Raw genomic sequence first — 61,907 nt, forward strand, 5'->3', positions numbered from 1 at the left:
TCTCTTAACTCCTAATATAAGGTCAGGTAATGGACCGTAACTTTTAACTCTTGCCGTCCTCATTTACATTGGTTGGCAAACAACAAAATATTTAGTAAAATTACTTTAATAAGATAATTTAGAGCCGATAGAGCTCTACTGTGTATCTATTTTACAATGACTGAATTTGGTCATAAATATATATTTAACATTGAATAAATACTAGTTCACTAGATTATGCTGCTTTGTGGACCATAATTCTAGATATTTTGTGATCCTACTTATTACCAGAGATAAAATAAATTTTATAAATCCAGATGAGCCATCTTTCCTGAACTCCAAACTCATATATCCAATTGTCTATTCAACATTTCCACATGATAACTAATCCACTTGTCCAAAACTGAGCACTGAGTATCTACCCTCTTCCTCAAAAATAAAATTATTTCACAACTTCTGTATCTCAATTGATGGCAACTTCCATTTGCTCAGTCAAAGCATCTTAGAGTTATCATGAACCCTCTCTTTCTCTCAAACCCCATATCCAATCTCAGGAAATACTGTGGGTTCTACTTTAAAATATATCCACAGTTCAACCAGTTCCCACTACCCTCACTGTACCACCTTGGCTCAAGCTACCATCATTTCTCAGCTGAATTACTGCTGTAGCATCCTACCTAGTCTCCCCGCTTCCATCCTTGCAAAACATGCTAGGTCATGTTACTTCTCTGCTCAGAACACCTCAATGGCTTCTTACCCCACACAGAGTAAAAGCCAAAGTCCTTACAATGGCCTAACAAGACCCGTTCATGGACCGAGACTAGTTACAATTCCAATCACATCTCCTGTTATGCTTCCCTTCAGTCCCAGCTGTCTAACCATACTGGCCTTGCTCCTAAAACATGCTAGATAAGAGTCCACCCAAGGCCCTTTGCACAGGCTTTTCCTGATCGGCTCTTCCCACTGCTATCCTCATGGCTAAGTCCCACCCCTCCTTCAAGGCCTTGTTCAAATGCTCCTCTCTCATTGAGGCTACCTTAAGAGCCCAATTCTAGACTGCAACTTGCCACCCATTAGAGATCTTTATTCTCCTCCTTTGCTCTATTTTCTTTCCACAGCGTTTATCACTGTGGCTGTCATGAGAATGTGCCTCTCAGACATCCAACTATGGGAATATAATCGACCAGGGATCCCAGCTGTTGTACTCTGAAATCCATCCCTGTATTTGCATCAAGACCGTGCCTCTCAGGGGTTACTCCCAGCCACTGATTGAGTCTGGCAGGAATGCTAAAACAGGCTCATTCCTCGGAGACACAGGACCTCTCTGGTAGCTGACTTTGGCTCCAGCACTCTCTGATGGCCTTGCCGATCCTCCTTACACTGCACTGCATGTTGGGCTGTTTTCACCCAACTTTCTCTCCCTCTCGCCTTCAGTCTGGTCAAATTTGCACCATGGTCTGACCACTCTCCCAGACCTTCCCAGCTCCAGCCTTTGCTGCCTACCTCCCCATTTTCTCTCATACTGTCATTCTCCTAATAAAATCAAACACATTTAACCCATCTTGGCATTTGTTTTTCAAAAGGACTCAGACCAACATAGTCATCTTCTCACCCCCTATATTTTGCTTGTTTATTATATTTATCTTTTACTGCCTACTAGAATATAAGTTCCAGCAGAGCAGGAATTTTGTTTATCCATGTATCTCAAACATCTAGCACAGTACCTGACACATCATAGGTGCTCAACAAATATGTGCAGAATAAATGGATAACAAATGCTGAAAATTAGCAATTATTAGTATTATCAACTAAATAAATGAATAAACACATGATGATCCCAATCAGTTATTACAGTTTTGCTCCCTCCTAAATTCCCTGATTCTCTTATTTAATCTAGTCCTCCCCTTACACTAGAAAACACTTGGGTTCTCCCATTATAGAAATGAGATTTAAGAGGTAAATTGGTTTTAGGAAAAGATCCAGACTAATAATTGGATGGCTGCCATCTGTTCTGAGCAGCAAACATGCAATTCTGACTGAGATATTTATCACTACCGCTCTCTTGTCTTTAATTTCAGCCAGGATCTGCAGATAAACAAAATCAAAAATTTTAAAGGTTTGATCTTTTAAGCTTAAATATTCATCCAATAGCAATCAAGCTTGGCCCACACCTGGTCAATTCTCCCATTCTCTAGTCTCCCTAAATGTCCCTTGAGGATGTATGAGTAAAGACAAACTACACTCATGTACGACTTCAGACTGTGGAAACTGGTGGGGTTCACCTTAGGGTTCTATGGTAGGGTGACTTTAAATGACAATATGGGGAAATCTTTTCTCACTAGGGCCACAATGGTTACCCAGAGGAGATCCCCACAGAGTTCTAACTAAGGGGTTTATACCCAGCTCTAAGTGTTCTGGGAGCTAGATGGAGGAGGAGGCTGGGGGCCCAACTCTTTCTCATAATGACTGATGTAACCTTCAGCCTGTGTTTCACCTTGCCCTGTTTCTTGGGCAGAACTGATGAATGGCTATTAGAAAATCCAGGTTCCAATCCTGGCATTGCTACTTATTACCTGTGTGACAAATTACCTCTCTGAGCTTCAGTTCCCTCATTTTTAAAATAGGGCTGATATCTGCCAGCACCTTGTAAGATAAATCCAACGTAAATCATTTGCCTATAGCGAGTACTCAACAAATGTTAGCCATTATTATTACTGATATCAATAATGCAAAGGAAATTAGAACATCTGTTCAATGTGTGGGGTGTCCTTTCAACCTCTTCAGCTGAATGTTGATATGAAGGTGCTTGATAGCATCTAAACATGTAACAATGAGGTAGATGGTAATTAGGATTTATTACATCAAAATTTAATTAAAGAAATGGTAGGGGAAAGAAAACAAAGTCAGTCATAAAGCTTCCCAGCCTCTGCTTTGATCTAAGAGTTTCGCTGGGCTTGACTTCCCCTTTCTAAAGGGCCAGGGTGTCGGACTACGTGAGTTACAGAATGTCTCATCACACTTTCAAAGTCTCACTCCTTTCTCTTGCATAACTGGTGAGGTCAAGATGGGCAACTTCCTGAGTGTCATTGCTGAATAGGATCCAAGAAAGAACTGCATTCCGTAGAAATCCAAGACAAGAAATAAGGGAGGGTGGTACCTGACATTTAAACCACACTGAACACAGCCGGTGGACCAAGTTCTTAACAGAGTCACGTTAATGCCTTTGATTTCTCCATGACCTGTAGATTCCAAAATTTGAAACAAACTGCTGAAGTAGGAGGGGAAGGGCAGCCTGATGTAAATTTACCACTATATTAAATTCTAAAGTTACTCTAGAATTTTGTATTCTTATCTAAATGCAATTAAAGGAAGAAAGGCAAGCAAGTGACTTGGCCCAGTCAAGGTAAGGCTTTGTCTTTGTAACTCTGGAGGACAGTACAGGTAAACAACTTTGTACAAATACACACAGACCCACACACGCAGAGATCTGGTTGTGCGTGGCTAGAGCAGAGGCTGATCAAGCGCTCAGTGCGTGGGCTTCTAGTGCTACTCCTAGCAAAGAATGAATTGGGTAAGGAACAGTTAATAAGAAAATGTGCCTCGCTAACTGTGCACATGACAACAAAGAGCTGGCAGCTCCTGAAGGAAAAGGGCTTGTACGGCTGCCGTTCAAACTTGTCAGTCAGCCCGTGCCGGCAGCCTCAGCGGCTGCTTCCCCAGCATACCCTCGTTACATGTGTCTGGCCTGATCTGTACATCTGCTCAGAGACGCTCCTGCCGAGTCGGGGATTTCTGCTTTTCTCCACCGCTGCCACAGCGGATTTCTCCCTGCTTCTCTGTCACCTCCACTCCTCTCCCCCAGGAGGCTCCTGCTTGATGGTAGTTTTGGACTTCCCTCACTGGCTGCCTGTCCTTGACTTCTAGAATGGAAGAAGCTGAGCTGGTGAAGGAGAGACTCCAGGCCATCACAGTAAGTCTTGCATGCAGTTATAACTCACGGAGGAGGGTGCTTATACGAACGACAGACGCGTTGCTAGCTGCCCCTGCCGCTGAGCCCCGTAAGTGGAAAAACAGAACTGTCACCTTTCATGGACGACAAGTCTCTGCCACTCTCTTAACCCTGGTGACCCGCTGTAACTCTTGGTTTTCCGAACCCTGAGTACAGGGCAAATGTTCTTGATTTCCACAAAAACTGTGCCTATGTTTTCAATAGCAGTCAGAAGTTTTTAAGGCAGTTTGATTAACCTTCTATGTACCTTAAAAAAAATGCAGATTTTCCTTAAATTTATATTCAACAAACAATAGATCAAAAAACAGATCCCTAACTTGGAAACTTTTTTAAACAATTAATTCACCAAAAAGTTAAAATCTTTTAAAAGGAGGAGAGAAAAAGAAATAAAACAAATGACTTGAAACTTTTTGTTTGTAGTTGTGGAAGTGTGCCCAGAAAGCCTAACAAAATTAAAATGAATGTCGTCGTACTTAAGCTAAGCATTAAACAAGAGAAAAGTAGGTAAAAGCATGTATCAGATTAATTCTAAGATATCAGTTTCCAGCAGAGTCACAAACTGAATAAGATCCTGATAAAGGAATGCAATGCATGCAAAGCAATGGATTTGGAAAATATTTCGTTAATACCGGGAAGGAGAATAGTGCATTTTTTATGTTTGTTCTGGGAAAGAGTCAAAGTGTGAAATGAATTACTTTCCTTAAATGATCCAGCTTTTTTTTTTTTTTTAATTTTCCAAAATCCTCTATTTGGCAGTAACCTGGAAATCTCTGGCACAATCACTTATCATTAGCTACAACTTATAATTTTTTTAAAGAAAAAACACTTTGGAAATCAACATCCTAGTTTTCCAGCATTTTCTGCCACTGAAATTGACCGTCAGGAGTACTTTTTAAAAACTGATGCATAATATCACAGATGAGGATTTATTCATTTTAATGTATATTGGACATTACTATCTATAAAAATAACTCTTCATTGCCTTGTGAAAAGAAAACTGATGCAAAATCAGGGTGGGTAGAAAGATATTACTCTTTGCTCTTCAAAGTCCCATAGCATAAATTATTACTATGCTAAGCCCAATTTAGAATTTTTATTAGAAGGATACAATGTTTCAGTTCCACCCAGAAAGATGCAATAACTTGAAATATTTTCTCAGCCAATGGGTAGGAAACAAAAATCCACAGATAAAATTGGCACTTTTCCATAAGACAGTGCTCTCAAAATGTCCAACTTCTAATTAGTACATTTTGCTTTCAGAAAACCTTGGTTTGGATTATTGTTTGTTTTGCTTTGTTCTTTTTTGTTGTTAAACTCAGCCACCATTTCAGCTGTCCTGCTCTAAGGGACAGGAACTGGGCCCTGCTCTGTTGTTTTTGGCGTGGGTCTTTTAGGTTACAGCTGTTGTCTAAAGGTTACTGTATTAGACTGTGTGAGTTGTGTGGGCACAAGCTCCGCTTTTCCTGATGCTTCTATCTCCTAATTAACTAAATTGAATCATGTATCCAATGAAATCCACAAGTAGCCCCTTGTTCCGCATTTTCCTTTTTTGAATCACAGCCCACCCTTGCTTCCACCCTTTTTACACCCGGTGCACCTTACAACTCGTACTAAAGCAGCATGTGTTCTAAAGGTATGACTGCATACAGTTATTCAGGAAAACTAGGAATTTTCACTGAGGGTTCCAAATGCAAATAGAGCTAGAACAAAAGTCATAATGCCTTAAATGCCTTACAAGCAGACAAGAGAATAAATAGGTTCCTGAATATACTGGTGTGTGCTTTTATGATCATTTAAAAAATAAAATAACAACGACTTTTTGGAATATTTCATTAGCTTAACCATATCCCATTAGAAAGAATTAAGCAAATCTCCAAAGTAAAATCACAAAGTAATTCTATTTTGGAAGTAAGATACTTGTATACAGATTGTAGAGAAAAAATTGAGAAGAGTTTATGGGAGCAAATCTCCAATAGCGTACACCTCACCAGACTAAGTCCAGTCACATTGGTCACCACCTAAAAGGAAAAAATGGAGCAGTGGTGTGTCCATGGAAACAACACATCCACTCATCTCCCTCCCGGACACCCTGGGAAATGCCAGCTTTCTCCACCCTTGCCTTACGCAGGAAGCCACCTCAGCTATTCCCCTTCCCCCTGGGGAAATGAAAACATACAGTGTCCAGAGAGTTTGCAGGGATTGTTTCACTTTTGGAAGTACTTAAAATCTTCAAAATCTCTGACCTAGACTGAAACTCAGAGACAATATCCTCATTTTAACTGTTTTCCTCTTATTTCCCTACACTGAAATAATTTTTACATACTTTCAGAACAAAATCATAAGACAGTTGCCCAAAGTAACCCAACACAGCAACTCATAGGCACTTTGTTAGAAAAAATTTAAAAAAACTTTTGACAGTCTAAGAAAGATCTATTTGATTTTTATACTTAAATTTATCCCTCCAATTCCTGGCTGTGAAATGAAATAATCTTCACTGTTATATTTATTCCACATGATTCTGAGCGCCCAAAAAGTCATTATTTCCACTGCAAGGAATTAAAAAAACAAATGTATATGCCTATCACTTGACAGAATCAAGTGCCAGTCTTATTGTTCCTCTTTTTAAAAAATCAGGTTAAGCGGAGTAAGTAGATGGAATGTGACACCAGCCTCTCAAACTGAAAACTAAATCGCTGTGATGACGCCATTCATTTCTCATATCAGTAAGTTGAATTGTAGGTTAGTCAGAAGTCCTTCTCAAAGACTTTTAAGAGGGGGAATTCCCTGGCGGTCCAGTGGTTAGGACTCTGCTTTTCACTGCCTCGGGGGTGGATTCAATCCCTGGCTGGGGAACTAAGATCCCGCAAGCCACAGGGTGAGGCCAAAAAAAAAAAAAAAAAAAAAAAGACTTAAAGAGAATAAAGACAAAATTATGAAAGTACACAGAAATGATTGTTTACAAGAAGGCACCTCATTTGGGTATACCAAACATGGGTTATATTTTGTACACTTACTCTCACGTTTCTCCTTCATTACTTTATCCACGTACAGGCGTACCTCGGAGATATTGCAGGTTTGGTTCTAGACCACTGCAATAAAGCAAATATCACAAAAAAGTGAGTCACACGAATGTTTTGGTTTCCCAGTAGAGATAAAACTTATGTTTGGACTGTAGAACATAATGCAATAGTATTATGTCTAAAAAATAACGTACCTACCTTAATTAAAAAAGACTTTATTGCTAAAAACTGCTAACCATCATGAGTCTTCAGCGAGTTGTAATCTTTTTGCCATAGTAACATCAAAGATCACTGATCACAGACAAAGAAATACTGTATGTTTTCACTTATATGTGAAATCTAAAAAATAAAACAAACAAACAATTATAACCAAACAGAAGCAGACTCACAGACACAGAGAAAAAACTAGTGGTTACCAGAGTAGTGGGAGGGGGGAGGGGCAAAATAGGCAAAGGAGATTAAAGGTACAAACTATTAGGTATAAAATAAATAAGTTACAAGGAGGTAATGTACAGCACAGGGAATACAGTCAGTATTTTACAATAAATTTGTATGGAGTGCAATCTATAAAAATATTGAATTGCTAGGTTGTGCACCTGAAACTAATATTGTAAGTCAACTATACTTCAATTAAAAAAAAAAGACTGATCACAATGAAAAAAAAAAAACAAAAGATCACTGATCACAGATCACCATAACAAATATAATAATAATGAAAAAGTTTGAAGTATTGCAACAATCAGCAAAATGTAAGAGTGATCAAATGCTGTTGAAAAAATGGCGCCAATAGACTTGCTCCACGCCCGGTTGTCACAAACCTTCAAACTGTAAAAAAAAAGAAAAAAGCAGTATCTATGGAGCGAAATAAAAGTGAAGTACAATCAAATGAGGTACACCTGTACCAACTCTTCACTTACTAAATTAATGGTCAAGGTATATCTTAGCCAAAGAGTTTAGTTTTCAACTCTAAGTGGAAAACAGGGTACTTCAAACTAATTAAATATTACATTGATTAAAAAGTCTCTTGAGGCTTAAGTTAGTGCATAGTGTTTTAACAAATAGCTGATTTTGATACAAAAGGAGAGCTACTGAAGTAGGCTAGCGATTTGAAACGCGCTTTGAATATCACCAGAACTGACAATACCAATGTCTCCAGCGTTCTCGGGAAGAGTTAGATGAAGGACTGAAAGAGTTATCCCTACAGAGTTCCTCTCTGGAAGTAAACATGGTCCACACCAAAGAATGATGAAAAGGCTCAGGTAAATTTCCCTCAGAAATAGCAAGATCCCCTTATGACCAGCAATATCCTATACTGCTCACATCCTCCTCCACAAGGAACACGTTTTCTTATCTCCACTCCGATGGTGACATTAGAAAATACTGTCACTAAATAACATGGGGAGACTCAGACTGGAAAACTCCTAGATCTTAAACTGGCTAGAGATCATAGATTCACAAAAACAGTACTGTTTGGGGTGGGGGGGTGAGCTCAGAATTCTGAGAACTAGAATCAATGTACAGAGAAAAAAACAGCTGAGGAGAAAATGCGTTAAGAATAAAGCTGATATTTTTACTCTTATCAAAGCTTAACCTTTAATGTTAGAAATGCATGTTATCCACTCATTCTCTTATTCCCTTTATTCAATTCATGGTTATTGAGCACTTACTGTGTGCCAAACCTCATGCATTCACATTAAAATAAGTGAAGAAAAGGGAATCAGGAGTGTCAGGAATGGTATGGGATGGGTTGCAATTTGCAGTCGCATGGTCAGGATGGGCCTCATGGAGAGGGTGACATTTGATCATAGATGAAGGAGGTGCGCTTGGTCAAAAGTGAGACAACAGCAATAATCACAAGAACAAGCACCTGCCTAGGACTGACTCCATTTGGTAATGAGCCATTTAAAGGCCTGATGCTGGAATCTGAGCAACAGATTTGCCGGCCAAATCTGCTCATGACGCAGAATTATCAAGAGCTCTCACATTTCCCCGGATCCACTCCCTATTTTGTTCCACTCCCAAGGAATTTTTTCTAGACTTGTAAACATAGGAATGTAAGAGGTAGAAAGCTCTTTATATAAAACAGAAATCTACACAATACAGAGACCACTATTAAAACAATAACATAAATACACACAGGTTCTATTAATAGTTACTTCCTTAGCACATGTTTCCTCTCACTAGACACCCCACCTCATCTCGTTCTCTTTTTTTTCACTATCTGGGATTTTCTAACAGTTAATAAAACAGTTAATGACCTCAAAGCAGGACCTGCTACATAATTTGTGAGGCCTCGTACACAATGAACATGTGGGGATCCCTGTTCAAAAAGTGTTCAGAATTTCAAGGTGGTAACAGCAGAAGTTTAAAAGCATTCAGACTAAGCACTGGACCCCTCTGAGCATGGTGCCCTCACGTATGACTTCACAGGTCACATGTCCAAGAAGCCCAGGCTGGCCAGGTACATTTTTTTCCCTGTTCATTCTTCCTGTACAAATGAGAGCGTGAAAACAAGTGCAAGCCAGCCTGGATCTTGACAGAAGTTAGACCTTAACATGTGTTTGGATCGCTGTGTTATTTAGAGCTCTAAGGACTCCTTAAAGTAATAATGACTAAAAGGAAGCATAATGAACCATTGTTCCACTGTACCTTGTCATTAAGACAAAGTTATGGAAAGAGTTCCCAATTTGTCATAAGCATCCCAAGACATTCACATAAAGATGGTATGTGGAGATACAGGAATCTCCTAAGTAAAGATGTCCTGTGCCACTATATTCAAACAATAAAGCCTCCGCACAATTTTCCACAGTGCTATACTGAGATTACATGTTTCTTCCAGAGAGGGAAAGGTTTCTTCAAACAAATGTACTATGCCACATTTCTTTGCCAAACATAATAGCCCACCCACAAAGGAGACCATGTGATGAGGTATAATAATTTTGATAGCTTATTAAGGAAACTGCCTTTTGATAACCAGGAGTGGTTTTTCCAGTGTGCTACAGAGTGATAATGCTACTTTGCAAAGCCCTCTACTGACAAGGATCCCCATGAACTTTCTCAACATTACTAGATGGTGAAAAGGAAAAGCTGCTTCTTTAGAAAACTGTGATTAAAACAAACCAGACAGTAAGTCTAACAAGAGTCTAAACAAGTACAGCATAGTTCAGGCTAAAACCAAAACAGAGTTTTCACTTCCTAATCTAAAGTTTCAAACTACCTAGCTTCTCTTGAAATAAAATAAGAATATTTTAATTTATTAATTTATTTAATTTATTTAAATGGCAGCGATGTCATTCTGGGAAGTTCAAGAAGTTTCCTCACCAGCAACCCTGTGACATGTCTATTTTTCTAAAACACCATAGGAGCAGTTTGAGTGAGATCTGAACTTACGGCTTTTATGTAAAACCCCAGTGACTGGATTCACTCTAACCATTTCAGACATAGAGCCAGGTTATTTTCTGAACCTCTGGCTTCTGTCTTAAGCATCAAGTTTTCAATGTGTAACTGCATCGATGATTGATATGGGGTGATACAACATGTTAAAAGGAGCTACAAGAGCTACTCAAAATCAATCTATGCTAACAAATATAGATATAAAGACATATCCTAAGCACCAGAATTCTGCGATTAAAAATAATAATAACACCAAACTCCCAGTCCATCCCTCCCCCACCCCCCTCTCCCTTGGTAACCACAAGTCTGTTCTCTATGTCCATGAGTCGGTTTCTGTTTTGTAAATAAGTTCATTTGTGTCACATTTTAGATTCCACAAATAAGTGATATCCTATGGTATTTGTCTTTCTCTTTCTGACTTACTTCACTTATTATGATAATCTCTAGGTCCATCCATGCTGCTGCAAACAGCATTATTTCATTCTTTTTTATGGCTGAGTAATACTCCGAGGTATATATGTACCACATCTTCTTTATCCATTCATCTATTGATGGACATTTAGGTTGTTTCCATGTCTTGGCTATTGTGAATAGTGCTGCTATGAACACAGGGGTGCATGTATCTCTTTGAATTATAGTTTTAGGAGTTTGGGGTTAGTAGATGCAAACTATTATATATAGAATGGATAAACAACAAGGTCCTACTGTATAGCACAGGGAACTATATTCAACATCCTGAGATAAACCATAATGGAAAAGAATATTAAAAAGAATATATATATATATATATATATATATATAAACTGAATCACTTTGCTGTACAGCAGAAATTAACACAACATTATAAATCAACTGTACTTCAATTTTTTAAAAAAAGATGGAAAAAATAATAACAGTTTGGGGTTAACATATATACATTACTATATATAAAATAGATAACCAACAAGGACCTACTGTGTAGCACAGGGAACCATCCTCAGTATCTTGTAATAACCTATAATGGAAAAGAATCTGAAAAAGAATATATATATATATATATATATAACTGAATCACTTTACTGTACACTTGAAATGAACACATTGTAAATTATACTTCAATTAAAAAAAAATAATAATAATAACCTATTCTTGAGTAGCATTTAGACTTTAAAAATAAAAATAAAAACTTTCACATTCATTATCTCATTTGTCCAAACAGTCCTATGAGTATTTTCAAAAGCAGATGTTGCCATCCCCATTTTATAGGTGAAAAACCTAAGACCAAGGAAAGCTAAGGGATTAGTTAAATAGTAGAAAATGGCAGAGTCTCTGCTCATGACATCACAATAAATTCTAGTAAACTTCAAACCCATAAACCTCACCCTTGTTCAGAACTTCCTCTGTTGTTCACTCTTAATAAATTTTGAAGTGGACCAAAGAGAAGAATCTATGGAGGTTCTGCTTCACGTAATCCCCTTTTTTAACCCAAACCAGTCCTTCACACCCTGCAGTCTCCTCTCCTCTTCCCCAGGCTGATAGGCGTAAAAGTGGGAAAGGAAAGAATGTGATGCTATTGCAGAAGCATTTGTTATGGCTTTAACAGGATTGGGACAGAATCATTTTTCGGAGCATCCCATAATCTAAGCCTCGGTTACCTTCTCCCCATCCCACTTCCATTACATAGTCTCTTCCCTTCCAGCCAGGATTTCTTAAGGCAAAGACATTGTTGCATCTCTCACAGCCCCCCAACACTGAGCTCCACACTAGCTGGAGCCCAAAAAACCCATCATGAATAAGTGAATGAGTGAATACCATCAAGCTGAAAGGAAGGAGACAGCTAATGATTATCTGCCCAGCTAACAGTTTTTTTTTTTTTTTATTTACTGAAGACATGGCCAAGTTTATCATCACCCTTTGATTATTCAGGAGTTTGTTTTGCGTTTGTTGTTTATCCTTGTTTTGTTTTGTTTTGTCACAATTCATTAGAACAAACAGGAAAGGGTAGACAAAGGAATAAAAGAGTAGAACATAAACCAGATTCTATTTAGAGATCTGTCAGAATTTGTTGTAAAGCTGGGAAAGAAGACTAAATTTACTAAATAAAATAAGGTTTAGAAAATTTGTGCTTTTTAATTCACCCCATAAGTAGTAGTGATAACTACATCCAATTCCCATGGCTAACATAAGAATTAGGGTTTTTCAAAGCTAAATTCAGAAATAATCATAGGACCAGGAGAAAACTTAGGGATTTCTTCATCCACATTCCCATCCCCATTACACCATGCTCAAGAGATGCTCACCCAGCTTCTCCTTGAGCACTTCCAATATCAGGTGGATTAATACCTCCCAAAATACCCTATTCCATTTGAGAACAACTCACTGTGTTAAGAGTTCTGACATAATGTGCCAGAATCTAGTGTCCTTTAACTGCTTCCCAATCATGACTCTAGCCATTGAAGCTGTTCAGCTTTATTTTCTTGATTTCAATCATTCCTCATATCACAGGCTCATTCTAGACACTCTTTTAAATGTCAGTGTCACCCTTAAAATTTGGTGCTGAGAGTTGAACAGAACACTCTGACCAGTACAGAGCGCTTACTGCTATAATTTCCCTTGTTTGGCTAATCGTATTTCTACAGATATATATGGGAAGTGATTAGGAGTGGTATAAGGAGCATTATCTTTGGAATTATAGAAAATTAGGCTCAATACCAATTCCAACACGAGACCAACTTTATGACTTGGGAAAGCTGATAAACTCTCTGGTCCTCACTTCAGTGTCTCTAAAATTAATAATGAATTAACTTGAAACCTCAGTATTCAGATACACAATGAATATACAAAAATCAATAGCTTTCTGAAAAACAATAATTAGTCAGAAATCGTAATGTGAAAACATCCCATTCCTGATAGCTACATTTTTTTAAAAACTGTTGAAACCTAAAAATCATCCTATTAAGAAAATGTGCAGAATTTATATGAAGAAACCTTTATGTTTTTATACCTACTAAGGAACTGTGCAGGATATACATAGTGAAACTTTACTAAGTCATATAATATATATGTCTAGAGAAGCACACCATTCCTTGAGGTAATGTTTGAATACAAAAAAAGCTGTCATATATTTTCAAATTTATTTTAAGTTTAATGCAATTCCAATCAAAATCTCTAACGAGGCATTCTTGTTCACTTCTGATGACACCATGAAATTGCTAAAACAGGATAATTTGGCAATTGGTAAAAGAAAACTCAAAAACTGTTTTACCCTTTGACCAAGAATTTCATTAACAAGGAAATTTATACTAAAGAAAAATAAGAGATGCATACAAGATGGATTCCTAAGATGTTCATAGCATAACAGAACCATTTCTATAGTATATAGTACAAAAGTGGAAGCAAATTCAACGTCCAAAAATAGGGATTAGCTGAATAAACACAGTGCACATATACGTGTGTGTGTATATGTATGCATGTATGTGAAATAGAATAATGTGCATCCATTAAAAATAATTTAGAAAACTATTTAATGACATGGTATATCATTATGTTCATGATATATTAAAAAAATAAGATTACTAAGTGTGTAACAAACAATTCAAATTTTATATGAGCTATAATATATCATGCAGATGTAAATCATATATAACAGTATCGATCTCTGATTATCTCTGGATAAAGATAATTACTATTAGGAGTAACTTTTAAATTCCATCAGGGTGTGTGGTTTTTTTGTTTGTTTGCTTGTTTGGTTGATTGGTTGGTTGATTTTTTTTTTTTTTTGGTTTGGTAGGGAGTGATGAAGCATAAGGAATTGGTTGAGTTTTCAATTTAGTTTCTATTGGAATGTAACAAAGTGATTCCAAAGTCCAACTGGAAAAATAAACTACTGCTACTAATCAAGACATTTTAGAGAAAAGCAACAAAGGAAAACTTGCCCAATAAAATGTTAATTTATCTCATTGGTGCTACATAGTACCAAAATCTATAACTAAAGACACTATACAGATAACCTAGAGCCAGGCCCTAATGTACATTTTTTTTAGTGTAAATGATAAAAGTTAGTAAATGATAAAATTAGTAAACAAAAAAAGTAAACCAATAGGAAAGAATTCTTTGATAAAAATTCAGATTTAGTTTAAAATTTGGGAAAAAAATATTAGACCCTCAGCGTTTACCATAAATCAAAATTAATTAGGCTGGATTTAAGAGTTTTTTTAAAATTCTTTAGGAAACTGGAAGAAAATATGGATGAATAATTACTGTATCTCAGATAGTAAAAGATATTAAAAACATAAAAGCAATAGGAAAAACTTTCAGTACTTCTAGGAACACCATAAATAAAATTTAAAGGCAAATAGGAAAAATTATTTACAACTAGTATGGCAAACAAAAGGTTACTATTCCTAATTCAAAGAGTTCTTACAAACTGTTGATTAACTAATTAATAGGCTTTACCCAAAAATAGGTAGCCATCACAAACAGGCAATTTTAAAAAATAAATAATACAAATAGCCAAGAAAATTATGAAAAATATTTGACCACACTAATATCAGAAATCTGATTAAGACATCAAAATAAGACACTATTTTTGCTCTACTTATATTGCTAAAGGATCTTTTACTTATAATATTCCTAATTAGAGTGAGGTAATGGACACTGTTTTGCAGAAATATAAGTTAAAATAACTTTTCATTGAAGTCCTTTTACCAATCTGCATCAAGAATTTTTAAAACATCCCTACCCCTTGAGGAGCTAACTAAATTCTAGGGACCAATCCTGAGGAAATAATCAGACAAAAGTGGTCAAAATTTTACAAACAAGAAACTTCATCATACAACTACTTATAACAGCAAAAGATTCAAAACAACCTAAAAGGCAGAAAAAGGGAGACTGATTAAGTAAATTACAATACTCTGAATAAAATTCAATATTTTTATTAATAAAATTCAATTAGTTGAGAAATGCTCACGACACAATATTAAGTGCAAAAGGTGGAACACAAAACTGTGTGTATGGGCCTCCTTGCATGGTTTGCACATGTGTGTTTGTATAAATTTGCATATCTGTGTTTTGGGTACACTGAAAAAAATATTGGAATAAAATGCACCAAAATGTACATAGTAGTTATTTCTAAAGTAGTGGGAGTATAGGAGATTTTTATATTTTTCTTTAAAGTTGTCTAGATTTTTCAACTGTTCTGCAATTAACATATCCTATAAGTTTCATAGTTTACATTTATTAATAACAAAATTAATCAATAATTTGGGCCCATTTTTCCTACCAGACAAGATGTTTGAAATCTTGGCTTGGTCATCTTCTATTTCATTGGTTCCCAAACCTGGCTGTTCATTAAAGTCGCCTGGAGCAGCTTCTAGCAATAAGTCTTCCAGTGCACACCCACTTCACCCTTGAAATTCCGGTTCAGAAAGTTAGCTCAGTATGTTTATGTTTACTTTTTTATTGAGCTTAGTTTTTTCTTTTTGTTTTTGTTTTTATACAGCAGGTTCTTATAAGTCAACAATTTTATACACATCAGTGTATACATGTCAATCCCAATTGCTCAATTCAGCACACCACCATCCCCAACCCCCCACTGTTTTCCCCCCTTGGTGTCCATACGTTTGTTCTCTACATCTGTGTCTCAATTTCTGCCCTGCAAACCGGTTCATCTGTACCATTTTTCTGGGTTCCACATACATGTGTTAATATACGATATTTGTTTTTCTCTTTCTGACTTACTTCACTCTGTATGACAGTCTCTACATCCATCCATGACTCAACAAATGACTCAATTTCATTCCTTTTTATGGCTGAGTAATATTTCATTGTATATATGTACCACATCTTCTTTATCCATTCATCTGTCGATGGGCATTTAGGTTGCTTCCATGACCTGGCTATTGTAAAAAGTGCTACAACGAATATTGGGGTGCATGTATCTTTTTGAATTATGGTTTTCTCTGGCTATATGCCCAGCAGTGGGATTGCTGGATCATATGGTAATTCTATTTTTAGCTTTTTAAAGAACCTCCATACTGTTCTCCATAGTGGCTGTATCAATTTACATTCCCACCAACAGTGCAAGAGGGTTCGCTTTTCTCCACACCCTCTCCAGCATTTGTTGTTTGTAGAATTTCTGATGATGCCCATTCTAACTGGTGTGAGGTGATACCTCATTGTAGCTTTGATTTGCATTTCTCTAATAATTAGTGATGTTGAACAGCTTTTCATGTGCTTCTTGGCCATCTGTATGACTTCTTTGGAAAAATGTCTATTTAGGTCTTCTGCCCATTTTTGGATTGGGTTGTTTGCTTCTTTCATATTGAGCTGCATGAGCTGTTTATATATTTTGGAGATTAATCCTTTGTCCATTGATTCATTTGCAAATATTTTCTCCCATTCTGAGGGTTGTCTCTTCGTTTTGTTTATGGTTTCCTTTGCTGTGCAAAAGCTTTGAAATTTCATTAGGTCCCATTTGTTTATTTTTGTTTTTATTTCCAGTACTCTAGGACGTGGATCAAAAAAGACCTTGCTGTGATTTATGTCAAAGAGTGTTCTTCCTATGTTTTCCTCTAAGAGTTGTATAGTGTCTGGTCTTACATTTAGGTCTTGAATCCATTTTCAGTTTATTTTTGTGTATGGTGTTAGGGAGTGTTCTAATTTCATTCTTTTACATGTAGCTGTCCAGTTTTCCCAGCACCACTTATTGAAGAGACTGTCTTTTCTCCATTGTATATCTTTGCCTCCTTTGTCATAGATTAGTTGACCATAGGTGCATGGGTTTATCTCTGGGCTTTCTATCTTGTTCCATTGATCTATGTTTCTGTTTTTGTGCCAGTATCATATTGTCTTGATTACTGTAGCTTTGTAGTATAGTCTGAAGTCAGGGAGTCTGATTCCTCCAGCTCCGTTTTTTTTCCCTCAAGACTGCTTTGGCTATTCGGGGTCTTTTGTGTCTCCATACAAATTTTAAGATGATTTGTTCTAGTTCTGTAAAAAATGCCATTGGTAATTTGATAGGGATTGCATTGAATCTGTAGATTGCTTTGGGTAGTATAGTCATTTTCACAATATTGATTATTCCAATCCAAGAACATGGTATATCTCTCCCTCTGTTGGTATCATCTTTAATTTCTTTCATCACTGTCTTATAGTTTTCTGCATACAGGTCTTTTGTCTCCCTAGGTAGGTTTATTCCTAGGTATTTTATTCTTTTTGTTGCAATGGTAAAGGGAATGTTTCCTTAATTTCTCTTTCAGATCTTTCATCATTAGTATATAGGAATGCAAGAGATTTCTGTGCATTAATTTTGTATCCTGCTACTTTACCAAATTCATTGATTAGCTCTAGTAGTTTTCTGGTGGCATTTTTAAGATTCTCTATGTATAGTATCATGTCATCTGCAAAGAGTGACAGTTTTACTTCTTCTTTTCCAATTTGTATTTCTTTTTCTTCTCTGATTGCTGTGGCTAGCACTTCCAAGACTATGTTGAATAATAGTGGTGAGAGTGGACATCCTTGTCTTCCTCCTCATCTTAGAGGAAATGATTTCAGTTTTTCACCATTGAGAATAATGTTTGCTGTGGGTTTGTCGATATACGAAGGCCATATAGGCCTTTATTATGTTGAGGTAGGTTCCCTCTATGCCCACTTTCTGGAGAGTTTTTATCATAAATGGGTGTTGAATTTTGTCAAAAGCTTTTTCTGCATCTATTGAGATGATCATATGGTTTTTATTCTTCAATTTGTTAATATGGTGTATCACATTGATTGATTTGCATATATTGAAGAATCCTTGCATCCCTGGGATAAATGCCACTTGATCGTGGTGTATGATCCTTTTAATGTGTTGTAGGATTCTGTTTGCTAGTATTTTGTTGAGGATTTTTGCATCTATATTCATCAGTGATATTGGTCTGTAATTTTCTTTTTTTGTAGTATCTTTGTCTGGTTTTGGTATCAGGGTGATGGTGGCCTCATAGAATGAGTTTGGGAGTGTTCCTTCCTCTGCAATTTTTTGGAAGAGTTTGAGAAGGATGGGTGTTAGCTCTTCTCTAAATGTTTGATAGAGTTCACCTGTGAAGCCATCATTTTGTTTGTTGGAAGATTTTTAATCACAGTTTCAATTTCAGTGCTTGTGATTGGTCTGTTCATATTTTCTATTTCTTCCTGGTTCAGTCTTGGAAGGTTACACCTTTCTAAGAATTTGTCCATTTTTTCCAGGTTGTCCATTTTATTGGCATAGAGTTGCTTGTAGTAGTCTCTTAGGATGCTTTGTATTTCTGCAGTGTCTGTTGTAACTTCTCCTTTTTCATTTCTAATTGTATTGATTTGAGTCCTCTCCCTCTTTTTCTTGATGAGTCTGGCTAATGGTTTATCAATTTTGTTTATCTTCTCAAAGAACCAGCTTTAAGTTTTATTGATCTTTGTTATCGTTTCCTTCATTTCTTTTTCATTTATTTCTGATCTGAACGTCATGATTTCTTTCCTTCTGCTAATTTTGTGGTTCTGTTGTTATTCTTTCTCTAATTGCTTTAGGTGTAAGGTTAGGTTGTTTACTTTAATCCATTCATGTTTAAGGTAATTATCGATATGTATGTTCCTATTACCATTTTCTTAATTGTTTTGGGTTTGTTTTTGTAGGTTCTTTTCTTCTCTTTTGTTTCCCACTTAGAGAAGTTCCTTTAGCATTTGTTGTAGAGCTGGTTTGGTGGTGCTGAATTCTCTTAGCTTTTGCTTGTCTTTAAAGCTTTTGATTTCTCCATCGAATGAATGAGATCCTTGCCAGGTAGAGTAATCTTGGTTGTAGGTTCTTCCCTTTCATCACTTTAAGTATATCATGCCACTCCCTTCTGGCTTGTAGAGTTTCTGCTGAGAAATCAGCTGTTAACCTTATGGGAGTTCCCTTGTATGTTATTTGTCATATTCCCCTTGCTGCTTTCAATAATTTTTCTTTGTCTTTAATTTTTGCCAATTTGATTACTATATGTCTCGGTGTGTTTCTCCTTGGGTTTATCCTGTATTGGACTCTCTGCGCTTCCTGGACTTGGGTGGCTATTTCCTTTCCCATGTTAGGGAAGTTTTGGACTATAATTTCTTTAAATATTTTCTCTGGTCCTTTCTCACTCTCTTCTCCTTCTGGGACCCCTATAATGCGAATGTTGTTGCGTTTAATGTTGTCCCAGAGGTCTCTTAGGCTATCTTCATTTCTTTTCATTCTTTTTTCTTTATTCTGTTCCACAGCAGTGAATTCTACCATTCTGTTTTCCAGGTCACTTATCCGTTCTTCTGCCTCAGTTATTCTGCTATTGATTCCTTCTAGTGTAGTTTTCATTTCAGTTATTGTATTGGTCATCTCTGTTTGTTTGTTCTTTAATTCTTCTAGGTCTTTGTTAAACATTTCTTGCATCTTCTCGATCTTTGCCTCCATTCTTTTTGCGAGGTCCTGGATCATCTTCACTATCATTATTCTGAACTCTTTTTCTGGAAGGTTGTCTATCTCCACTTCGTTTAGTCGTTTTTCTGAGGTTTTATCTTGTTCCTTCATCTGGTACATAGCCCTCTGCCTTTTCATCTTGTCTATCTTTCTGTGAACGTGGTTTTTGTTCCACAGGCTGCAGGATTGTAGTTCTTCTGCTTCTGCTGTCTGCCCTCTGATAGGGGCTTAGTTTTATTTTTCTATCCCTTATAGGGCATTGGTTTTTTAAAAAAAAAAAGTTAAGACAATCACTGTAAAATAAATATTCCTCTCTGTTCACATTTACACAAATTTCCAAAAGAAAAAAAGTAAGAAATTTTGTCAAAAGTCATACTAAAACCAAGATATACTGAATTCCCATGATCTAGGTTCCTGTGCTCCTCAGTTTCTTTACCTGCGTAAGGGGGATAAACGTGGTCCCTACTTCCTGGAGACATGGGGAAAATTAAATAAATTGATACATTTAAGTGCTCTAAGTAGTTCCTGACACATTAAAAGCTCTCAATAAATGTTAGCTATTGTTACAACCATCATAATCAGCAGCAGCAGCAGATCTTACAAAATTAAGCAAAAGAAATAGTCTTAAATGCTTTGTTTTTAATAACTGAATGCTATCTCTTAGACATTCCTTGTCTAAATACAAGACTATTTAATAATTCATTCTACAACTTTGCCAGGTATTAACCAATACATTCACCAGTCATTAAATATTCATAATTCACCTTTTTCTCTCTTCAAAATACTGGGTCATTTGCCACTTTCAGCCTTCTGATGCCTCACTTCAGAATCTTCACTTCACCCAAGATTCCAAGACTACTTGATAATATTTTTCTGTCGTGTCTATAAATTTTTCTGCTCCCTGGATGAAACCCATGGGAGTCTGAGCAGTTCTGTCTTTGGTGCTTTATATCCTCTTGGGCTTTGATTTCCCTTTAAGCATATTTGTTCTACCCTTTCCAGGATCAAGATTATTCTCCTTAATCAAAAAAAATGGAAGTAAAATAGGAGTGAAGTAGTTCTAGTTTATCTCTGACATGTTGATATTACAGTCTGTATCTCAGCAGTAGTCTTTTTGCTCTCAACATAACTTAAATATTGAATATATATATATATATTTACTTATACACGCATGCTTTTTGTGTCCTCAGTGTTTTTCACGTGCTTCACATCTTGTCACCCTGAATTTGTACCTTATTTACTTATTTGTACATATTTGTACCTATTACAAATGGGTACCACCTGTTTATCTGTATTCTTGGTTTCACAAGCTTTGGGGAAGCTCCCAGTGATATTAAACTATTTACTTTGGTTTTGTTTAGTTCTCTTTTCTTTTTACTTGAGATCATTTTTTAATTGTGTATCAATATTTCCATTCATAAATTGCCCATGCTTCATGATCTATCTTCCTTCTTAAAATGTTTGCCTCTTTTACAAGAAATTTTTAAAATAATTTTTCAAGAATTTTTTTCAAGAATTTAAAATATCTTCTTTCATTGAAATGTAGTAAACCTCTAACTATGCTCAGGATTCAATTCTAGGAGCATTGTGTTAGCACATCCCTTTCCTTCAAGGTTACCATTACATGCATTTCACCAGTTGCGTTGTTTGTGGTATTTAAATCCAAATAGTAGCTTCTATTATTGTTCTTTTGAGACCTTAAACAGTGACAATATCAGCAAAGGTAGTCAAGAAGTTACAAGATACTTCTATCAGGATGAATCTGAAACCATTTGCCTAATTGAATTCACCAAGTTCTATTACCAATAATGTGTAATTAATTCCCAAATAAATTTCCATATGGGTTCCCTTTCTCCAGTACCTCTTAAATGTAGGTGTTTCATGAAGGCTCTGTCTTTAGCTCTCCTTTACATAAATATGTCTCTTGTCATGCTCTGATGTAGTCTCCTGGCCTCAGCTATCCCTTCCAAAACTCTGGCATCTTTATCTCTAGCTCTGACTTCCCTTCTGATCTGCTCCATCCAACATTTCAACTACCTGCCAGATTACTCCACCAGGTTGTCCCAAAGACACCTCAACCTTGGTGTGAATCACCATCTTCCCTCCCAAACTCTCTTTCTTCTCCTGAATTTCCTATTTCTATTAGTGATTCTGTTCTCCTCTCAGTTTACCTGGATATAAAATCCTTATACCCCATTTGACCTCTTCCTCTCCTGCATCCATATGTCATCAGTTGCCAAGTCCTGCTAATTTTAACTCCTTGGTATCTCTGACATCCACACCCTCTGTTACCTCTTGTTCAAGCTCTCTTGATCTTATGTATGAGTTGTAGCCTAAGTGATTATCCCCTTCAAGTTGTCCTCCTTCAGTATCTATAAATCAGGCTATTTTAAACTTCTTAAAACATGGTTTTAACTCTATTATTCCTCTCCCTCTGAAAACCTTTCATTGCTCCCTATCTCAGTATGTAAATAAATTCTAAAATCCTTTCCCTGCCTTTTAGTATTCTCTATTAAGGATTTATCCTCATCTCATTTTCTTATTTCATTTCCCACTACTCTCTGTACGACAACTTGGATTCCAGACTTGCTATTCCAAATAATGTCCCAATTTTCTAAAACAGGCCTTTGCTCACAATGAGCTCTAGAGTTGAATGCCCTTCCTCCCCACCCCCAGCCCTCCAGCAACTACCCAACATACTCTATTTGGATGCTACTTGAAAGCCTCTCCTAACCATATCATCTAGAAACAACCACTCCCTTTTGCCCCTCAACTCTCACAAGACCTCACTTGTGCCTTAGTAATGACATTTATCACTTTATTTCTTAGACTATAGTTCCTTGCACAAATGATTTTCCTTCTTAAAGACAATGTAACCTCCTTGGTGAAAGTATCTACTTCTGAATAATTTTCAAACAAAGCACAACTCTTAACATCACCTTAGCATAACATTTATATAGAAGTCCTTAAGTGCTGAATAAATTAAAAATTAAATAACTCAGGATCAATCCTGCCTTCTTGATAGAGTCAAGCATTTTAGAATATTAGCTAATCATTAATCAATAATATCTCTAGGGCTTCCCTGGTGGCGCAGTGGTTGAGAATCTGCCTGCCAATGCAGGGGACACGGGTTCAAGCCCTGGTCTGGGAAGATCCCACATGCCGCGGAGCAACTAGGCCCGTGAGCCACAACTACTGAGCCTGTGCGTCTGGAGCCTGTGCCCCGCAACAAGAGAGGCCGCGACAGTGAGAGGCCCGCGCACCGCGATGAAGAGTGGCCCCGCTTGCCGCAACTAGAGAAAGCCCTTGTACAGAAACGAAGACCCAACAGAGCCAAAAATAAAATAAAATAAATAAATAAAAAATGATAATAAAAATAAAGGAATTCCTTAAAAAAAAAAAAGCCAAAACATACAGCAGTGTTAATGATCCTTATCATGTTGTGCATTACATCCCTAGTACTTAAAAAAAATAAATAAATAAAATAATAATAATAATAATAATAATAATAATATCTCTAAAATACTCACACTCCTAAGTACTGTGCTTACTTTTATCAAGTATGTGATTGTAGTAATATCAATGAATCATAGCTGGTCACAATAGCTTTATAGTTGTACAAGGTTACTAAATTAATTTTCAAAACAATTAAGAGGTAGGCTTTTACAGAATTGGAATTTGTGGGTGTCCGCTGCTAAAATATTCCAAGTCAGACAGCTGAAAATCTAGGCAATTGCTCATTGAACAAAACGTCTTTACTAGTTGAACACTAAAGAAGTAAACAGGACTTCTCTGGTGGCGCAGTGGTTAAGAATCCGCCTGCCAATGCAGGGGATATGGGCTCGAGCCCTGGTCGGGGAAGATCCCACATGCCGCGGAGCAACTAAGCCCGTGCGCCACAACTACTGAGCCTGCACTCTAGAACCCGCGAGCCACAACTACTGAAGCCCGCATGCCTAGAGCCTGTGCTCCGCAACAAGAGAAGCCCGCGCACCGCAACCAAGAGTAGCCCCTGCTCGCCGCAACTAGAGAAAGCCTGCGCACAGCGACGAAGACCCAACGCAGTCAAAAATAAATAAATTTATTTTTTTAAAAAAGAAGTAAACAGAAATATATGTTATTACGAAGTGAGAGAGTGGCATGGACATATATACACTACCAAATGTAAAATAGATAGCTAGTGGGAAGCAGACACATAGCACAGGGAGATCAGCTCAGTGCTTTGTGTCCACCTAAAGGGGTGGGATAGGGAGGGTGGGAGGGAGACACAAGAGGGAGGAGATATGGGGATATATGTATATGTATGGCTGATTCACTTTGTTATAAAGCAGAAACTAACACACCACTGTAGAGCAATTATACTCCAATAAAGATGTTAAAAAAAAAAGAAATATATGTTATTCATAATGGTTAACATTAATAAATATCTGATGTGCTGGATTATGACAGGTGTATAGAGAGATGCTCAAGCTTCTGGGGAAATTCTGGGAAGCAGATGGCATTTCACATCCATTTATTCCATGATAATTGGGAAGGAAGTAGCTGGCTATGATAACTTTCGGTATACTAGCAATAGAACTACATGTAAAACATAATTTATTCTGCCATAACAAAACTAAATTGTTGCCATATATTTTTCAGTAATGCTTATAGATCTTTATGAAATTTGGCAAAAGGATAATAACTTGCTGCTGATGAATATCTTATGAGGAAAAGTACTCCTATCTTAAAATAGAGTCATGCCCATAACATTATAAAATTACCTTCTTAACTACCTAGACTGATATGAGAAAGGCATCACATTACCTCTGAGTGACAAAACATTGGTATTCCTTAGCAACCCTTCGATAAGCATCGTGTTGCCAAAACACTTAGACGCCCTGCCTCTACCCACAGCTTTCATTAACTTATTACTAACCTCAGGATGAAACAAACAACCCAAACTGGTTACCGGCAGTGGTGGGGAAGCGTTGCTGGGTTCAGCAGTCACGGTCACACGTACATAACGCGCTCTTTTCTATGGGCTGTCCACGGAGAGAGGTGGGCGGTTTGCACACCAGCACGCAGGGAACTAAAAATGTGCTCCTTTCTAATGAGGGGCCCTCCTCCGGCGCTGGTTTTGCTGGCCTCCAGACCTCAGTACTTCCCAATAGACAGGGCAATGGGGAAGATGTGAGAAGCTGGACTAATTTCCCGCTCAGGGAAATGGTAGAGTGAATTGGCTAAGAGGCTGAACTCAGATTGCCTGGCTTCAAATCCTGGCTCTGCCACTTACTAGTTGTGAGAACCTGGATTGGTTAGTTAATCTCCGGAAACTTCCATTTCCTCTTCTATAAAATGAAAATACTACAATCTCTCTTTGTTATCATGACTATTAAGTGTAATATTATTATATCTGTGTTATTATGACTATTAAGTTAAATAGTGCCTGAAAAATACTTACCAAAATGTTTGGCACAATAAGTTTAAAATATTACCAATATTTGCTTGGTAACAGTTTTGAGATATAATGGAGAACTGACTCACAGAGGTCTTCATAGTTTTTATTCCTAATGACCAGATTTCATCCAAACAAACAAGTGAATCTGAATATCCATGCTTGTTGCCTAGCTCTTTTTTATTCAAAAGAGCTGTTTATGAAATTTAAAAAACAATACAGATGAGGTCATATACACTTCTTACACACAAAGAGAAACATGACATAAATTTGGACAGCAATGTATGTTCAAATGAATGCTGTTACATTCAACAAATATACCTGAACTTATACATCAAAAAGGAGATTTACCTTCAAAGGAGTCACATCAGGAAGCCATGCACTTGTTTCAATAATGCTGCCAAATATTTTTGGAATTCCTCCTTCTAAATTACCTCCTGAGCCTGCTTCAAATTCTTTTAGATGTCTTCATTGGAAACAAATGTTTACCTTTGGGAGTTTTCAATTTTGAAAGCAGATTTAAAAACAACTCATAAATAAGATGGAGGACAATGTCACCTCTGGTCAAAAAATAAGGAAATAAGGGCCTTTTTGCATGGCTTGTAAAATGTCTCAAACAACTCCAGACAGGGAATCTCTAAAACATTTCAGACCAATGGAACCATTATCAGAATTAGTGTGTTGCTTTCTGTGTGATTAACAGATTATGTGTTTATTTACTTAATTGTATTAAACAAATACTTGTAGAGCACTATGTGTCAAGCACTGTTCTAGGAGCCTTTGCATATATTAGCTAATTTAATGCTCATCTTATGATGTAGATGCCCTTATTACTTCCATTTTACAGATGAGGTAATGAGGCACCAAGTTAAGGATTTGGTCCCAGGACACACAGCTAGTTAATGGCAGAGCCAGAAATTGAAACCAGGCTTTCTATATAGTATACAGGCTCTATTTTCTAAAAAGTACAACTTCTGTGTATCAATAGTTATGCTATGTGGGATTTTAAGGTATTGCAATTTAAACTTGGTGAAAGATACTATACCTCTCCATGAATTTTTTTAACTTCTGCTAGAAGCCCTCTTAGTGTTAACATGCATTATCTGATCCCTTTTTTTTTCCTCTCTCTCTCTCTCTTCCCATAGCAAGGTTTACAGAAGGAAACAGTCTCACTTTCTAGTTTCCTCGCGTTCTAATGCTCTGTAGGCTATCCTGTTTTCCCACATAAGCAGATCTTTTACCCAGCAGTTTCTTCAGCCTTATGCCAGGAACAGTCTCTCTCCTCACAATGTTTCCTCATGCCTATTTCAAAACTCCCTCCTATTTCAAAATTCACATTTTCCATTGCATCTCTAAGTAGCTCAATCTTGTTAGACTTAATGCGGAAGATAGAAAAGATGAGGGGGGAAGGAAAGACATTAAAATATTTTTAAATTCTCTTTGAAAAAGCACCTTATATCATTTTCCATCAGTAAAATGCTTTGAATGTCTCACTTTGCTCTCCTTTGCCTTGAAATAGGAGTTTCCAAAGCAGCTTCATACCAATGCCAAGAGCATACCACTGGCCAGCCATTCGATAATGACAGCATCCCCAAGGAAACATACTTAAGCAGATTGAAAAAAAATAGATTATGTTGGAACACTTTTTATTGCAGGATAAAAGAAAAATACAGGAAGAAATCTCACAGAAGCGTTTGAAAATAGAGGAAGAAAAACTAAAGCACCAGCATTTGAAGGTAACTTATGACTTTAATTTCATTTCAATGATTTTGCATTCAAATATTCTAATTGCACTCAAATTTCAGTAGTAAAGATGCTTTAGGAAGGAAAAAAATTCCAACAGTTATACTAACACCCTAATAACCATAAGGGAAGCCAATAAGCTAGTAATATTTGCATATGAGACTAATACCTCCTGGCAAACATGTGGAAAATTGAAAACATGGTTTTATTACTTTTACCCTTTATTACTGAATTTCCTCACTTTCTTGGGTAACCTTGAGAATTCAGTCTCAATAGTTTGGCCCTGAATACAGTCTTGCTTAACATCCCTCAGGAGTGGATCCAGCTGGGAAGTCCCTTTTGAAATCAATGAAAAGCCAGCCCTTACCCAGGGTGTGCAAAGCAGACAGTGTCTGGCCTGCTCAAGGATGCTCGTATTTAAAAGCTCAGTGCAATGAATTCAATGCTGTTTGAGTGTGGTTCAAGGTTCTGTTTTATTTTGTTTTGACAGAACATGAGATCATAACCAAAAATAAACCTCCATTTTTAAAATCAGACTTTACATCTTTCATGGGTGTGGTCATTTTGTAATTTAAGCACATTGAGTCTCACATTTTATTATGTAGCTTAGTCATAGGGTGCAACCAAATGACAAACAGGAGCTCCTTGTGAACAGGCCCAAGCAGGAAACTACTTACCTGGCAGGGCTTTTATCGATAGATGTAATAAATCCCTCAGTGAAACAATGCTGCACACTCGTGGGGTCTACAATCTTTTGGTAAACTTGCCGAATTCAGCTAAATCCATCTTTCTGTTGGATCAAGTAACCACCTCTTGAGAGAAAAAAGACACAGTTTAGGATTCCAATTAGCCTCAGTTCTCTGGATTCTGTTTGCTTCTTTGCTCCTATACAAATTGACATTTCCAATGTTTGATGAATAATTTCAATGTGTAGTCAGTCTGCTATCCTTACAGTTTGTCACATTGAATTTACGTGAGTAGGAGACATAGCCAAGAAATGCAGTGTGTACTCCCAGAAAAATCAATGAAATAACAAATTTTACCAAGTCATTTTGATACAAGTCAAATGAAGTCAAAAGCAAGTCTACAACAATTTTTGAGATACGCAATTTCTAACTCCAAAATCATTCTCTCTCTCTCTCTCTCTCTCTCTCTCTCTTTCACACACAAACATACACACACACATACAATTTGGATCTCACAGTGAACTAATTACTGCTTCTGAGTAATTGCCATCCTTGCAGAATGAGTAGCCAAACAACATTAGAGTTCACAGTAGGAGAAAAGTTTTATATATCCTCTCTGTTCATTCTAGGAAGTAAGTTTCACACAGGAAAATTCTAACACACTGAGAGGTCCATTTCTGAGGTGACACCTCATTTCAGTACTTAACAAAAACAGTCCGAAAAGTAATATATACTGTTCCCTAGAGGTTTGCTTTCTGGAACCCAGAAGACCTCTTCTAATCCAATCCAATCAAAGCATGTATCATGCTTTGGACTGCAGCACACAGTTGTGCAGATGGTTTACTGCGTAAAGTTACCTGAGAGAGCGGGGTGCTGAAATCCTGCCCATACTCCCTTGGAACCGTGCGCTCTGGCACAGGGCTGCTTCTGTCTGGAGGACAAAGTTTCTTTCTCTCTGCACAAAAGTGCTGTCCACCTTCCCAAGCTGTGCACTGACCTGAAGGAGTAGGAGTGGGGAACTGTACCTTTTCCTAATTTACATATTAATGCCTTAGAGACTAGCAGTGGCCTTGAGAGTTGTAGCCCTTCTGCTTGCAACCTAGTGGGAAATTCAAGGTTAAGTAAATAATTAGTACAAGTTAAAGGATGATTTTTTTAAATTTAAGCATAAGTGTAAGCATTAATAATTCTTTAATCTGGGGTGGTCAAAAAAGGTTCTGTTAAAGGTGTGGGATTTAACCTGAGTCTTAACTGATAAGTAGAAAGCCTTCAGTCAATAAACATTTATTAAGCACCTATTATGTGCAAGGTACTAAGCTGGACATTAAGAATATAAAATAAGTTTGATCTGTGCCCTTAAATGGTAACTGACACATAAACTTATAATGACATTTATACTGTGATGAACACTGTATTCAAGGCATCAACTGCAAAGGGAACATAGAGGAGAGAATGGCTGTTTCAGTAAGTACATTCTTCCAAGTTCTGCAGAAAATGGTTGGCTATTCCAACGGCAACTAGGCACAATTCCAAAATAGGGTTCAAAAATGTGCAGAAATGTTCTAAAAATTGATTCCAAAATATCTTCACCAAGTCAAAAAATCTCTGTTGGCTTCTGCAATTACCAGCCTTTCTTTTTATTTTCTTCTTCATCCATTTGTCTCCATTCCAGTGACTATCCTCACCACTTTCCCGATTGCAAATTATTTCATTACATGTCAATGACTCACTTTAAACAACACAAACGTAAATATTTACAAAGTGCTCCTTCTGTATAAGCAGTACACACACTTCAAAATAGTTGTGGTAACTCACTCTAATATCCTTTAGCTCTGGAACCTGACATTCATACCAATGACATCCTGGAAAGGGAGTTTCCACGGCCATTAACAGCATTCTCACATTCAAACATTCTGAGACTTGTCCACTCTTGATCTTCTTGCCTAGTACTCAACCTAGAAAACATTTCTGGAAGTCCATTTAAATCATGGTATGAAAAACTAATTTATTCTTAACGTCTCCTGTAACTTCTGTGCAGAATATAGAAGTGCTTCAGGAAAACCTTTCCCTAAAAAACTGCCAAAAGATCTACTACCTGCATGTCACTTATATTTTTATTTAGTTACTATGGCTTTTGATTCTGAATGTCATTGTTGTGAAATAGATTTTATTCTATTCCTCAATCTCATAGACTAAAGCATAAGTCTAAACTGTGACATAAAAGCAAAATAACTTTGTGGTTACCACAATATGTGATTATACCATATCATTCTGATTGCACATCCAAATTATATATTTTATATTTAGAGGCAAAAAGTTCTCTGCCAGAGTTAAATGACAATTCCTGAACTATGAACAAAGCTTATAAGGCTAAAATTAAAATTATTCTTAGTCCTAACCAGACTAAGAACCAAGAATGAAGCCCCAAGATAACTTAATTATGTCACAGGAGGCATTCTCCACCCTCTACAACTCAGCATCATAAGACCATCCCATCTGAGTGTTTCTTACAGTGATATGGATGTAATTGACTGAAACTATCCTTGTAGGTGGTTTGTAAGAACTGTAATTTACTTTGATGGATGTCATCTATATTCTTTACTGTGCGTTAGATATCATCATATTCCATCAAATAAAAATAAACTAAAATCAAGGTAAATTCTTAAATGCTGATATATTGAGATTTTCTTGGCATATTATCAGGAAATAAATCTTGACCTTTATTAATAATATTTACTGTGTCTGTGGGAACACATTTTTACAAACAACTAAACAGCTATAATTAAGGGAAAAGATAACATTGTGGGAAGGAATCTGGCTACAAACTGGAATAATACAAACTGCTTTTATGGGGTGTGTTGTCCACATGCAATTTCTTGAAACTCTGAAAAAAACCAACACAAATATGATGATCTGGGTTGAGATAATTACTGACTTAATCTAGTGGTTTTCAAACTGTGTCCTGTGCATCTGTAGGCTTCCAGGCCCCCTCATTGCTTCAACTAGAGCAGGCCACATTTCATCTCTTCTACAAGTTATAATTCCAAATAACATTTATTTGTAATCAGTGTAATATTTTTAATGATTTGAAAAAAAATTGCCTTAGTTAAAATAAACTTCCTTTGGTAATTATCTAGCCCAATCAACCTTATTTAAATTTATTTTAAATTCAGAGGTATTTACATTCCAGTTGTATTAATTCTGTTTTTTAAAAAAAGCATGTTTTTAAAAAAGACAAATATTCCTCTTACTTGCTTTCATTCTAATCATGGTGTTAGAGAGAGAAGTGTCAAAAAAATAAGGAAAATTCCCATTCTTCTCTCCTCACCACTTTAGAAACAGTAAATTCCCAGGGAATAATTATTGAACAAATAATTTACAAAGGTAGATAGATATATAGTGACAGTACTTTTCTTCAGGAAGAAAAGAAGAAACTCAAACACTTTGAAAATAATATCTAACAGTTTTCCCTTGAGACACGGACAGGATGCTAGCTAAAGCCCCCTGAAATTTACAGGTCTTCTTCATTTGCTTTGTCTTCTTAGGCTCAAGTCCAGGAATGTAATTCTTTCATGCAAATTCGAGGGGATTTTTTTTCCACCTGATGAAACATAAATCTTTTTTGTTTTATTAAAGTTGACAAAAATTCAACTCACAAATATTTAGACAGATTGGTGAATTTTATGTATCATATGATTGGGACGAGTAGGGAGCTGAACATAAAGGATATCTAGAACCAAGGAGGCTCTCAGAAGAAAGAAGGAGTACTGGGTAGGCAAAACAATAACTGTCAACCACAGAGCCTAAGACTGTCATTGAATTAGTTTAAGATACAATAGCAATCTCTTGTTTTGCCCACCATTCCAATTAATCCCACAAAAGATTTTTTTTTTTGGAGGGGTCACTACATACTGTCACTGGGATGAATAGCAGATGGCTTCAAGGAGCTTGTTACTTTGACACAAGATATACACCCATCAACCCAACAAATCATAGTAAGGCATCATCATGATGAGGTCCCTACATGACTGTTAAAAATACAGTAAACATACAGTATAGGTAAACATACACTGCTGTGTGATTCTGAAGAAGGAGAGTTCCCTGGGGGTGAAGTGAGGCTGGGGGGGTGGGGGAAGATGCAGAGGTAGGACAGAGATCTTCATAGAGAAGGAGGACCTGAACTAGACCTTAGGATATACATAGGATTCAGATACATAAACCCTGGCTTTAGAAGGGGGTCAAGAAGGGTGCAAAGTAGGAAACTATCACATTTATTCAGGCAAGACAGTGAGAGAAAACAATTTCTCTTTAATATTTCCACTATTGAAATTAATAAGATTTGAAAGCATTCAGATTTTGGAATTTTCGATTGATATAAGAACATATATTTATGTTTCCTGATATCAGAAAAAGGCCTTGAGGGAGAAATGGCTTCTAGATGGAATCAGCAGTGGAAAAGAACAGGAAGAGATGAAGAAACAAAATCAACAAGACCAGCACCAGATCCAGGTTCTAGAACAAAGTATCCTCAGGTATGGCCCTCTCTGAGATACTCCACAACTACCTTTATTTTGACTTTGTCCCATGTTGAATGTATAAAAGCCATTCTCCTTTTTAGGGGCACAATCAGATCTTCCATTTGGATTTCTAAGACTAAGAAAACACACCAGAAAGCAACAACAGAAATTTTGCTGTAAAGGTCCCCAAAACATAGCAACACGAGACTCATTTTTAAAATACATATGGATGACTTACCCATAGCTCTCTGAGCCCATTTCCTCATCTACAAAATGGTAGTAACATTATCTATCTTTCAGAGTTGTTGAACAGATTAATAAATCCATGTGCTAAACTACTAGCACCTACGTGGCATTTGGCAAAAGATCAAAAGCAGTTCTTCACTGCCTCAACCCACTCTCTCATCTTAGGACAGGTGACAGTTATAAGGGTGTGTGCGGACTCTCCCCCCATCACACCTCTTCCCAGGCCCTCCCTAGCCTCAGCCATGATATTTTGGAAGAGAAGACACTATAGGACTACTTCACTAACATTTTCTCTCTTCTACTTCTCTGATTGGTCACAGGGGTTGACTTCACTTCTCAGTGTCCTTTCCTGACCATCATACACAATTAGTACAGACTCAGCAACTTCGGATATAGCAAGTAAAGTTTTTTAATTGCCTTGGCTTAAAATGAGGTGTTGGACCTGAAAAAAATTGGAAAGCTCAAATATAAGATGGGATTATTAATATTATCACAAAGTATAGATAGCACAGAAGAAAAAGATGTGAGAAATGTCAGAATCATTTTCTAGCCCACACATGGAAAAAAGATGGAATTTTTTGTGGTATAATAATGACAATAATTTAAAGCCTACACATCTTTGAAACTTAGGTAACTTTCAAAGCCTCACTCACTGCAAATTTGTTATCTTTTGTGAGGACCATAGGAAAGACCAGGAAGATAAAAATATCCAGTAGCTGTGCTATGACCACATTTTGTCCATACTCACCACACTATGTAAACAGATTGCATTAGGCCTTAAATTGACAACATGGAAAAAAAAAAAAAAACTTTCTTTTTTCAACTGATTTTTATTTTACTAGCTTAATTTCATACACTTGTATATTTAATAGCTAAAATCATTGACTGCTCATTCTTATTTAGATGTTTTTAATTAACAATTCTTTTAAAGTTATATTTTATAATTGAAATGTTTATATTTATAAACTCCTCAGTTGTTTGTTCAAAGATATGAACTGCTGCTGAATGGCAGATAGTAAATACTTTTAAAATAACTCAATAAATCAACTCTACAGTTTGGAAAACTTGATTATTCGTAAGGCATCCCTTAGCAAAAGCTTCCTAACAAAGTCTGGTTTAGTTGATGATTGCTTTCCTCACCCTTCCACACACAATCCTTATCTCTCAAGGAGCTCTGAATTTAATCCCTGTAAACCCTTGCCCTGCACAGACACCTCCTTTCTTCCCCTCAGAGCGCCTTCTTTGGAGTCTTTCCACATACTGAACACCTACGAATTTCTCTGCATCTGATGATAAATGAAGTAGCTACATATACTCAAAGTCCATTAACGAGTCTGGGCTGCTTTCTGAGTAATCCAAGAGAATTTACTAGGACTCTACTGATTGCTTTCAGGCCTTGCCTGAATGCTCTGAGAATCACATAAGCTTCTAGTAGTTTTGGTAGTGGCTTGCCTAGTTAGAGCTCCTATGTGACGAAAGAGAGAGAAAAAGAGGGAGGGAGGGAGGAAGGAAGGGAGGGAGGAAGGAAGGAAGGGACGAAGGGAGGAAGAAAGAAGAACAAAAACAAGGGAGAGAAAGAAGAGAAGTAGGAGGAAGAGGAGGAAACCTATTTGCTGAGTCGTATTATGTACCAGGCACTTTGCATATATCATCCCATTTAATCTTCATAACCCTATAAGGCAGGTGTTACGATCTTCACTTTTTGCAGAGAGATTAAAGAACTCACACTGTTAGGAAGTGGCAGATCAGAGACTACTTAATTTGACTATCCAATGCTGCCTATAAAATAATGGCACACAGCAACCTCTGTGGACTGAAAAGTCATTATCTTGTAAGAAGTCTTTGAAGCATGTTCTGTCCCTTGGTTCTGCTTTCTCCAAACAGCCTTTACCACAATCAGGATCTTCTTCCACGTCCAATTAATGTCTTTGTTAAACTACCAATTAAATGTCTATTCATTACCCAATATCTGGCATCTCACTGCGACTTTAGTTTAGATCTTTAGGATGTCATTAACCCATCAGTGCTCCTTTATTAACACCAAACGATTTTAATCCCCAAATATAAATAATAATAACAGTAATGGTTCATTTTTAAATGGCCTTGTGCAATTTACAAAGCACTTGCACTTCCATTAAGTCATTTATTACTCACAGCAATCCTAGAAAGAAAGCATCAACACCTCCATTTCATAGATGAAGAAATACGCTCAAAGAGGATAAGGGACTTCATTAAGATCACAGAGCCAGTAAAGGATAGATTTGGGTCTCAAAGTGAGTCAAATTCAGTGCTCTCCAGCTGTAAAATTAATAGAGAGCTATAGGTGTAAATGCTCTGGAAGTAGTAAAATACCTGACACCTAACAGCAAACTGCATTGTTTAAGGAGTAGTCCTAAAAAGATGTATTTGCAAAGAGCTAGTAAAGAATTTGCACCATCACGACCCATAAAGGCACGTTTATCTCCTTAAAAATGTGCAGGGAACAGAACATTCTAAAGCAACCTACGGAGACAAAAAATAACTGTGCATTGTCAGTATTCAGCAGCCTCCACTGCTGCCTAGCATTATAGAAATCACGTTGCCAAAGCAGCTTTACCTGATAACTGAACATTTTTTCCTCAGGTATTTCTAAAGCTGCTAAATAATCAGGTACATGTTTTTAAATTCATTCTTTTTCAGAAACAACTACCCACAGTGCTTAAGAGGCTTTTATTACCAGCTAAATACAGTGCATTTTCCTGTAAGCTCTGAATGGCAACCAAGCCAACTGATGAGGCTGAAGTAGGCAGAGCCATCCTCCTTCCCTAAGCAGAGAAAGTATCCCAATCCCTGAATGTGATTTATCACCCGACTTCGGTGCCTGCTCAGGGGTAACATTTGCCATCTGCCAGGCCTCTCAGCTACAGGATAAGATTTTAATACGCACATCAAAATAGAAATGTTGCTGTTACCTCAGAGTCTGTAGCAAGGCCAGACTGCCCATGAAGTTTGCACTCCTTTTACTTCCACGGTTTCACGCGATGAACTGAGAGAGCGTGGTCTTTGGCATTCAAATTCCTGTTCTGCCGACCATAGTTCATAAGCCTGGCCGTGTTCTTTCATCTCTTTGGGCCTCAATTTCCTTGTCTGTAATAGTGGACCATCATAAGCCACTTCACGGGACTGGGATGAGTGAAACAACTTCACGAGTGCCTGACACATGGTAGGTGTTCAAAAAACATTAGATACTCTTTCTTATAAGGAATCAAAAATAATTAAAAGAAGGACACTGCCTAGAGCTTTATCTGGAGATTTTCATCTTTTGGCTAAGATCTCTCATTCCTTTATGCTAGTACAAAGAATCTTTTTCTTTGAGTAATCTGAGGTTATCCCCCAACTAAGATTCTTTCCATAGGGAAAATAATTGATGGATTTTCTTTATGGTTTGAAGACTAAAATGTTAATAATATCAGTTAATTTTTACAGAGCGTTTGTGGTAGACCAGGCACTGTACTAAGCACTTCATATATATTATTTCGTGAATTCTCACAGCCATCTTATGAGGGAGATAACATTTAACAGGTGAGAAAACTGACATTTATAGAGGCTAATTTGCCCCATGTCACACAGCTAAATAATTAAGAGCCAGAATTTAAAATCGAATTAAAAGTCCTAATCATAAAAATAAATTGTGTCTTGGATCCATAGCAAAATTTTACAAAAGTTAAATCCTAAAAAAGCTATCCTCTACAGCATTTTTAATTTCCAATCCATGCTATCATTTCACTCTTATATGCATCCTTTTATAGAGACATTCATATGACTCTTTATCATATTAAAAACACTCAGAGGTTCCCTGACTCACACATAACCTTTAAGTAAAGTATGTCTTCATATCTATCCTCTCATTTTTCCTTTCAAAGAGAGGCAACATTTCAGAAACTAAGTGGGTTTCCATAGTTCTTGTTTCTGAGTCACACGTTAGCTCTGGAACAATATTAGTGAGCACTTTGACTTGTGCCCTGATTAATACCTTAGGAGAAAACATTCCCAGGAGGAAAACTGTATTGAACATCTTCTGAATCACTTTGCTCAAATTAGAGTTTCAATTTGCCTCCCAAATGAGCCCTGCTCTTAGTGTGACCACTGAACCCTTTACTTCCTGATTGTAGGCGCAGGTGCAAATCCAGCACTGACTTCTCAATCCAAATATCCATGTGCACAGATTTATAGGCTGAATTAGAAATCCTGTTCTATCACTTCTGCTGCTTTCCTCCATCCAATACCTACACCCAAAAGACACCCCAAGCACCCTAAGACGTGTCCAAGGGAGCTATGTCATTCACTTGCTAGGTTCCTCTTTGCTATCTAGCTACCCTGCAGTTCTCCATGACTCCCTCTGCCAAACTGCCTTGCATCAAGCTCCCTTCCAGATACTTGCTACTTTCTGTACTGTGTCCAAAGACCTCTGACTTCAATTGGAGCACACAGAGTGCCTGGAAGAAATGTCATAAGCATAAAATGCAAAAGGTTAACTGCCAAGGAGAATGATGCAAATACACTGCATTCCCTTTGAGAAGGATTATCTACTTCTGATTAAATGTTCCCTAGTAAGAATGTTTTTTAATATTCCAAAGTACCCTTCTGACCTTCTGCCTTTCTTTAATGCACTTTCATTCGTCTCCAAATAGGCAGAAACTGCCTTCCACGTATCATACTCATGGGAAGGTGCATGTGAAGCTTGGATTTCTATGTGATTGTATGTCATGAGAAAAGCTGGGTAGTGGGCTGTTATAGCAGCTATAGCTAACTCACATCACTTAAGGGAAATCTCTCCACAAGTGGAGATGGACAACTAGAAAATGCACCCTGCTCAACAGCGTGTAGAGCAATAAACTACTCAGTTAACTCAAAAGATAGCAGGCAAGATTCAATTTCAAAAAGGAACCCGAAGTACTGATGTAGAAATATAAAGCTTAAATGACTTTGCTGCTGGTTATGGTTTATCAAAGTTTAGCTCATTAATATTTCTATCCAAGTTTAACTGCTACCTAATGTTCTTATCTACCTGTACAAGCCAATTGTACCTTAGTGAAAATAATGTCTCATCAAACACAGTGGCACATGCTGCATGGAAAGTATCACAGGCTAAATGTTTCTGTCTTCCTGCTCTGACCCAACCAGCCACATCTAACATCACACTGCATGGAGATAGACAAGCTGCTCTTCTGTGACAACATAAGAGAAGATAAAGGGAAAAAAGGCAAAAAGGGAGAAAAAAACCCCACCATTTGTTTCTTCTTAAATTTGCTGTTGCCTAGAAACACACAAGAAATTATTCTGAGGCAATTATCTCAGTCAAAATCATTCCAAGCATGTTTTTCACTGCCCATATTTGACTAACTCATTTACCAGATTTGTAATAGTTCATCTGTGGTTATTTTTAATTTCCCAGATATTCTGATTATTTTTAATTCAGGAGCTTTTTTAATTTAACAAAAAGAGCTAAGTTAACCAAATCTTCAGCATAAAAAAAGGGGGAAAAATCTATCTCCCCCCACAAAAAAAATGCAATTCCTAGCACATAGTAGGAGTATCTATGACTACATAGCTTAATAAATGAATGAATGATGGATGGATGGATGGATGGATGGATGGATGGATTGACTTGAAAATACCACATATTTAAGGAGACCAGATGAAGATTAGACAGTGATTTGAATGTTAATAAACTACAAAGGAATGTCTTGAAATTTTTTAAAAAATAAAAAATAAACACCCAACTATCTTGAGTCAAGGGCAAAGTTACATGGCTATAGTGCCCCTGGTTTTTGAGGCAATTGTTGATAGCATGTTTTACCATCTCATCATTTTACTTTCTCACTTTCCCCCTTCTTCATATGCTCTTTTTATTTCCTTATCCCTGCCTTCCAGCATTCTCTCTTGCTCATACCTGCCAATCTTGTTTATATGTTAGTAGAAATAAGGATTAAATGGTTACCTAGAATAAACACTCCCCCACCACAATGGTAAGCTGAAAGGTAGATTAGAATAACCTCTGAGAGTCCTCTCCTCACCCGACTGCAATTCAGTAACAACAGCTATCCTTTACAGAGTACATATTATGTACTAAACATTATTTTGAGAATGACAGTTCTCTGAGCAGAGTCTAATTAGCCTTGTTTTACACATACAGACACTAAAGCACAGAAGGCTATGAACCTTGTAACAACTGACCTATAAGTCACACACAGATCTTTCTGACTCCAGACCCTTTCCATCATGCTTCACTCTGCTTATTCTTGATTCATTTCAATGAACATTTATTAAGAACCCGCCACATATAAGTCTTTGTTCTTCTAGAGGAGATTTAAGAATCATAAACTCCTCAAAGCAAATTTTTATTTGTTTACCTCTCTTTACATCCTTTAACTTTTCAATGTACTTTTACATTAAATATCTCATTCAAAACAATATTCGGTAACTTGAAACACAAGTTTAAGGCCGTTAACAGGGATGTCATAGACCTTTGGCTGTATTGGCATGAGTAAAGAAGGAAAAAAGGAACAACTGAACAATCCAGAAAGTGGGAGGAGAGTTCGTTTCAGTGATCCATCTTCCAGGTGGCGGTCACGTTCAAAAGCAGAGACTCATTGTGTTAGACAAAGAGTCTGTGCTGCCATAAGGCCTAGGCTTCCCCATTCCCCAGGAGAGTCCCCAGAGACTAAATTTATAGCTCAGAAAACTTCCACACCACCCCCTTGCAATGCATCTTTTGTCTGACATAAAGCAAATGTCACTTAGTTCATTTAGACCACCCCAGGCTAACTGGTCTTTGTTGGTTATTCTGTGTTATACTGAGGTTGGAATTTATATTTTTGGTGTTCAAATAATAAGAGTCCTGTTCTTGGCATCAAATACGAACAATTAACACTAGGCGCAAAGTCAAAATGAAGTGGATAGAAAGTAGAAAATGTAGTGGCTGCTCTATAATACTGTTAGAGATAAATGTTAACGGTTACAAGACACTAAGCCAGTAATTATTTCTGAATGGAGAGAGTCACTGGCTGTATACATCACTGAATATCTTTTGTCATTTCATAATATAGTTACAAGTAGTATAATCACTAAAAATAGTTTTCCCCTACAACTTATTTTTTTTTAAGAAAAAACAGCTTTCCAAAATCATGGATAAGCATATCTGCAGTTAACTTGACATGACCTGGCTATGACAGTATTTGAAGGTCACTGGCAGAACATCTGAGAAGCCCATAACTAACCAATTTGCCATATCACCCCAACCTCCCAGGTGTACGTTTATTTGTGTTCATTTGAAAATTACATTTGTAACTTGCACATAAAAATAGCTTATTCTCTGAAAACCGGTTTGGATTCTTGTTTTTCATGGCAAATGCATACCTTAATTTACAAAATATTATTCTGAATGAGAGGGTTTGGTTTTCTACTAAATCAATCTCTTGAATGCCTACCAGGCAGTTTCAAATCATGATAGTATTGTCTGCCCATAAGATAATTGTTAATATTTACAGTTATATTAGGAGATGAGATTCACCTCTGTAAAATCTGCTCACATGTAACTATAAATTATTCAGCTTTTCTAAACATCTGCTCTGTTCCAAATTATCAGAGCAAACTGACACTTGTTTCAATGTCACTGTTGGGCCAGCTCTCTGCTTCTAGTTATCTTGAAGCTACTGTGCTGTATTGCTTGTCCTGTTCTTCAGTGCTCAGGGTTAGAGGCAGTAGATCTGACTCAGGGCAAACTTAGTGTTTGCTGTATGCCAAATGCCCTTTAATTCTCTGGCAGGCTTACCCATGGCATGTGATTGTTTGCACTGGTGGGTTAGAGCTTTCTTATTATACATGCTCTTCGGCAAGGGCCAATTGAAAGGCAATTCTTGTCCCATGTCCACTCATAGGAGCATTCTTCATCTTTTTTGATATACTTTTTTTTCAGTTTGGTGAAAAAATGTGCCTGACATGTAGTAGGTGCTTAATAAAAGTTTGTTAAATGTTTGATGAAAGTTATTGGACCCCAAATTTAAAAATAAAATAAAACAGCCTGCCTTCTACCTGATTACATACTCCCAATTTTATTTGGAAAATATAGTTTGACATTCCCATTGGCCACACTATCTGTAAAGATAAAATATCTATAACCTCTGACCCATTAGTAATAATGTATCTGCCCATTACATGTGATCAACACACAACAGTCAAGGTTACTTGATTAAAGTCATCAACTATGTGTATTCAATAGTATCCATTGCAATTTCAGAGCAAAGTTTTTAGATGAGTTATGATTAAAAAATAAAATGACTCCCTTTTTTTCATTGCAAACCTTAGCCATTCAATATTAACTAGCTAATGTCAACACAAACCATGTCAGATTTGATATATCATTTAGAAACATGTAAATTCTTTAACCACTAGGAGCAAACACTGATTTATTATTCTATTGTTACTGGTGAACTGCCTGAAATGCAAGATACTAATGATTAATTCTGCAAATCAACAAAAAAAATTATGAAAATATTTCATAAAATTTGTCACACCAAGATTCATCCTCCATAAGGTTATGCAATAATTAACATACTGGTTTTTTTGCTTTAAAAGCCTCCAGAAGAACAGTGGCTTAAACAAGATTAGAAAGGTTCATTTTCCTCCTACACATAACAATCCTAGCTGGGAGAAATTCAAGGGAGGGGAGCAGTGACATTACATGAGATGATCAAGAGACCCTGTTTCTTTCTGTGTTACTGCTTTGCTACCCGCTAAGGGATGCCCTTGGTTGTAAGGTTACAGGCAGCTGACCATCACCACATCTGCATTTCAGCTTAGGAAGGGGAAGATAAATGGAGGGCAAACAGCTCTACTTTAAGGCTATGACCTGAAAATTGCATAGGTCACGCTTGCTAATATCCCATTGGCCTGAATTTAGTCACATGACATCATTTCAATGCAAATAAGACTGGGAAACGTAGTCTGTAGCAGGGCAGCAGGGAGACACATAGAACTCAGGGAGTTCTCTTACTAAAAAGAACAGGAGGAATGGATTTGGGGAGAAATCAGTGGGTTGTCAAAGCAAACTAGCATGTTCTTTCTTTAATTAAATAGACATTGTTTACTAAATTGCATTTATTAAATAGACACCATCCCCATAAATGTTATGAAAATTCTAATAATGCTGGAGCACTGCTTTTTGTGTTCTGTCTAGAACAGTATTTTCAAGGACAGGTATTTTTTGTTTTTTTTTTTTTTTTGGAGTGGAGCACATTTATTTTATTTTATTTTATTTTGGGGGGGGCTGTTATACATGTTTATTATCTTTTTTTTTAACCTCTTTATTGGAGTATAATTGCTCCACAATGGTGTGTTAGTTTCTGCTTTATAACAAAGTGAATCAGCCATACATACACATATATCCCCACATCTCCTCCCTCCTGAGTCTCCCTCCCATCCTCCCCATCCCACCCCTCTAGGTGGCAGGTGTGTTTCTGATGCTATATTAGCACCATGCCTGCTCTAAAGTCATTGATATCAAGGTTGAAGATCAAATCCAAAAATGGACCTGGTAGGATTTCTCTTTCACTGGGTCAGAGAGGGCCCTCCTCTCCCTAGAAAACTGAGGAAGAGAAAGGAGTAACTAATCATTATTTAGGAATTCCTCTATGTCAAGCCCTGTGCTAGAGACTTACAAACATTATCTCATTTACCTCCTTAAAACAACCCTTTGTGAATATTATTCCTCAAATGAGAAAACTGAAGCTTGGAGGGGGTCAATAATTATGCCAAGTGAGTTAGCTTTGATATGAGCTTACTTTCTGTTTCCCTGGGTAGAGCTGGGGAAAAAAAGTGGACCTCCTCCCACCAAAAAACCTCACAAAACATAGGTAAACCACCAGCCACATCCTGTTCTCCCAAGATTCAGTGGGGAAGAAAAGAAAGAATCTCTGGCCCAAGGGAAGAGTCAGGGATTACAACTGCTTACAACTCTATGTTGAATTCAACACCCTGTTGGAGGCAAACATATCTGAGAGCCTTTAAGTCCCAAAAAGAAACTGGGTCCTTCTTTGTCTAGCCTGGGGTGGGGTTGGAGAGGTGGTCCTAGCACTTCCATCGACTGGTCTCAGAGGTACATCAATAGTGGCACAGCCTGGGTCTAAGACCTGCTGACTCAGGCCATCCCAGAGAAGTGGCCATTTGGCGCTCTCTTTATGTAGTCCTGGCTTTTAATAAGAGAGCTTGAGTTACCGAGACATAAGTATTAATTCATCAGTACTTTCAAAGTATGTATCTAAAGCCAGTCATAAATTTAATTTCAAACATAACATTGGTGATTACATTCAAATTGTGAAGTTGTAATCAAATTGTATAACCAGCTTTATATTTAAGACCTAAAGCTTCCATTATTTTGAACAATAATCTTGTGTCCAAGCAAAGAAAATCTCTCTATAAAGTAGCACTAGGTTAGAAAACCTCAGACTCTTTTGAAAAAGACTATTCTAAGAACTCCTACCAAAAACCAAACTCAAGCAGCCAAAGAGAAAAATGACAAAGCCTGGACTTTAATCCTGGTCATACTGACTAGACCACTAAGCAGAGAAATTCTCTGCACAACAAAATCACTCTAATGAAGATCAGGAGAGAAATATTAGCTTTACAGGTAATGAGTCAGCACTGTTACATTGTGATAGACCTCAGCTAGCATTTCAATCTTCACTTTATTATCATAGAAATTTTTAAAAATCCTTTTATACTGTTGAGCAAATGAATGCTGCTTGTAAGTTCATAAGAATCCATTTTTTAAAGTTTTGTTCCCATGGTGGCTAATCAGCAAGGAGTTCAGAGCTCAGGCTCTATTGGCGGAGACTTGATTTCAAATTCCATCCTGTCACAGGCTACCTGTAAGCCTCTGGACCAGTTGTCTTTCTAGGTGCCCAGTTTGCTCACCTGTTGAAAGGAACTAATAACAGTACTCATGGGGGTTGTTGTGAGGACTAATTAGGCCAGTGCCTGGTACGGTGTAAATACGCAGTACATATTAAATGTTGTTATAATTGCTAACAAGTGAAATACTGTAAGGTAGGGCATAAACTTTTGAATTTTTTCTCTTGATTTCTCGTTTGTTTGGCGCCTAATAGCAAACTCCGTCAGGTTGTTAGTCCTTGTTAACACCACCAAAAACTGAAAGAGATAAATGGACCCTTAGCAGCAGAAAAATTGCCTTCTGAAATAACCCTTTCTTGGCGCATGCAGCGTTAATGTGCTGTCCTTTTTCTAAGACAATAACTTGCGTGTTAGAATTGGATTGGGGATATTATCTCATGATGATTAAGGAAAATTATTACTAGAACAGTGCATGAAATGAAAGCTACCTGCTTTCACCTAGGGAGCTCTTGAAAATAACCCTCTTTTTCTCCAGCAAATAAGCAAGGAGAAGAAAGATTCCAATAATGGATAGCATTACAAATCCTTTTTCATGTACTTTGCTTATCTAAATTGGCACATGATGCCTGCTCACCATCTCTCAGAAACTGAGAGAGGTACTAACTCATCCATCAGACCCCACCTAACAGCCCAGGAGGCACCAGGAAGGATATTTCTCATTCTCTGCTGCCTGTTTCTCGCCAAACTGAATCAGCATTTCTAGGAGCTTAATTCCCATTTGGGAAGGTAATACCTTCTAGAGATGGGGGTGGTAGCACTTATGGAAATTCTAACCCATCAGCTGAGAGATAAGCAGGTGAAAGTTAGAGAGTTATCCCCCAGCGACCTACCCAAAGCTTTCCAAGTAAAAAAAATTTAGTTTTACATATGCATGTATATACACATAAATTTATATTTTTATATGTAAAACTAAAATTTTATATATGCACACACAAAAATACAGACATACATATATGTGTATACATGAATGTACCTATACACACATACAGATATATAGATATATATTTCCCCAATTCTTCATTTATACTTGCTAAATTTTCTCTCCACCGGAAACCTTTGGAAAAGGATTGGATATGAGGCCCTAATTTAAGCCCTGCATTTTTTTGGTTTTGTTTTGTTTTGGGCTGCACCACACGGCTTGTGGGATCTTAGTTCCCCAACCAGGTATTGAACCTGGGCCCTCAGCAGTGAGAGCACGGAGTCTTAACCACTGGACCGCCAGGGAATTCCCTGCATTTTTGGAGCTTCAAATCAGGGTTAAGTATACTCTCAATTATGAATGGTCACTGAGCCAGGAAATACATATATATTTATATATATAGAGAGAGAGATTTGAAAATCAAGTGAACCCGAACGATAATTTTAAATAAAAATAGGATGATCAAATTCTATTCAAAAAATAATAAGTTTGGATTCTATATTACAGCTAAATGGAAGAGAGAAATAATGAGGAAAAAGTAAAAATATACCAGAGGTAGATATTTCAAAATCCCTTGTAAAGCATGTATCAAGCACCTATACTACACCAGGCACTGTATTAGGTGCCCAGTGTTTCTCCACTTCAGCACTATTGACTATTTGAACCAGATAAGTCTTTGTTGTGGGGGACTGTGCCGTGCATTTAGAATGTTTAGCAGCATCCCCAGCCTCTACCCACTAGATGCCAGTAGCACTTCTCAAGCTGTGACAACCAAAAATGTGTCCAGACATTGCCAAATGACCTCAGAGAGGAAACTGCCATCAGTTGAGACCCACTGTACTAATTATACAAAGATAGCACCTACCTACCAGTTGTAATTTTTGTTTTATGTTCCTTAAGAATCCTCATTCCTCAAAAACTTGGTACATCATCTGGTGTAGAGGTTGTGAGACCTCTTCTTCTACTGCTGAGCTACCACAGTGCCTGCCCCTCTGAGTTCTGGTCTTCTGAGGGGGTAGACTAGAGAGAAGCCGGTTCCTTATCTTCAATTACTATTTCCTAGGTCTCCCATTACTTCCACTGACATTCTAATCTTTTAGAAAGCTTTGTCAGACAAAAAAGTCTAACATTTTTCTCTTAATAATATTTATGTTATCCACAAATAATATACAGAAGTATCAAATCAACATATAAAAATAGCATATTGAAGTGAGAATTTTAAGAAATGCTCTATATCAGTAAGCATCTCCTGGCAGAATTTTGCAATTCTAAGTAATTAGGACCAAGATACTTCCTTATTAACCTATTTAATGAAGAGTTGGTTGTAACTAAGTTATAAAGAAGAGAAAAGGGGTGTGTGTTTGTTTCTATTTTGTTTTCACAAACATATCATGATGTGTCATTTGATGACAACCTCATATTAATTCAGCTTTCACTGAGGACTTGAAAACCTTCGAAAACATTCATTAGCAGATACTCTGACGAGGTTAGCAGGCTTTCAACCTCATATTCTTACCATATTAGTCTAAAGATATTCATGAGAACTACATGACATTACGTTAGGCATGGGCCTCTCTACAGAGGAAAACAACTACCAATACCAGTGCATTTCATACTTCCCTGAGATGTAATTGCCCAGGCAGACCAAGAGTTCTATCTCTGTGCCCCAGGAATAGAAAAGGGCAGAGACAGGAGGAAACTAGCATTTGCCAAGTGCTCGCTATTTCTTTTATTTTATTCCTTATTAAACCTTACGAAGTAGATAACATTGCCCAGACCTCTAAATGCTTAATTGCCCCAGGATTCAGTCCTTGGAATCCCTAATTTTCTAGGAAATCTTATCCACTCCTATGGCTATAAATACCAACTCCCAAATTTATATCTTCAAACCCAGACTTCACTGAGCTCCCAACTTTTATATCTGTCCTCTCCATATCACCATTTGACTGTCTCACATTTAACATGTCCTCACCAAGCTCCTTCCTTCTCCTTCCCAGGTTAGTTTGGTCAATTGCATTCACATTTTTTCAATTATTCAGATTACAAACATTGGAATCACCCTTGACATCTCTCTTTCTGTCACTTCTCATATGTAATCTATCGACATAGCCTGGCAGCTCTTCCTTTGAAATATTTCCAGAATCCAATCACTTCTCACTCTTCTACCAGCAAGGACCCTGGATTAAGCCATCTTCGTCTGAATTATTTCAACAACTAAGACCTCCATGTTTGCCCCCCTCCAGTCTATTTTCAACACCGCAGCCAATGTAATTGTTTAAATTTCATGTCTTGGCATGTTTCTCCTCTGCTCAGAATTCCCAAAGGCTCCCCAAAGGCCTTACCATGCAGAAGGCCCCCTATGATCTGGCAGCTACCCCCTCTCTGACTTTATTTCTCACCACTCACCTCCTTATTCCCTTGCCTCTCATTTCAAGTTTTGAAATTACTCTTCCCTCTCTATGAAGCACACTCCCCCGACACCCTTGTGTGTCCCTCCCTCATTTCCTTCAATCTCTACTCAAATGACACTTTGTCAGAAAGACTCCCCATCACCACACTCTGTAAAATAGAGCCCCCTCCCCAGGCACTCTCCGTCTCCCTTATTCTTCTGTTTGTAGTCCTTATGCTACTTTTTTCATGGAAACATTTTTCTTCATAAATAAATGTATATATGTGTGCATATACACATATTTGTTTATTATGTATATATATTTGTATATATGTGTGTTTATAAGTATATATGAGATGTGTATATGTATATATATGTATATATACGCATATGTATATATATAAAGTCCAGGGCTAGATTTGATCCTGGGTCATACACACACAACATTTACAGGAGTTGGCAAATCTAGCCCTGGCCTACTTTTTATATAGCCATGAGCTAGAAATGGTTTTTATATTATTAAAAGGTTATAAAAGGGAAAATATGAAAGATGAATATGCAACAGAAACCAAATGTGGCCTGCAAAGCCTAAAGTATTTACTATTTGCCGGCCCCTGTGTTAGTGTGTTGTCCACTAGAATGTAAACTCCTTGAGGGCAGGAACTCTGTTTTGTTCACTGTTATAACCCAGCAAATAGGAGAGTGCCTGGTATAAAGTAGATGCTAAACAAACATTTTGAATGAATGAATGAAGACAATGAGACTTAGCAAGGCCTGGTGACTTGTCTAGGGTCACCCAGGAACTTGACAGATGAACCAGAATTCAAACCCAGGTCCGCCTGGTTCCACAGCTGGATCCTGAGGTCCCAGAGCTTTATACAGCAATGACTTGAACCTTCTTGTTTTCTACCCAAAAGCCCCTCATTAGACTGTCTCTAACATGCTGTCAGGTAAAGGACCCTGCAGAACAGGACATGGAGTAGACATGGGGTATTGCAGAAAACCTTTGATAATTATACCATAATAACATTTACATCTGATATCAATTATATGTAATGTGCTTTCAAATACATCACTGCTTCTTAGCTTTACCGTGTTTCTGTATAAAGTAAGGCAGGTGCTATATTCTCATTGTACGTGTTACAAAACTGAGTTTCAGGCAATTTAAAAGAATTGGCTCTCACAAGTAGTGAGTAGCAGAAACAGAATAATCCAGATAGATCACTTTCAGTATAGAACTTTCTACTGTACCAACCAACATATATCCCCACAACTCTACTGATGGGCAAATGTGCTCCATGGATGTGGAGGGAATTTAATAGAATGGCGTCACATCTCAGTAACTTCTAAGAAACCGGAGGTACTGCATTTTACTTGGAGTTCTGTGATATGCAAGAAAACCTCCTCAGCTATAAACAGCCAACTACCAACAGCCAGAGGCAGCAGGAGAGTCAGAATTTTGAAACGAAAGCAATAAGTAGGAGAATGATCTGCTTGACCATAGCTTGGACTTTTATTGGTGTGACAGTAGCACAGGAATTTTGAGCTGCCAGATGCATGACCATCTTAAAGAAGGAAGTCAAAAAAGCTGACAATTATCTTAGCTGACACTAATACCCACAGCTGTCATCTCCTGAACTAGCTGCTATATCTAAGCAGCCATCCTTTGAGGCAGCTGATTTGAGAGCTCAGAGTATTTGGCTGAGAAACTACATGTGTTTCATGGCTGCCGAGGGCCAGCTTTACTAACTTTGTGAATGCTGGTGGTTGTGTGTTTTTATCCAGGATAGAGGTCACGATGCCACACCCTGGAATTAACTTGAATCTGACATGCAGCTCTAAACTAGTCTAGATACCAGCTCAGAAAGCAACAATCTAATTTCAAATGTCTGTTTCTGTCCCTAGGAGTTCCCTTATACTTTGTCAGGCCATGTGATAACATTTTTTTTTTTTTCTAGGAAAAGTAGTCTCTATAAACAGCAGCAGCTGAGGCCACTGTACTAGATTTTGTCCATTTCTCATCTCTTCACTCTACTGAGTATAATATGGTACAACTTTTAGAAAACTGTGAAATTAAAATGAAGTATCATTCTCAATGTTAGGATATGCAGGGTTTTTAAGTGTTAAATAGCTATGATTTTAAATCAAATTTAATAATTATAATGTTACAAAGTGTTGCTTGGCTAGAAAATAAAATTATAATGTTTTCTCCAAACAATTTATATGAAAACTTGTGTAAGAAAAATTAGCAATCTACAGGAAAATGACAGATGGACCATTCCTTTTGGTCCAACTTTAAACTTAAGTCTCTTTGTAAAAGAAATCTCTGTTTCATGTGGAAGTAACATTAGTAGTTGCAATGAAGAAAATGGGACCAAGGGTCAAATATTTTACCTAAGAATCCCCTTTGTCAAAAATAAAAAATAAAAAACTTTAATTGAAAATTGTTAAGCCAAAGTCAGGTATTGGGTATCTTCTATGTACTTAATGTGATGTTTGGTGTGATGCTAAGTTCTTAGAAGGTATCTGGATACTTTCATTCAATATTCCAAGTAAAGTTTGTATATGGGGAATATATATTTGAGAGCTCTGTATTTGTACTGTCTTAAGTAATATAAAGTATATCTTTTTGTTCAGACTTGAGAAAGAGATCCAAGATCTTGAAAAAGCTGAACTGCAAATCTCTACCAATGAAGAGGCAATTTTAAAGAAACTAAAATCAGTTGAGAGGACAACAGAAGACATAATACGGGTAGGCATTAGCTAATTTCAAAACTGAATCCCTCCCAAAGTGATTCCACAAATAGTATATAATTCTTCAAAGTATATCCACATTTAGAATTTATTTTTTAAACTGTATTAATCATGGAGAATTCTTTTTTCTTATAGTCTGTGAAGGTGGAAAAGGAAGAAACATCAGGAGGTATGTTTTTGAGCAGCCTATGCTATGTCTAACTAAAATATTTTTTGATAAGCCCACTGAAATTTTTCCCTTTATTGTAAATATATTCTAAATATATTTTAAATTAATATTAATTTTACAGAGTCAATTGAAGACATCTATGCTAATATCCCTGACCTTCCAAAATCCTACATACCTTCCAGATTAAGGAAGGAAAGAAATGAAGGAATAGAAGATGATGAACAAAATAGAAAAGGTATACGAAAAATCTGTCTTCAATGGTAGGTTCTCAAATTCAGATTTTACAACATCAAATATTAGCAACTTGCTGTGACATTCTATCCTTCCAGATTAAGCAATGGTCCATTTTACAAAGTTCCATGAGGTATGTGAGTCACTTACAAAAGTAGGGATAATGGGGTTACAATATTTATTCTATGCATTTCATTCCCCAGCAAACTAGGTAAGAACAGGGAAGATAAAGGCCTGAGGGAGACAAAAGCTCTTAAAGCAAAGCTCCCCTGCTCAAAAATATCTCTCCCAACATATTCCATGTAGTAGACACTAGAATAAAATGAAATGAAATGAATGAAGTGAAAATATTCCCCTTGAGAAGGCTCGGCATTATTTACCCCCATGTGGGAATGATTTGCATGACACTAATACTTCAAAGCCCCAGGGAAAATGAAGGCTTGTATTGGGGCAGAGAGGGAACCTTTGAATTTTAGAGTGAAAAGAGAAGCTACACTCTATCTGCAGGAAGTAGTCATTCATTCATCCATTCATTCAACAAATATTCAGTGAACCCCCCTACTCTATGCCAAGCTCAGTTCTCACACTAAGAATACAGTAATGAATAAAACACAAAAAATCTCTGCCCTGATAGAGCTGGCATTCTAAAGGAGGAAATAGATTAAAAATTAGGTAAACAAATAAAATACATTAGGAAGTGAAAATGCTAAAGAGAAGAATAAAACAGAGAAGGGGGATAGGGCAAGTGTGGGTGAAGGTGCTGCAGTTTTATTTGGGTAGCCAGGGAAGGCCAAGAACCACTGCACTACAGAGGAGAGATGACATGCAAGATGCATTCAAAGAGGAAGGCGGGAGCACAAAATAAAGCAGGCAGTACAACGTTGTCATTTTGCCCAGGATCCCATTAGCTTTACTCTGCCAGTTAAAATCACAGCCCTCAGGATCCTGCCAGGGACATGAAGCAGATTTCAACTTCCCCAAAATCAACCAGTTCTCCCCAGTTCAGTTGTTTTAGTATAGCTGATATTGCTCTATTTTTAGCCCTTCTTAAAAATGGGAGTGAAAATGAAAAGAAACATAAGGCAAAATGAGAAGCATGTGATTCTAGCCTACTCCCTCCCTCTTCTATACCAGTTCTACATTTAACAACCTCCCAGTTGGGAAAATTTTAGAACACTCCTCTCTAATTTCAACAGGCTGCTGGCCTGTGCAGCAAGGCTGTAACAATAAAATATACAGTGCTTGGCCTTTTATCTACAGTAATGCACAGAGTGACTTATTCTTCCTCACTAAAAAAAAGATCTGATTCCTGAGCAATGTAAAGAATGTAAATCTGTTGCGTTGGATTTATTCATTAGAAAGGGGATATCTTCTGGTTCCCCAATGAAAAGCCTTACCGTTAGGAAACGTCAGTTTCTCTTCTCCAATCAGCTTCTCTTCTTCAATCCTTTCCATTTTTTCAGTAATTTCATACATCCTTACATAAAAACCCATGTCATTAAACTATTAGTCATTATATAATTAATGAATAAAATCAGAAATTTTAAAAAGACATCTCATAAAAGAACACAAAGGGTATACTTAATATAAAAATAAACACTGTGAAAGCTAGCTAGTTTACAAGAGAAAAAGTTAACTAAATCAGGGATCAAACTTGTCTCTCAACAGCTTTGTATGCCATGGAAATCAAAGTTGAAAAAGACTTGAAGACCGGAGAAAGTACAGTCCTGTCTTCAATACCTCTCCCATCAGATGACTTTAAAGGTACAGGGATAAAAGTTTATGACGATGGGCAAAAGTCAGTGTATGCAGTAAGCGCTAATCACAGTGCAGCATACAACGGCACCGACGGCCTGGCACCAGTTGAAGTAGAGGAACTTTTAAGACAAGCTTCAGAGAGAAATTCTAAATCCCCAACAGAGTATCATGAGCCTGTATATGCCAATCCATTTTGCAGACCTACAACTCCACAGAGAGAGAAGGTAACTCCTGGACCAAACTTTCAAGAAAGGATAAAGATTAAAGCTAATGGACTGGGTAATGATGTGAATAGATCCACACGCAGCATGGACAATGGACTTTCAGAGGAGAGCGGCAACAGCTTCAATCACATCAGTCCCATTCGGCCAACACCTCAACCCCGGTCAATGACTCAACAAGCAGAGAAGACACCCCACACCCAGCAGAAGAGGCTGATGACTCCTTGGGAAGAATCAGATGTAATGCAGGACAGGTATGCTTCCTCTCCAAAGGCGGGACTGAGTCCCAGCGAAGCACTAGTTGGGAAGTCAGAACGCCAGGGTTCTTCACCTACTTGCCAGGAGGATGAGGTAGACATTAGATATAATATTGTTCATTCCCTGCCTTCTGACATGGATGAGAAAGAACCCGTGACGATGATTTTCATGGGTTATCAGCAGGCAGAAGACAATGAGGAAGAAAAGAATCTTCTGACGGGATATGATGGGGTCATCCACGCTGAGCTGGTTGTGATTGATGAGGAGGAGGAGGAGGGTGAAGGAGAAGCTGAGAAACTATCCTACCATCCCATAGCTCCCTACAGTCAGGTTTTCCAGCCTGCCAAACCAACACCACTTCCAAGAAAGAGATCGGAAGTTAATCCCCATGAAAACACAAACCATAAATCTCCCCACAAAAATTCCATATCCCTGAAGGAGCAAGAAGAAAGCTTAGGCAGCCCTGTCCACCATTCTCCACTTGACGTTCAGATAGCAGGAGATGGGACTGAGGATCCCTCCTTAACAGGTAACAAAAATGACAAGGCTTGTCACTGCTGTCTAGTCCTGTGATAATCTTCTCTTTGTGTTGTTACCAAACCCTTGTGCTTTCAGCTTTTTTTGACCACTTCATAAACTAATACACGCTAAGATTTTTTTATTAATGCTGATATGAACTGTTATCATCATAAGCAAAGTGATTAAGTCACTTCAAAAGATAAAGAAAGTGAAACAAAAATTTGTTGCCTTATTTGGGTACTGCATTGATTGACCTTAGTAACTTGAAATTCATCTTCTGGCATGGTATGGATGTGAATGTATTTGAATTACTATCATGTTGGATCATCAATATTAGATCTTTTCCCATGAGAATCGAAGCCAGCTCTTTTTTTGTGTCTCTGTGATTTAAACTTCCTACATAAGTTAACAAATTGCCTTAGTTTTGCAAGAGAAAACAAGAAACAAATTTTATTTTCAATGTGATATTTTATTACTTTGTTATATCTTGTTTCTCTATACTTTTATAATTTTATTAATTTTATTTCCTTAACTTTTCTACATTTTAAAAAAGAATATCAGTTTATTCTACATTATCTATAACATTTAATGTCACATAGTCTTCCCTAACCTAGAAATTTTATTTTTTTATTTTCTAAATATTTGCATTCCACATATTCTCATTCTCTGTAAAGTTTTAGAGCTATCTAGCTTTTTTAGCATTGAATAGAAAATAACACTTTTCTACAAAACTGATAGCTCATCAATTTTAGATTCTTTATTATCACTTGAATATTGTATTCTACTTATTTATAACCAATAAATAAGAATATGATAAAATTAATTATAATAGCTGATAAAATTAATTATAATAGCTAAAGACATAAATCAAATTACCCAGACATACGTACTAGATTTTTGAAAGGAACAGTAATTTTAAATGTTCTAATAGAAGAATTTTCATTAAAAAGCAATAACTATTGAGTCCCAGCTAATCCAGCAATCAAAAAACCTGATAATTCTACAGAACTGTTGGTAGTACCCGCACCATTCAGGAAGTATTCTTCCTCTGCAACCGAGAAACCCAGTCTTAGGTTGCCAATAATACAATAAAATGGACCTCTTCCATTTTTTAAGTAGTTAAATTAGACATAACTTTTGTATGTCTAAAAGACATACCTTTTGTAAATTTAGACATATTGTAAATTTAATTATCTGAAGAATTTCTAAACTCTTGGTAAGTGAGCACTTATATTATCTTCCTAAATCAGAGTTGAATGGTGTGTCCCCACAACGGAAACCTGATAAAACTAAAAGCTCCTTTCTGTTATGAGAATGATCAAACTTTGCAGCTTAAATTCATTTTTTAAACAACAACACAGAAGACTTAGAAAAGAGGAGCATGCTGTTTACGGTCCAGAGCAGTGACGTTACGCACTATAAAACCTATTTTTTAACTTGGATGTTAGCCAGCTCCTCCCGAACACCCTTATTCCTTCTCCCCTACCCATGTCAACACATATATCCCAGAGAAAAAGACAGGAAGTGACTAATGTTTCCAGACAACACTAATCATGCCACTGAACTAAAATAGTGAAAACAGGAAGACCTTTTCCAGACAAAGTAACAATACAAATGTTGTACTATCAATCAAATCATCTTATAAACAGAATGCTCCAAATTCCTTGCCTTCTGTTATGATATCATTTTACATTCCCATTTTCCAGTTCACCACGTGGATTACAGAACTGATATTTTTAATGGGTTTTTTAAAATAAGTATATCATATTGACATATGCCCTCAGGGTATGTCTATATTCATAGAATATATAGCCACCTATGCACTTCAATTTCACTAGCACCAACTAGGTTGAGCTTCTCCCTCTAAACGCCTCCCCCCCCAAAAATTACATATTGATACTTGAAAATCCACCATTTCAGTCCATTCCTTTATTTATGGTATAGGTGCCCTACTAAATATAAATATTCCTAGTAGGCATAATAGTTAATAAGTGTAAGTCTCTTTTCTCTTAGTGTAAATGCTGTTATCAAAGCCTGACCTAAGAGCAATTTTTAACTTGGAAAAGAACATGAAGGAGGAAGAAAGGTGGAAAAAGGTGGAGCCTGGAGACCCTAAGGATCAGATTTTTTAGCCAAAACTTTGAAAAGGATAAGACACAACAAGAAAATTTAGGCAAATTTATGTCCATTTATTTATGTATCAATAAATATAACAGGATCATGTTCAAAGCATCTGGCTCAATGCCAGATGCATCCAACGAGTGGCCCCTGTAAGCTTTTACTGGGACTCCCCTACTATCCCCACCAGCCAGACAGTTGACTCCCTTTGGTAATCCTCACCAACCTACTCTTGTACTTCTTTTAGCTCTGTTCTCCCCTCTTACAGATGTCAATGGCATTTCAGGATGAAGAGGTAGGGAAACTCAGCTCCGGAGGATTCAAAAGCTATTGGTGCCAAAATTGCCAACCTGTGGCAACCATTAGGAGCCAAGGGATACTGAGAGTAAGGAGGCAAGCTCTCTTCCCTCAAGTTAAAACCAGCCAAAACTATGCGTCTGAATTGCTATGGGGAGAGGAGATAGAGAACGGAGAAAACAGAAAGGAGAAGTAAAAAGGAGGGCTGATGACTCAGGTCTTTTAGCTGCTACACCAAGGGGCCTTCCCATTGTCAAAAGCTGTGTCCCCACACATCTACTTGGAACTCACACCATCTACTTACCGTAGGCCTAAAGAAAGGAATAACAGACTCTAACAATCTAGAATTCTTTTTTCCCCCTTAAGAAACGGGACAGTGAGTTACTGGATTACCCCACTCCTGAGGATGCAGACATCCAGGATGTCCTTTAAGAACTTCATTGAAAATGCACAGCACGCTGGCTATGCCTGATTTACTGAATCTAAGTTGATGAGTAACTGTAGGGAGGAGGATTTTGCCCCAGCCTTAAAAGAGACCTTCAAAAGTCCCTTAAGATGAACTTTTCCTCTGCTTTCATTTTTGGTATGGGCAAGATAGAGGTCCAAAAATCTCAAAGTAAACCCTATAAAGACTTGCCTTCTGCCTTCTGCCTTCTTGCTGTGGAAGCACAGTCCTGTCCTTCAGTTTCACCATCCGACATCTCCCAGCAATCGACACCATCCTCCTGGCTACAGAGCAAAGGAAATTCTCTCAGCTGGTCCTAAGTTCAAGGGAATATTCTTGATCCTGCCACTGGAAATAATCATTTCCCTTAAAATTCCAAGGGAAATAAAGCTCCTTGACTTCATTTAAATGAAAACATTTCATATAAGTAGAGTGAAAATAAAAATGACCATGGCCTTCTTACAATATTAGATCCCCAACCTTCTCGTATTTGTGAAAAAGAGCTTCTTAGAAATAGGGTCATTTCATTTGTTGACAGACAACTAATATATGGCTGTGAAATAAGAAAACATGATTTCCCTTTTTGATTTTTTTTAATTAAACAAAATTTTGCAAACAGTTAAATAGCTGGTTCTTGGGCCATATTACACATGACTGTAATGATCAGTGCCTTGAAAGCATCTCTCAACTTTTGGAACATGACTGAGACAACTATACTCTGTTCTTAAATATTAATGGCATGATACCAGAACATCAGAGGAATGTTATGAATTTTAAATCTACATTTTTTAAATGGTTTCTACATCCAATATACCATTAGCAGTGAAATATTCTCAAAAAGATAAGTTTGCCCTTTGAAAGTACTTATAACATATCTTGACAAAGACATTTTATCATGACTTCAACTCCTAAATACTGGTTCGTATTGTTTCATTATTTAAAAAATTTGTTCTTGCCATTCTATATCTAAGGATGAAGCCCCTTGGATAACCAAGTTTGATGAGTTAAAAGATAACCCAACCATCATGAATTAGGGTTTATGTCAATGCTTTTTTCTCTTTAGTAGTACATAGCTCAGAAATATGCACAAAATAGTCATTGACTCATAGCTGTTTATCTATGGCTAATAGTGATACTCTGCACTAATCCTGTATTTACTCAATTTATGCTGTGTTTGCTCTTTTAATTTTTATAGAAATAGGTTCCTTCTAGTTCTGAACCTGCTTCTTCCCTAAGTTAACCATAGCTTATTATTTCTACTATCTTTTTATGCTACTAAAACAATGCTCACATTGTTGGATAAAATCATCTGAGGTATGTTTCAAACTTTCCTGCAATCTATGTAATGGTCATTTAGAGTGAAAAGTAAAGCTTTTTTTCCCATAACTCTCTCTCTATTTTTTCTTTATTTTGCAGCCTTAAGGATGAGAATGGCAAAGCTGGGGAAAAAAGTTATCTGAGAGGTGTACCATCTACGTAAACACCCTTTGAAGAAGAAACTAAGAAACATTTGCAAATTTCTCTTCTGGATATTTTGTTTCTTTTTCCTGAGATACAAAAAATTATAATTATACCCATATTAAGCCATGTGAATAAGCAGTAGTCATTATTTGAAACAAATTCCAAAAAAGCTGGGGAGAACAAACTCTTAACTTTTCCAGTTACTTGACATGATTCAGTTGGGGGGGGAAACCAACATATTTTTATTGTATTGATACCAAAGCATTTCTAATAAGAGCTTGTTAAATTTAAGAATAAAGTTATTTAAAATAGCCCGACTATATTTTATTAACTGACCTTGTAATTTTGCTGACACAAAGACTGAAAGATCATAGGAAGCCACTGCACCTCATCACAGAAATATACATCTTCAACTCTGACAAGTAAACATGCCATCCCACGTCAACAAGGCTCTAAGACAACTACATCCTCCTGCCAAGGACCAACTCAATTGAGATTTAAAACTCTTTGCATACATTTTAAAGGTGCATGCAATAATTAGCCTCATATTTTGGGACTGGATTTGGATTATCTTGATAGCATACATGACTTTACAGTTGGTAACCAATATGTTCAGTCTTCTTGAAATATCATCTTTTCTTTCATTCAGTTCAATGTGAACTCCAGGGTACAATGACTGATTATGACCCAAGACTGTTGGATGGAGGACTTCGCAAATTCTCAACACAAATCTGATCTAATGTTTGACCAATTCTTGTAAACAAATTAGAATCCTAATATTAAAACATAATAAGAAAGTGTACAACATTTCATTCCTAAGTATTCTTGCCAGGATGTTAAATCATGATTTGAAGGAGAATACTCCCATAAGAATTATTTCCTGCCTTACCTTGTTATACTGCCCTCCATCCAACACCCTCAAAATCCACTCAAATATATCTTCCCCTGGATCGTGCCAGTGCTAATTACCCAGGTCCTGCCAAGTCTTTCAGTGAATGGTCTGTTTTCTCTTGGGAAAACACTGAATTGCCCTGGTGAGACCATGATGAAATTATCTTAGCTACTAGTGTGGAGGCAATGAGAAGTAAAAGAAGCGGATCCTGATGAGGGCAAGCATTACCTGGAGAGCATCAGCCTCAGATGAGTTGTCTGCAAGGGGCAGTTGTTCTCTAGGAGGAAAGAGCTCCTCTGCTGGCCTGGAATGTTCCGGGAAATCTGGAAGGTCAAATTTCAGAAGCACTTTAATACAAACACCCCTATCCCAGGTCCAAGGGTCCCATTCCTTCCTTTTCATGCTTCTAACTTTAGCATAAGTGACTTGTCAAATCTGCACATTCTTTTGTAGCTCTGCCATCCTTGTGATTAAATCACTGGGTTTGGGTTTTGGTTTCTGTACACAAAAGTTTATTAGAACACTGCCTGGCACCTAGTAAGTGATCAATAAGCAAATGAATGAATAAGTGGTTCAGAAGGGGAAAGATGTAGTCTGCAAGGGGAGGCTGTGTAACACCAGTTGGGTTCAAGCAACATAAGCCTGAATCTGTCTGGCAGATCATGAGGCATGGACCAGGGCTTGTATGCAGAAGTGGCCCAGGATGGCCAGAAGGTGTGGGAAGTGGGAACTGGTCTTTTGCCTGGGGGTAAAGCAGGCGCTGCTGCAGAATTGGCTGCCAGGTGGGCAGAATGGGATCTGAGTGCAAAGCTGGAGCCGGTCAGTCAGGGCTGCTGAGGTGAGTCTGGACCATCCACACACCAATCCACTGGCTCCTGTGCTCAGTGAAAAGGAAGGAAAGCTGGAAAACGGAAGTGAGGTGCCTTCTTGCTGCTGTTGCCATGCAGCATCCCTCCAGTACCCTCTACTGGCAAAGGCTAACATTGCTTTAGCTGGCAAAGAAGAAATGTTTATATCACAAAGCAGGGCAAAGAAGGGTGGATTTGGAGATGATGCATTAAATGATGAAGATAAAGATGAAGCATTAAACTGGCACTGTCCACTCGTTTTTCTACCCAGCTTCTGTGTTTATCTTTCTACATACTGTTGACCATTCAAGCAACTAAAAAACAACTGTTTCCATCTAATAAGACGCAGCTATCCTTTAATAAAAAAAGATCTCACCTTCTCCCCCAAATGAGGAGACACACACTCCCGAGTTATGCTACCCACAGCTAACTATATTCAACATTAAAGAACAGTTTTAGATTAAGAGAAAAATCCAAAAGATAATACAAAGTTCCCATATACTCCACACCCAGTTTCCCCTATTATTAACATCTTACATTAGTATGGTACATTTGTTATAATTAATGAACCAATAGTGATACATTATTATGAATTAAGGTCTTATAGTTTATTCAGATTTCCTTAGTTTTTACCTAATGTCCTTTTTTCAGTTCCAGGATCTCATACAGAAAACCACATTACTTTTAGTTGTCATGTCTTCTTAGGCTCCACTTGGTTGTGACTGCTTTTCAGACTTTCCTTGTTTTTGACAAGCTTGACAGTTTTGAAAATTACTGGCCAGGTATTGTGTAAGATGTCCCTCTATTGCAAATTGTCTGATGTTTCTTTCATGATTAGACTGAGGTCATAAGTTTGGGAAAGGAAGACAAAAGAGGTAAATTGCCATTTTCATCACATCATATCAAGGGTACATACTTTCAACATGAAAGTACGTACTGTTAATGTTGACCTTGATAACCTGGCTGATATAGTTTAGTCAGATTACTTCACTGTAAAATTATTCTTTTTTGCTGTATGCTTTGGCAGGAACTAACTATGCACAGCCCATACTTAAGGAGTAGGGAGTTAGTCTCACTCTCCTTGAGGATAGAGTATCTACATCAATTATTTCAAATTCTTCTGCACAGGAGATTTGTCTATTCTTCCCCATTTGTTTATTTATTCAATCATTAATTTAAATCAGTGTAGACTCATGGGTGTTTACACTACACTTGAGTTATAATCCAACACAATTTGTTGCTCAAATAGCTCCAGCTTTGGCCACTGCAAGCTCTTTCAGTTTGTTCCTATGCACTTTTGACATACACCCATAAATGTTTTGAACATGAGATGACTTTCCATTTCATCAGATCTTCTTTAGTTTCTTTCAATAATGCGTTGTATATTTCATTGTACAAGTCTTACATCTCCTTAAATTTATTCCTCTTTTATTCTGTTTGATGGTTGTGAATGGAATTGTTTTCTTAACTTCACTTTCAGATTGTTTTTGCTAGTGTTTAGAAATGCAATTGATTTTTTTGTATATTGATTTTGTATCCTATAACCTTGCTGAACTTGTTTATTTCTTCTAGTAGTTGTTTACTGGATTCCTTAGGGTTTTCTATGTATAAAATTATGTCATCTATGAAAAGTGATGGTTTTATTTCTTCCTTTATGATCTGGTTGTCTTTTATTTCTTTTTCTTGCTTAACTGCCCTTGCTAAAACCTCTAATACAATGTTGATGCAAAGTGGTGATGACACTCTTGTTTCCAATCTTAAGGTGAAAGTGTTCACTCATTTACCATTAAATATGATGATAGCTATCAGCTTTTCCTACATGTCTTTATCAGGTTGAGGAAATTCCCTTCTTTTCCACATTTGTTGAGTATTTTTACCATGAATGGGTGCCTCTCTTTAATTCTGTCAACTTTTTCTTCATGTCTTTTGGAGTCTGTTATTAGGCACATTCATATTTATCACTGCAATGTATTCTCTTTTTTTAAATTAATTTATTTATTTTTGGCTGCGTTGGGTCTTTGTTGCTGCGCATGGGCTTTCTCTAGTTGCGGCGAGCGAGGGCTACTCTCCCTTGCAGTGCACAGGTTTCTCATTGCAGTGGCTTCTCTTGTTGCGGAGCACGGGCCCTAGGCGCGCGGGCTTCAGTAGTCGTGGCTTAAGGGCTCTAGAGTGCAGGCTCAGTAGTTGTGGCGCATGGGCTTAGTTGCTCCGCGGCATGTGGGATCATCCCAGACCAGGGATCAAACCCATGTTCCCTGCATTGGCAGGCAGATTCTTAACCACTGCGCCACCAGGGAAGTCCTTGCCCCTTTACATTTAAATCATGTCATGGGTTTTACTTTTTTATCCATCTGACATTCTCTGCCTTTTAATTGGAGTATTTAGTCTAGTAATGTTTAATATAATCATTAATATGGCTGAGTTTTGGCCTATTTTATTATTTGTTCTCTCTTTATCCCCTCTGTTTTCTTGCTCCTTTATTTTTCTTTTCTTGCCTTTTTAATTAAATTACTTAAATAATTTTAAGATTTCATGTTATTTTTTCTACTGGCTTTATATATATGTCTTATTTTCTGTTTTCTGTAGGAATTACAATATACATTTTTAATTCTTCACATTAGAACTTTTCACTTAGAACTAACATTGTATAACGTTATATAAAATGCAGATGTCTTTCAACTATGCAAGTCTATTATCTCTTGACATCCTTTATGCTAACTTGTTATGTGTATTACATCTGCATACGTTATAAACCCCACAAAACAATGTAGGCTCTTTTTTGCTTTGAACAGACATATTTATTATAAAGAATTTAAGTTGTAAAAAACCAAAGAGGTTTTTTTAGTTACCAATTATTTACCATTTTGAGTGTTCTTCATTCTTTCCCTGGGATCCAACTATCATTTCTCTTCAGCCTGAAGAACTTCCTTTTGCCTCTTGTAGTGCAACAAAGTCTCTTAGATGTCCTTCGACGCAGATTGTCTTCATTTTTGTCCTCATTCTTGAAGGACATTTTTTCCACAAGTATAATTCTTATTGACTTTTTTTCCTCTTTCGGACGTTATTTCACCCTGTCCGGCCTCCATAGATTCTTATGGGAAGTAAAATGGTAACCAAATCATCGTTCCCCTGTTTGGAATGCTTAATTTTTCTCCTTCTCCTTTCAAGATTTGCTCTGTATTTTTTGCTTTCAAGACTTTGACAATGATTTGTATAAGCATGACTGTTCATAT

At 37.1% G+C, this 61,907-nt stretch overlaps 1 protein-coding gene across 2 annotated transcripts; it reads left to right on the forward strand.

Annotated features, from left to right (window-relative positions):
• The first annotated feature begins 3,482 nt into the window (after positions 1 to 3,482).
• PALMD (palmdelphin) lies at positions 3,483 to 57,245 on the forward strand. 2 transcript variants are annotated; one of them, XM_007169541.3, is made up of 8 exons: positions 3,483 to 3,949; positions 26,909 to 26,989; positions 32,090 to 32,214; positions 49,341 to 49,455; positions 49,593 to 49,626; positions 49,748 to 49,861; positions 51,526 to 52,623; positions 56,890 to 57,245. In XM_007169541.3, exons 1-8 carry the CDS (start codon positions 3,905 to 3,907, stop codon positions 56,931 to 56,933), a joined length of 1,656 nt encoding a protein of 551 aa, XP_007169603.2. In that variant the 5' UTR covers positions 3,483 to 3,904; the 3' UTR covers positions 56,934 to 57,245. The 2 variants fall into 2 exon arrangements, with proteins under 2 accessions (XP_007169603.2, XP_028019124.2); XM_028163323.2 differs by lacking the exon at positions 3,483 to 3,949 and adding an exon at positions 6,623 to 6,711.
• Positions 57,246 to 61,907: the final 4,662 nt, after the last annotated feature.

Source organism: Balaenoptera acutorostrata, chromosome 1 (assembly GCF_949987535.1).
Source record: "Balaenoptera acutorostrata chromosome 1, mBalAcu1.1, whole genome shotgun sequence".
In the NCBI taxonomy this organism is placed as follows: domain Eukaryota; kingdom Metazoa; phylum Chordata; class Mammalia; order Artiodactyla; family Balaenopteridae; genus Balaenoptera; species Balaenoptera acutorostrata.

Coding starts and splice junctions, on each gene's coding strand:
- PALMD (XM_007169541.3), top strand. CDS start 3,905: ATGGAAGAAGCTGAGCTGGTGAAGGAGAGACTCCAGGCCATCACA. Junction 3,950..26,908: donor AGAGACTCCAGGCCATCACA/GTAAGTCTTGCA, acceptor TTTTTATTGCAG/GATAAAAGAAAAATACAGGA. Junction 49,862..51,525: donor TGATGAACAAAATAGAAAAG/GTATACGAAAAA, acceptor GTCTCTCAACAG/CTTTGTATGCCATGGAAATC.